The sequence below is a fragment of the Mytilus trossulus genome, chromosome 9 (assembly GCF_036588685.1).
Source record: "Mytilus trossulus isolate FHL-02 chromosome 9, PNRI_Mtr1.1.1.hap1, whole genome shotgun sequence".
Classification (NCBI taxonomy): Eukaryota; Metazoa; Mollusca; class Bivalvia; order Mytilida; family Mytilidae; genus Mytilus; species Mytilus trossulus.
In genome coordinates this window covers 7,917,366-7,980,638 of record NC_086381.1, presented here as the reverse complement: position 1 = coordinate 7,980,638, position 63,273 = coordinate 7,917,366, and the positions used below count along the sequence as shown (strand labels likewise).

The 63,273-nt window shown below is 30.7% G+C and overlaps 2 protein-coding genes across 2 annotated transcripts; one reads left to right on the top strand and one right to left on the bottom strand.

Moving 5' to 3' along the window:
* Positions 1–7,957: 7,957 nt before the first annotated feature.
* Positions 7,958–35,885, bottom strand: LOC134685056 (Bardet-Biedl syndrome 2 protein homolog). The gene is made up of 23 exons (XM_063544439.1): positions 35,820–35,885; positions 30,977–31,112; positions 29,078–29,290; positions 28,666–28,791; positions 27,544–27,606; positions 26,905–26,982; positions 25,939–26,043; positions 25,326–25,412; positions 20,701–20,778; positions 20,104–20,161; positions 19,606–19,703; positions 18,922–19,083; positions 18,248–18,304; positions 17,963–17,996; positions 17,417–17,480; positions 16,962–17,069; positions 16,182–16,308; positions 15,461–15,589; positions 13,349–13,486; positions 11,882–11,994; positions 11,346–11,494; positions 9,210–9,481; positions 7,958–8,801 (listed from the first exon to the last, which is right to left on the bottom strand). Exons 2-22 carry the CDS (start codon positions 31,091–31,093, stop codon positions 9,384–9,386), a joined length of 2,202 nt encoding a protein of 733 aa, XP_063400509.1. The 5' UTR covers positions 31,094–31,112; positions 35,820–35,885; the 3' UTR covers positions 7,958–8,801; positions 9,210–9,383.
* Positions 35,886–36,046: 161 nt separating this feature from the next.
* On the top strand, positions 36,047–56,472 carry LOC134685055 (uncharacterized protein KIAA2013 homolog). Its single transcript, XM_063544438.1, has 15 exons — positions 36,047–36,248; positions 38,584–38,684; positions 39,986–40,108; positions 41,020–41,148; positions 41,601–41,659; positions 44,151–44,255; positions 45,071–45,144; positions 45,577–45,714; positions 46,916–47,012; positions 47,671–47,739; positions 48,225–48,424; positions 49,504–49,619; positions 53,716–53,980; positions 55,133–55,257; positions 55,986–56,472. The coding sequence occupies exons 1-15, from the start codon at positions 36,118–36,120 to the stop codon at positions 56,171–56,173; spliced, it is 1,920 nt and encodes a 639-aa protein (XP_063400508.1). The 5' UTR covers positions 36,047–36,117; the 3' UTR covers positions 56,174–56,472.
* The last annotated feature ends 6,801 nt before the right edge of the window (positions 56,473–63,273 follow it).

Sequence of the window (63,273 nt, the reverse complement as noted above, 5' to 3'; positions counted from 1 at the left end):
AATTTTTGCAGGGAATTATGATCTTTTCTGATTAAATGGTACATAATGACTTAAATATACATGTATTATTCATAATCAACAAATATTTAAAAAAATGTTTGTTTTCGAATATCATAAATATAGTTGTGAAAGTGAATAATCAGTCCCTTGCTTTAATGAAAATGAAAAATCTTGCTTCAGTAGTGCAGAAAATGAATAATCTGTCCTCTCAATTTATAGCCGATCAAAAACAAATCCTCTTTTATAATTGCATGTCTGGCTTTCATTGCTGCACTATATTGTAGTTTAAACATATTTTATTTGTTAAAGTACAAATTGGATAAGACACAAGTCAAACAGACTTATGAAGTCTTCTCCATTTAACATTTAAAGCAATATAAAACAAAAATATATGTATGAGCATGCATGGATAGAACGGTATATCTATTTAGTAATTATATATATAAATATGGATCAAAAGAAGGAAAATTGAAGAAAAAGAAAATAATAATATTTTGTATTACTCATTCCAAAAACACATTCAACACAGACATCCAACCCAAACCTAACTTTAAACTAACGTGCAAAATGAAGAAAAAAAATCAGACGCTATGTTTAGAACCTTGTTGTGATTTAGAAAAAAACCGTAAAAATAAAACACCAAAATATTTAACGGTTGACACAGAGATCTGTTTCGCCTATCAGCTAAAAATTTAGAAAATTCGTCGTCAAACTGATTGGACCAATGGTACTAATAGTAATGCAACTTTGATTAAATATCTACGACCTATTACAAGAAGTTCTTATCAAACTAACTTCTGTAGTAAATAAAACAGTTGTTGACGACACAAAATCATCATCGCAGTTGTAGGGAAAACAAACCATATGTCTCGCTTTCCTCTACTTCCGATGCAGTCGTGGCAAAAACAACTACAAGAACCATTAATATGGGTTTTATAGTATCATTATACTTGAATGTCAAAGCATACTGTTCTGGTGTTCTTGTTCATGTCTTTAAGCTTAATTCTAGTTTGAGCTGAAGAAGCCACAGGCATTTAAAGGATGCTTTGTAAGAGAGGACCTCTAGCCAAAAGACTGAATTTAAGCCAATTCATGTAGTCTTTGACTTTATGGCGTAATACGTGTTTTTTTTATATAGTTGTCATAGTTTTTGAGGAAATCTCAAGCTTCCATTTTAAATCAACCAAATTATTATAATACTGAAGCCCTCCCTCACCTCCAAAAAAATAAATCTTCCGGCTTTAGAAAAAATCACATTACTTAATCTAGGAATTTAAGTTCACATTCATAAATTGATAAAACCCAAAGTATGTTATTAGGTTAAAGATTTAATTATAATTGTAATTCATAAAACCCACGACAATTTGCGTCATAGAGCAATGTTGTTTTCTCATGGCTTTCGAGATCCAAACTTGTAACTTTGAACTTAACATGTACCAGTTTCAATATAGTCTCTGTATGAGATTATTTCCATCAGTAAATCGATCAATAAAGTAGGTCACGTTTCTTGTAACAAGGCGAAAAAAAAACCCTCATTATTCAATCAAACATCAAAACACAAACTTTATAAAGCAGATTAAATATAATGAAGTGCATTTGGGAGGAACACTTTAGAATACAATTACGTGCACCTTGTGTTCTGTTTAATCGTACAGTGCAATCAGTAGCAACGATTGATATGCATATTGGAAGACGTTTTATGTCAAGTCAGATTGATAAGGAAATGATAAGCTTCATAAGCATATAGAGGTGATTCCAACACTTATTGCATGTGAAAGACCACGGGGTTGATCCCTGGCATCTCTACTCCTTATTTTTGAATAAAGTATTAAAAAAACTATGGAAAAGGGAAACATATACATTGGGAGTCAAAACATAGAACCAGACAACACAATTACAAAATGAAAGAGACCAAACAAACAAACATCAGTTTACATTGACTGTCCCTTTGGTATCTTTCGTCCCTCTTTTACATACAACTATGTATAAAACTATAATGCTGGAGCTGTTGAGCATAAGGATGCCACCAAAAGCTAGATATAAGGTGAAAGTTACGTTTGCTCTTTGGTCGGGTTGTTGTCTCTTTGGCATATTCCCAATTTCCATTCTCAATTTTGTTCAAACATGCCTTTATGGTGATATCAGAGATGTACATGTCTCTGGTGACATAGAAGTCATATAATTGGATAGAATATCATATGTGTGTTCTTTATATCAATGTGAATGGTCAAATATTCAAACGTCATCAAAAATGATTAAATATAAAGATAGCAAAGTATCGCATGTTTTATTTAGTTAAAATGATCTGTGAATCGATTTCAAAAAGAGCAACAATTTATTCCGTCTAGATTGTGTTAAATTCAATTACAAGGTTCCATAATTCATTATTACGCACATTATACGAAACAATCGATTTAGGATCAGTCTCTATATCTCTCATGGCTTAAAAAAAATCGTAAAATATGTCTTAATGAACTAGGAATAGACAAAAATACTAACTGTTTTTCTTTCATGTCTTTGATGAATGAACATTTAGATTTATGAATGAAAGGAAAGAAACAGTTTATTTTAGTCTCAATTAAGACGCATTAGGTCAGAAATGGGATATTCATTTCTAGATAAAAGTGTCCGGTTTAAGATGTTTATTGCATATCGACTATACTTTATGGATAATTTCCAGTATGCTTTCGAACATTAGATGAACATATAGAGGTACTTTATAAGTTTGAGTTTACATATTTATGACTGTGGTTCACGAGGGAGTATATAGCTTAGATAGTGGAATCAAACGATTGTCAGAGGGAGTATATAGCTTAGATGATGGAACCAAATGATTTTCAGTTTCACCATTTTTTAGCAAGCAAGAAAACTGGTGCGATATAATCACTTGATTGTTCCTGTGAATAGTCTTTCTGACTCATAAAAAAGTTGATGTTATAGCCCCAAAACATATAACATATATTTTTGAGAGTTTTAATATAACAGATTTTCGAGAAATATTAAATATAGAGACAATGTTCATGAGGAATTGCTTTCTGTTCACTTCTCTCCGTTCCTCCAATTGTGAAGGAATTATAAAATAATATTACGAACATTGTCATCAAAAACAAAAAGGTTGCAACAATGGTATTTGCAGACAAATAGGTTTTTTTTTGTAAAGAAACTGATATCATATTTTCCAAGAATCTTTTAAGTGTTTTGGATGCTAATGGAATAACATTAATGTGCCGTATATCAATGGTTTATCAATACCACAAAAAACTTCTCAATATCAATTTTAAAACGACGAGACAAAATTAAACAGGCAGAAAAAAATATAAAAAATCAAATGAGAAAAGATTTATAAATACATATATTAGTCTCGAAAGCTCTCGTTACTTGTATAATACTGCTGAAGTAACAACCACAGTTTATAAACAAACGGTATTGTATTCTTCTCAACCAATGTATGATTTAAGAAGTTTATTCATTATTTTTGTGACAGCAACTTGACCCAGCCATAACAAGCACATATCTCAAGTCTCATATTAGATGAACAGAATGTAAAAGATCATCACAAAAGCAGAACAAATACTTACATTTACTGTTCAATCGATTTGATCATTTTAAGAATTTCAAATAGAACATTTTAAAAGAGAAATAAATACATAGTTTAAAATCTTTCCATTTATTGTTGTAAAGAAGTTGTATCAGGAGTTATTTTGGTTCTTTTGGCAGGGTGTACGGAGAGTAACAGATGATTTGATCTCTTGCAACAGAAGCAGAACTGATAAATAGATTTTCTTATTTCTTATGCAGCAAAAATACTGCAATCTGATTGGTTGACTACCCCGGTGTAAATAACACCCCACCCTTGTTCACCCGGGGATAAGTAAAATTTTGCCAAAATTAAAAAAAAAAATATGAAATTTTGACAAAATAAAGAAAAAAATAATAAGAAGAAAATATATATTTTTTTTTTTTTTTTTTTTAAATTAAAATATTTTAAAAAATATTTCGTTTTTTTGTTTTTTGTAAACTTTAAAGAACACAAAAAATTTCTGAATTTTTCCAAAAATAAAGTAAAAAAGTATTTGAAAATGTGCAACAACATGCACATTAAAAAATATTACGCTGGAAATTTTTATTACCATTTTTACAATTTTACATTCTGGTTTCAAATTAATAAAGGAATTGTTCATAAGAAATAAATTTGTTATCTTGGTGTAATCAGGGCGACGGAATTTTATACCGTTGTTGAAAATTCAAACACCCGTTTGGCTGCGCCTCAGGGTGTATGAATTTTCAACAAAGGTGTAAAATTCTGTACACCCCTGATTACACCAAGATAACTAATAATATTCTGCTTGAAACTGAAAAGCATATTGGCTGGTGCAACAAAACTTCAAATATGCAAGATCAACAGTTTACACCATGGCATTAAGGGGGTAGACATTGGTTAAGGGAAATAACTCTTAAAATCATCAGTACGTTTGTGTCAACCATTTTCAAAAATATATTCTAAGCTTCTATGTTACATAGATTATTTTCAATCTGTTTCAGGTAAATGCTTAAAAAACATTGATGAACTTGACTTTTACAAACGCTTAACTGATTTAAAGAGTTATCTCCCTGAACCAAGGTCTACCCCCTTAAAGCAGTGTTGTACCCTGGTGTTATCTTGGATTATTTTATAACAGAATGTATAGGGAACATGGTAATATATACTTTTGGCAAAATCAGTGCTATGTTAATTCACAAGGTGAAATTTTAAGATTTGGAGCGAACACTAAAATACATATGAAAAAAATTAAGAAAAATATCACCGAGATAACACATTTAGGTTGCTGCCACTAAATAGGTTGTTCTAAGAAAATTTTGCAGTTTTTGGTTATTATCTTAAATATTATTGAAGATAAAGAAAAACTGTAAACAGCAAAAGTGTTCAGCAAAGTTAAATCTACAAATAAGTTTTATACGACCAAAATTGTCAATTGACCATTTAGGAGTTATTGCCCTTTAAGGACAATTTTAGACAGTTGTATTATGTTTTTTTACTTCTCAAATGAATCTAGTATAAATTTTGTATTTAATTTCCTTGTACGTCAAGAAACATAGACTCTATGCTAATATAGAACATATGGGTAAAAAGCAAAATGCTTTACAGGTAAGTCATTTAGGCACTTGAGAGCCTCTTGTATAAATCTTCTAGCACTTTTTGATTCCACTCATAACTATTACAATGAATGAGCTGACAAAATGTTAAAGATATCATAAAAGTCACAATAAAAAAAATTGATCAAAATGTTTCTCAAATGGACACAGCTGATACCCCTGCTTGTGTATAACATTATCAAGGAACACAAGAACTGTAAAAGCTTCACTATCAAAATTGGCACTTGATCTTAGTTTTGTGATAAGCAATATGTTCAAGTTTCATAACTTTTGGTTGAGGCAAACTCAAGAGAATAGAAATGAAAGATTCATTTTTTTCCATTTGAAACTGTAAAATGGTTGCTGCCAAAATTCAAGTTTGATCTGTCTTTTGTGGTAATAAGCATTGTGTGTAAGTTTCATAACATTTGGTTGCGGCAACTAAAGACACCACCGAAGCAAAACAAAATATTATTGACAATATATATATAATTATGTTCAATAGATATAAGAAAATGTGGTATGTGTGCCAATGAGACAAATCTCTCCATCCTTTTTTAAGGGATTTTTGATGTTTGTTCTATGTCTAGCTGCAATTTGATATAAGAATATGTGGTATGAATACCAATGAGACAAGTCTCCATATAAGTCCCAATTTATAAAAGTAAACCATTATAAGTCAAAGTATGGTCTTCAAATAAAACCATTAAAAACGGGAATTCAACACCACTATTCCAGGTCAGGGTTTTGATGGTTGCAAACATGTTTAACCTCACAACATACTATATATGCCTTAGTTGAATTCAGTGGTAGTGGTTAGTTGCTGTCTTTTATATTTGTTTTTATTCATTGTTTTTGTTTTGTACATAATATTAAACTGTTGGTTTTCTTGTTTGAATTGTTTTACATTTTTTCATTACAGGACCAAGCTAAGCTTTCAATAGGATATGGATTTTTCTCATTGTTGAAGGCTTTTCATGAACTTATTGTTGGTTTCAAGTAGAGCATTTGGTTTCTGATGGATTTCTTTCTCACTGGCAGTTATACCACATCTTCTTGTTTTCATATAAAAGACAGGTGATGTTTTATGAATTTATTTATTTCATTCAGATACAACCTTCCTGACCATAATAAAAGGAATCTATAAATAGAGGTAACAAATATGTTTGTTTTACCATTATCAACAACAGACCTGCCACAGACTAAACAACAAACCATCAATCTGGTAATAAAGAGGATATACAGGGGCAGATCCAGCCATTTTAAAAACCCAGAGTAAAAGGGGGGGTTCCAACTATATGCTCCCATTCAAATGCATTGATCATAAAAAAAAAAGGGGGGTTCCAACCCCCGGAACCCCTGGATCCCCCACTGATACACCTAAAATACCTTAGTTTTTGCTGCATATTGTTATTATAATCATATCATAAATATTGTCAAACATGTTTAATCAACACATATATAAACAATGTTGTTTTGTAGATCTATAATACTTTTTAGTTCAAAATTCAAGGAGCAAATAAATTGTGTCCTTAACATACCTTTTTTTGTCTTTTTATTTATATGTTCTGGTCATGATAATGCAAACAAGATGAAACAGTTAATGTACATTTTAACATATAAAATTAATGTTTGATTGTTAATAAGTTAACATCTTTGAAGCTCTAATTGTAAAAATTATTTTTAATTTCAGATTATTTTTTTTATAAGCGGTAACACACTTTGTCTTTTAAAAACAAAACTGAGATTAATAACAGCAAAAGCAGCTGTAGCAAATATATCTTTATGTTTACAATATTTAACAAGAAACAAAACTAAAAACAAATATAAATGAAAAAAAAACATAAATGTTCTCTCAACATTTTAAACACAATTTTTGGAAATAAAATACAAATGTTTAAGTACATATAAAAAACAAATGCAATCATGTACAAATTATCACAGATAATAAATAAGGGCTTTTCAATTCAAGTTACCTTCTGAAAAAGGGGACAGGTGGGAAGTTGATTTTAAGTAAGGTGGGTGATATGTAGACATATTTCTATATTAGGCATATGATATTTTCTATTGGTTGGGGAAGAGAAAAAAGGTGTTCCTTGCCCCTTAGGTATAATTAAATGAAAAATCCCATGGTGGAATAAGAGATATAAATTGATTTTCATCTATCCATTCTTCTTTTCCACTAAAAGCATGATTTTTTTGTGCGCATGACATCAAACACACCAAACTAACTTACCAGTCTATTTTTTTATTTAGTACAAATTTATATGATTTTATCCCCAGTGATTTGATACCTTTTATACACTACCAGATGATTATTTGTGAATTAGTTTTTCCTGGTTTTTATAAAAATTCTTAAGGATGTTCTCTGCTCAGTTTCAAAATAAATAACTTTTCATAACACTAGTGTATATTGATAGAAGATGAATTTAGGAATAAAAAAAGCAAAAAAAATAAAGGGGTCCATGTGCTTGTTTTCTAGATATTAGCCATTCAAATTTTGGCGGGAAAATTATCTCTCTTGACTTTTCATAGCTTTATCATTGACCAGTTAAAGTTCTCAAAAACTATCAAAAAATAAATAAAAATTTATAAAAATAACACAAATTGCTTATAATTATACATTGAAAAGATTTATAAAAAAAAATATGGGGGTTCATGGGCAAAATTGTTTAAGGCATTGATATGGATAAAACCAGAGGATTTCGAAAATCTGACAAAAACTCCAAAACATGACAAGCAAACATCCTTAAGGTGGTACTTAACCTTGACTAAAATAAATTTGGGTTGTTTAATTTACCAAAAAATTTGACAAAATATTTACTTTGACTCTTTGACCAAAATATAAAAATATCACAAGATTTAAGTTGATTTTTATAGCGTTATCTCCCTGTAGTGTTTTGTACCACCTTAACCATAAAAGTTTGATGCAGCAGAATATAACACCGGTTTTTCTTGGGTTGAAAATTTCTAGGATTTCATAAATGAAATGGGATGATTAAGAGTAACCACACAAAACATTTTAATCATGTTTAAATATAACATCAATAATTATGATATTTTTTTTAATTTCCTGACAGTTATGATTACTCTTATGCACAAAATATAAATTAAATAATGGTAAACACAATCTCATAATATTTGCAGACAATACATACATATTTTTTAATTTTGTTACAAGTAAATAAAGTCTTCTGAAATCTGTAATTCTTTCAGCTTGGTTTGACCACAAAGTACTTGTAAAAACTGGACGGATATCATTTTGAGAAACAATATGTAACTACATGTATATCATATAAAAATAGCACTTCTATTCATTATTTCAATTTTGAAAACCTTGATATACATTATAGTAAATTCATAATAAATACATGCATTCCACATCAACTTATTTCTATTTTCATACATGTATTCATTTATGACCATATCATAAATCCTTGACCCCTAGTAAAAATGTGAAATCTAATCAATGCAATTGCAAAGAATGTTTGAAAAAAATCACTTCAAAAATTATGAATGAAAGTTTGAAAAATTATTGTCACATTTTCCACATTAATAAAAACATGAGTTTACAGTATCTTAAAAGTCTTTTAAACTAACTTTATATATCCCTTAATTAAAACACTTATTTAGAATAATAAAGGTCCTGAAATATAAAGATTTGATTAGGCCTAAATTAAAATATTGTTTGTTTGCCCTTTTCCGACCCTATGTTTTGAAACAGGGTAGGTAGGTAGGTAAAATATTTTATTTTTTCCCCAAAAAAATAACTTGGCTCAGTATATTATTTGTCATGGGTAGGCAGGTAGGTAATATATTTTATTTTATAGATACAAACTCTACATAATGTCATTTGTGTCCGTTTTGTTTTAGTAAATACCTTTTCTGGGACTATTAGTCACGTTATATCACGTAGAATGTGAAGCTAATTCATATGCACAGTACTATTTTGTTTTCAAATATCAAAATGTAGAGCTGTGCCGCATACATGTACAAATGTATCTTCAACGTTTATATGCCTGGAACTTTGAAGAGTTTGAACTTGCACAACAATCAATATTTTAATTTAAGCCTTATTTATAATGATAGCCCCTTTTATAAAAATATTTTGTTTTTGTATGGATAATTTCAGTACACTCCAAGCCTCTTCAGTGCCATTAGAAGTTGTTTTGCCTAGCACTGTTTATGTGTCTTTCTTTTAAGTCTCTCATATAAATAACTTTCACTGTACACTTTGTGATGATATATCCCTAGGAACCAGTTTTTATAATTTTAAAAAGTGAGCTGACATTGTTACTTTTGATCGCTTGTCGACACGCTGATACCACTTGTGTCTTGTATTTACCAACTGTAAACAAATAAAAAACATATATATTAGTTTACATTCTTTTATATAGATATAGGAAGATGTGGTGTGAGTGCCAATGAGACAGCTCTCCATCCAAATAACAATTTTAAAAGTAAACCATTATAGGTTAAAGTACGGCCTTCAACACGGAGCCTTGGCTCACACCGAACAACAAGCTATAAAGGGCCCCAAAATTACTAGTGTAAAACCATTCAAACGGGAAAACCAACGGTCTAATCTATATATTAGTTTACATTCTTTTTTAACAATAAAATAGCATTTTGTTACATGTATCCCTTAGCACAGTAATCAAGTAAATAGTTTTAAAACCAAAACAATACAACTATGGAATAATATTCTTGCAAGTTGTCATTTGTTTATCTTATTTCATCTTGAGCCAATCAAGATTGGAGTCTAGTGCACCCACTAGAGGAGTTTGAACTCACAACCTCAGTGGCTAGTGATTACAGAAGTTGAACGGATTAGACCACTCAGCAACCGAGATTCCTCTAATAATAAAGGACAAAGAAATCTAAACAAGCCTGCATAATTAGAAATATTCCCATTTGGGTTTTATGTCACATCTCAGATTATCTCTGAATTCAAATTGAAAGAATAGTAAATACTCTTAAGGACAGACAAACTTTAACATTACAGTAAATAAATTGTTAAATATTACATTCCCAAGGGTAAACAATCATTTGGTGTAGTTACAAAGATAGTATCAATTGTTTTATATCCATTAAATGTAGTTCTGTTTACCTAAAAATTTCATTTCCTTTCAATTTAGATTTACATCAGAAATTTCAATTTAAGTTAACATGACCCACAATTTTTCTTCTTCTCATGGTCAACTATGGAAAATTTCTTTTTGTAGGGTCAATAATCAACTAAAGCTACCAATTAAAACACAAGAAACCTAATTCTATTGTATAGAATAAGTTTTCTGTGTATAACAAAATTAATTATAAAAGACAAAGTTTCTTATTTGAAAACTAAATTAGAAAAAGGCAAAGCATTAGTGAATTTCCTAATAACATAATGTTACTATTCAATTTAATTTCTAACCTTGATCAGATTCCTGATATTAATATCATTAATTTATAAGCATGTTTTAAAAATGCCAATTAGAAACCTTAAAGTGTTGTCTCATTGGTAAACTTACAACATTTTCTTTTTCATATCGAAAGCTACTTAGAAGCTACACATATATTTCTCGCTACATTGAAGACCTGTTGGTGACCTTCTGCTGTTGTTTTTTTATTTGGTCGGGTTGTTGTCTCTTTGACACATTCCCCATTTCCATTCTCAATTTTATTTGTTAAAATTTGCTTTTTCACAATAAGTTTGATTTGACACAAAAGTGGGAGGGAGATTTCTGTTGTATATGGTTGCCATGGCAAACAATATCTGAAACTGAATAATAAGCTTGGACATAAAAAAAATTGTTAAAATTCAAAACATGCATGATTTTCATGCTTCCATAAAAGACCCTAGATTTCAACATACCTCTGAGCCTGCCAGATTTCTGTATAATTTGATTAACAATCTTTAGTGAGGCTACATAGATTTCAACATACCTCTGAGCCTGCCAGATTTCTGTATAATTTGATTAACAATCTTTAGTGAGGCTACATAGATTTGAACATACCTCTGAGCCTGCCAGATTTCTGTATAATTTGATTAACAATCTTTAGTGAGGCTACATAGATTTGAACATACCTCTGAGCCTGCCAGATTTCTGTATAATTTGATTAACAATCTTTAGTGAGGCTACATAGATTTCAACCTACCTCTGAGCCTGCCAGATTTCTGTATAATTTGATTAACAATCTTTAGTGAGGCTACATAGATTTGAACCTACCTCTGAGCCTGCCAGATTTCTGTATAATTTGATTAACAATCTTCAGTGAGGCTAATAGCTCTGTATGGTTACTACATCTTATTTTATACCCATTTATTAAGTCTCTATTCAAATTGTATAATTCTAAATATCCTTTACGCATGTTCTTCCTGAAATTATATAAAAGAATATTACATGTATTTTAAAAGACATTTATAGTTGCAAAGTAATACCATAATTTTCAATGAATTAATATTAAATCAATATCCCTAATGCAAAATAAATCTGGTAGTTTCACTCCTCTGTGGTCATACAACAATAGGTGTTGACCATTTATTGATAATAATGAAACCAGGTAAGTCCTATGGAAAAGTATGATTCCTGACTCAAGTTAGCAAATACTTAGTGTGTATGAAGAATCAAAATTTTCAAAAGGCGGCATCATATGCATATGTGAACATGTCCTAGCCATTCTTATAAATCTTACAGTTTTGCACATAAAATGTGATAAAAATATATAGAGTGATAACAAGTCTGGACTGAATCTTAAGCCTTACATGTCTCCCATAAGTCTGGCATCTTCAGCTCTCACCACCATACTTCTAATTAGATTGGAATGGTCAGCCATTTCTGCTGTTAATTTTTGTCGAACTACATGGAATTCATCAACCTATAAATAAAACAATGTTTTTTCAAAATAAAACCAATATTAGATCAGAGATGTGATACATGTACATTCCTGGTAACAATGAGTAGTATGTATAAAAAATACATTAAATATTTGAAGTATTCTTATTGAGACCACATCCATCCTTGAGAACATGTAAACCAACTTATTTTGGCTGATACTTTTTTTTGAGTTTAGCTCACTAGCCCACTTTGCATCAATTTCATGATTTTTAGAGTAACTTGGTGGACTTAGATAAAAAAAGATCTAATTAAAAAATGTTGCGATGATTTATCTTTGCATTATTTTTCTACATGCAAAGTCGCTAAATTTATTATAAATTGCTTACGAAAATTAGTTGGTTTACAGTATTCCAAAGTCAATTACACTAAATCATTATGTTTTTATGGCGCTTTCTTTCAAATCCTTTTCAATCTTTTCATACCATTTATCTTTTCTCAAATTTATAATGATATTCACTAATTCAAAGAAAAGTTTTCTTTGACAGATTTTAACTCTTGTCATTGAATTGAATAATACCATTTCCAACATTGTCCCTCAGTTATAAATTACTTAACAATTATTATCAAAGCATGTTTTGGATTAGAAAGAGAAAATTCAGTGAGTGAAGTATTATTGGTCAGCTTAAGGGCATATGATACAGTTACAGAGGAGGTAATGACGTTGCTAACGTAAAATGTTATTTTTCGCATATTGGGAAAAGATGCATTTTTCGACTGATTTTTATCATTCAAACTGATTTAATTTGAAAACGAGTTCATGGACCCCTATTTTTCAAAACAGCAAAGGGAGATTATGTGACCAAAATTTTATAAAACTGTAAATAGAGGATTTTTTGAAATTTTCATAAACATGCAGCAAAAAATTAGGTATTTTCCTCAATTCATGAACATTTGATAAATATGACTTATTTCTGAAAAAAAAATGCATAATTTTTTAGGATATTTATAAAATACAGAAATTACCGATAATTTAACAAAAAACAATTTGTGTTTATCTTTTATTACAAAAAAGTTATGTCTTTCTTTCGAAAAAGAAATTAAGGCCACAAATCTGAATTTTGAGCAAATATACAAAATTTCGACCTCATTTATCTCAAAAAGTAGCACATGAAGGTATATTTTTTATAACATATTTGATTTAATCAGGTAAAAAATAGCCTATATGCAAATTTTCAAGAACTTGTAAATACAGAATCGAAACTGTATCGTATGCCCTTAATTTGGTTTAGAGAATGGTTGTAATGAAGAATTTACAAATGGTTTGTTGTTGTTTCTGTGAATGTAAATGAATATGATTTTGACTTTTTTAATTATCAATAAAACACAACCAATACCTTGACCAGTAATTCTCTAAGTTTTTCCATTTCCTCTGGGAAATCTGCTGTAGACTGTAAATCATCTATATTGAGGAAAGAAGCCATTGCTTGTAATACATCCCCTGCCATGTCCATATCATCTGTTTTGATTACGACCTGCAAATGGTGAAATGTCAAAATAATCATAATCACATCTTTGTATGTGCCTATCAGTTTACTTCTGGGACGGTTAACTTCTGAATAAATTTAGAGTTGACATCTCATGTAATATATTGGTGAAGTTGTTTAATAAAAAAAAAAGACAATAAATTGGTCGTCGTTTTTCTGCACTAAAGTAAATAATGGAAAAAAACAAGTGTAGCTTAATAAATTGACATCCTGAATTTTGCCATCATTCTTAAAATTAATTGAGATTAATAAAAATTCAACAAATACTTATTGAGACAAAATTCAGAAACATCACCAACTTTATATTAAGGTTTCTTGTAGTAATCAATCATATACCATTCTACTTGAGTGTAGTCCAGCTTTCCCTTAATAAATAATTCTAATGATCTTTTATCTGGTCTATTACAAAAAGTTGCCACTTAAAACTAGTTTTGCTTACAAAATATAATAAGCTTTGGACAAAAGAACAAGAGGCTCTCAAGAGCCTGAATCACTCACCTTAATTCTTTTGGTTAAATCTCTCATCAATGATTATTTTGGCTTTTCAATTTATTTAAATGTTTTTGGATCAACCTATTTTCTTCAAAAGCAAAAAAAAATCATTTTCTCCTATGTTCTATTTTAGCCATAGAAGCTATGTTTCTTGACATACAAGGAAATAAAATATAAAATTTATACTAGATACTATGAAACTCATTTAGCCTAAGTTTGGCTGAAATTGATACAGCAGTTTCAAAGGAGAAGATTTTTTAAAGTAAGTCAACATGATGAACAAATAGTGAAAAAAGTCTTTAAAGGGCAATAACTCCTTAAGGGGTCAATTGACAACTTTGGTCAGATAGACTTATTTGTAGATCTTACTTTGCTGAACATTATTGCTCACTTTACAGTTTATCTCTATCTATAATAATATTCAAGACAATAACCAAAAACAGCAAAATTTCCTTAAGATTATCAATTAAGTGGCAGCAACCCAACAACAGGTTGTCTGATTCATCTGAAAATTTCAGGGCAGATAGATCTTGACCTGATTAACAATATAACCCCCATGTCAGATTTGCTCTAAATGCTTTGGTTTTTGAGTTATAAGCCAAAAACTGCATTTGACCCCTATGTTCTATTTTTAGTAATGGTGACCATGTTTGTTGATAGATCAAAACTTCGGATACAATTTATAAACTAGATACCCTAAGGAACATTCAGTTAAAGTTTGGAAGTATTTGGCCCAGTAGTTTCAGAGGAGAAGATTTTTGTAAAAGATAACTAAGATTTACGAAAAATGGTTAAAAATTGACTATAAAGGGCAATAACTCCTAAAGGGGTCAACTGACCATTTCGGTCATGTTGACTTATTTGTAAATCTTACTTTGCTGAACATTATTGCTGTTTACCGTTTATCTCTATCTATAATAATATTCAAGATAATAACCAAAAACAGCAAAATTTCCTTAAGATTATCAATTAAGTGGCAGCAACCCAACAACAGGTTGTCTGATTCATCTGAAAATTTCAGGGCAGATAGATCTTGACCTGATTAACAATATAACCCCCATGTCAGATTTGCTCTAAATGCTTTGGTTTTTGAGTTATAAGCCAAAAACTGCATTTGACCCCTATGTTCTATTTTTAGCAATGGCGACCATGTTTGTTGATAAATCAAAACCTCGGATACAATTTATAAACTAGATACCCTAAGGAACATTCAGTTGAAGTTTGGAAGTATTTGGCCCAGTAGTTTCAGAGGAGAAGATTCTTGAAATAGTTTACGACGACAGACGACGACGACAGACGACGGACGACGATGGACGCCAAGTGATGGCATAAGCTCACTTGGCCCTTCGGGCCAGGTGAGCTAAAAATGAAAATACATTACAAATTAGTGACCTAATAATATGCTTTCATCTGAATTAGCTCTAGATTTGTATTATAAAATCCTCCTCCCCTATGACCTATTGACCTTACCTGACCACTGGTCTCCATTTGTATGATAACAGGACCTGATCCTCGTAATGACATAAATGCTACATTTAAATTCCCTTCACAAGATATATCATCTTGTAAGAGAAAACTTTGGTTTATCCATAACAATACCTAAAATAAATAAGAGTACAATATTATATTTGATCCCTAAACTGTTCTGGTAGAGTAACACTGTCAGTTGTGTTTGAATTGTAACTTAATCTTATTCACACTACGTTCTTATGTGCATGTATACACCATATACATGTGGTAGCCTTGTATAGTTTTTTTCTCTTTTGTCAGGTTGTTGTCTCTAAAATATCACATTTCCCATTTCCATTCTCAATTTCATACACTAAACTATTGACCATAGTGTAGATGTCAAATGAATGTTGTACTTTCAAGATATCTGACATCTAGGTATGTTGTTTTATTCTGTGTTTTATTCTGTTATTTTTTTTATCATTTTGGTCTTGACTGAAGAAATGATCAATAAATGTACAATATAATTTTATTTTTTTATAGAATCATTAAGTTTAATAACATTCATGGGAAAAGAAATCACAAAGGATCTTGTTTAAACCCTTCTCCACAAAAAAGTAAGAGGGAAATTTTTTTGTTAACTATATATCAAGTCATGATTTTCTTAATTTGCAAAGTGAATTTAACTATTAAAATGGTTTTTTTTTTAATATAAAATTATCTTAGGTTTCAAACCCTGTACCCTTTGAACTCTGTCGTTGACTTGATATGTGACTGAACTTTTGGGTTCTGGAATATCAGGTTTACATAAAGCATACATAGAAAATCGTGGTAACTGTCGTGTCAACTCAAATACATGGTATTGTCCACTGAAACAGAAGAGAAAGATTGATGTTACATAAAGCATACATAGAAAATCGTGGTAACTGTCGTGTCAACTCAAATACATGGTATTGTCCACTGAAACAGAAGAGGAAGATTGATGTTACATAAAGCATAAAACATATTTAAATTAAAGTGTTTCTCAATGCATGATTCTACTGAATTATGTTGAATTTTTGAAACACAATAGAGAACTTATTTTAATCTGTATAAAATGTTGAAAATTCATATTGCTTCATGAGCGGTGAAAATGAGAGCTTCTGTAATTTCTCAAAAGATATTACAAACTGTATGCAAGATTCAGAAAAGGCAAAATCAAACTACTTGACAATGTTTTCTTTTTTCTTTTATAGTTTTCTCATATTAAGATCAAACTTAGATTTACAACACATGTTTAGATAGGTCAGTCTACATACTGTCATGTGACTGTGAATTTGTTTTCATTCATTGGGTACCAATTATTAGTAATTAATTTTTAAAGGTGAACCATAAATTTAAGTGTTCAAGAAGTTAAAATTTTGCATGGTTTGTATGAAGACTTAACATTGAAAAAAAGTATCTACACCCACAAAAATACTGATTTTCATCAATCAACAAAAATGATATCATTGAAAAATAATTCAATCTGCAGTATACATACCTGGATTTATAACCCACAAATGCTTTTATATGTAGATCTACAGGTAAATCTTTAGGTGGTACTATAGGACATTTTAAACAATTGGACAATATACTGGGGTGTGGATGTCTGAAAATAAATATTTTATTTACATCATTGCATGTAATAATTGTAGAATTACTATTCACTTCATTAGTTTAATGCACAAATTCAGATAAGAAGAAAACTGAAATTATAATATAAATATCAAGTGACCTAGTAATTAAACATCAATTTAAGTGTTGTAATAATCAATATAACTTTATAAACGAAAGCCACAAAATATTTTCATTTGACTATAACTGTTTAGAAATAAACTTTCTAATGGTGTTACAAACTTTATAAAAGCAATGTTTTGTAGTGATTACTAGTGAAAAATACAAGAGAAGAATATTTTTATTGTTTCTATTTCAAAATATTTTCCTACATATACTTACACAACATGGCTTTCTCCATCAAAAATTCCTTCAGCAAATAATAATACTGTTCTGATAATTGTATCTGCAAATATATTAAACATACTCACATACTAAAATTTAGTTTGAAATTATTTTAAACACAAATGGTTAATTTAACAAAATAGACAAGTATGTTAAAGTTCTATAAACAAATATTTATAAATCTAAAATGTTAAATCATTGTAGTACTGATAAAGGCAAAACAATATAGTATACACTGCTAGTAACTGGAAGAATATGAATGTTTATGTCACAATCTGCTTAACCTTTTATTGTCCTGAAGTCCTGCTCGGTTTTTGGTGGAATTATTGTTGCTCATACTTTAGTGTTTAGGAAGATTCTTTGTCTTAATTTTTTTGTTTTACCATGGTTTTGTCGTTTATTAGACATGAATTTAATTGTGACTTTAGTTTTTAAAGAAGAGTTAAAGATTTTGGTATCGAGTAATTGTGTTACTTTTTCTTTACAAGTGATGACTAAACGTTACTTGGTTATTCTTTAACAAAGATTATGATCCAAACTTACCGTTTGTTGTACCAACAAATAGCTCTACATGTGGCTGAAATATAAATAGATATCAAACTTAACAAATGAGCATTATATACACATATCTATTACTACTTATCTTAGGGGATTCAGTAGGGTACATCCCTTAGTTGTAAAATTAATTATTGATGTAAATCCTAAAAAAAGTACATATTTCAAATCAATCTAGCTAGCAAAAAAAAAACAATTTAAAAAGTAATGCACAATCATGTCAACTTATAATCAATAATCATAATTTTATAACCAACATGAAGATAAACTTACTGGTTTTCCTTCTTCTCCAGGATTAACTGTTAATGTTGTCTGTAACTGTGTTGATGCCTGCCAAGTTAAAACGCAATGTGTAATTCATATATTATTGAAAATCATATATATATTTGAAAGAAGATCTCATCAGTTCTCTCTGCAATTTGTTAGGGTATTTCTCCTAAAATGTTTATGTATTTATACATCTCTGACTTCAAATGATTTGGGTTTGAGCATTTCTGATGAAGGTAAATCTAGAAAAGCTCTGACACTTAAATCATATATATTGTTTTATTCATTTATTGATTATTCCAAATTTGCTTTCTCTTGACAAATTAAAACTAATTTTAAAAGTGCTAAACTTGTTATTAGGATCTTATTTTGTCGTTGAACAGAAAAAAAGTAAGACAGGTTTGATATATTTGTTATTGGCTAGTACTTTCAGGCTTTGATGTTTTAGAGCATATCCAACTCGAATCCTTTCCTTTTTATATTTTTTTTTATAATGTATAAAAAAGAAGATGTGGTATGATTGCCAATGAGACAACTATCCACTATCCATATAAGTACATTAAACAAATAATTAACAATGAGCAATCACAATATGTCATTTTGTAAAAAAGGAAAAAGGAACATCCCTATTTACCTTTTGTAACATTTTCAAAACTTGTTTTTACTATAAATCAACTTACTGGAATAACTCCCATAGCTTGTTGATCTAACTCTCCACCTGGTGGGAAAGGTTTCTCAGCTGAGAACTTATTACCACTAGCAGCAGCTGTTTGTTGCATCTGTAAGGCTAACACTCCTGCTTTTGTATTCTCATCGTAATTCTTCAACTCCATTTGTAAATTCTACAAAAATAATAAATACTCTTCTAAATACTAAATGTATTCATTGTTTATTTAAGCATTTGAATCATATAGTTTGTAAATATTATATTTTTACATACTGATCACACTCTTATATATTCACTTTAAAACTTTAATTCCTGTCCTCTCATTATATGATTCCTATCTATATCATAATTAACAAAAAAATTTAAAATCATAGGAATGTCAAATATTTTCTGATAAGGGTGTATGTATGTTAGTGTTAAACACTACATTCAGTGACCTTGCTATCATGACAGCCAGTTTATATTGGTTGAGAAGGCAAATGTAACCTGAAAGAACCATGACCTTCAATAGGAAAGCTTTAAATCCTTGTCAATTAAGATTTTAGTGCAAACACTCTCATTAATCAGGGATCAAACTCACAACCTCAGAGCTGACAGGCTAGGTTGATGGAGATATCCATGACATTGAGTTAAAAGAAATCTATTACAAAAGTAACATGTGAAAGATGAACGAGATCATAAAAAAATTAAGTCTGACCTGTTTCCTAAGACTTAGTTCTCTAATAGTATCCTGCTCTAAGTTGGCATCCATCAGATTCCCTCTCATTTCTGCTGGCGCTGGATTGTATGCTTTTACTATAACAAATGAAAACAAATTGAAGAAATATTTACATGAAAAAATATATAATTATCAATTTAATTTGTTCACTCACTTCCTTATGTTACTATTAATCTTCTTTTTCATTTTTTTTACTGAAATTTTAGATGTGTCATCTGAAATTGTAGGAATTTGTGATTTTTAAGAAAACTAGGTTTATCAGAACTAGTTGCACAAATTACTGGTTGTTCACCATATCCCTACCAAAGTTAATTTAAAAAAAAATAATCATAGGCTAACTTAACATAGTCAAAGATCAGTTCATCACTTTCAATTTAGAAACCTTCATATATATCACGGTAAAACTTATATTTTGGGAAATATCCTATTTCATTAAATGTATCCTCTTTTACAAATCAAATTAAACTCCTCACTTACTCTCTCCTTCTGTAGAAACACATAACAACTGCTGAGTTCCATCAAGTCTGTAATCAGCCTAAAATATATATTTGTTGCATTATATCATACATGTATTCGCTTTTCCTTCATTATTTTGTACATGAATCAGATTTTGCTCACTGTTGAAAACTGTGGCTGTTTACTCCTATGTGATTTGGTTTCTGGTGGAGGTGTTTCATTGGCAATAATACATATTTTTATTTATATTTTGATACTGTGGATTCATTTATTTTCGTGGGTTCCAATTTTCGTGGATTATGGAAAACTTGCAAGTTCGTGGATATTTAATTTCGTGGTTTTGCCGATGTCTACATACAAGCCTATAGAAAATTTGTAATTCGTTGAGCATTTAATTTCGTGGTTTGCCAGTACCCACGAAAGCCACGAAAATTGGTATCCCACAAATAATAATGAATCCACAGTATATTGTGTCAGTACCTATCTTTTAATGTTCTCAAGATTAATGTCTTTTTTTTTTAAGATAATTTGATTGCTGTCTCATACCACCCATTATTCATTAATACATTATAGATCAAAACAATATATTTAATCATTTACTCTGTAATTTCAACAAACCTGTACAATACCAGCAACAGCAGATGCAAAATTGTCTTTGAATATAACTTCCCCAGTTCTGTCACTTCTAGCATCAATCTGTACAGAAAAATCAAAATAAAGAATTAAAGATGAATCAGCAGTCTAAAACAAATAAAAATATGAGGAATTGGCAATTCAATTAAAAAGAACCAAACTTTTTCTTTACCATATGAATATCATTTCCTTGATGTGAATAATAAATTGTACTTACCGTTTGGACTAAAAATCTAATATTGCAAGCATGCAAATAAATTGGTTTAAAATAATCATTGGCATCATAACCTTACAGTTCAACATACAATTTATTGATCATACCAATATGTTTTATGATAAGAATTACAATCTTTCTTATTCTTTTTTTCATCATGATGGGATTCATTTGTCAAAAAAAGGGACATCAGCGTTCCTAAGATCAGTCAACTGGCATGTTAGTATACTAAAGCATACAGATCAATCAGATAGGTATTGTGTTCACTGTGGTGAACCAAATCATAATTCAAAATCATGTAGACATGGTAGAAAGGTTCTATGTCACACTTGTAACAATTTTGGTCACAAAGAAAAATTCTGTGAATTTTATAATTAGGGTGATGGCAAAGAGGACAAAGCCCTACAAAATCAAATTTTGAAAAATTCTTTTGAAATTTTAAACCACATATGTCAAGAATGTAATAATATTTCCTGCACATGTCTCTATAGTATTAAGGATTTAGTTAATCAGAAATTTGAATCCAGCTGTTCAAAATCTGTTAACCAATTATCTAAGCATAAGGATGTAATTAATAACTCTGATAAAATGACATCAGCATTAAATCAAGTTGATACAACCTCTCAGCAGGTGCCAGACCTATCCCTATCTTTGCCATCTCAAGTTTCTCAAGACATAATGTACAAAACAAATACTTGTGTAATACAAGTCACTGAGGACACTTTTAGTATTGAGGATTTTTTTATATTTTTATTTACTTATTATATAATATGTGTATCATGTTTATGTGTTATTGACAATACTTATTTTATTGATAAGGATACAGAAAATGATGATCTTGTAACATATGGATTTAACAAATGCAAAGGTCTAAAAATATGTTCCCACAATGTGAATAGATTGGAATGCAAGTTTGATGAGATTAGATACAATCTAATGTCTACTCAAAATCCCCCAGATATAATAGGTTATTGTGAAACTTTTTTGGGTAAAAATACTTCTGATAGAGAAATAGATATACCTGGATATATTTTACAAAGGAAAGATAGATTGACCGATGGTGGGGGTGGCTGGGCTGTCTATTTAACAGAGAGCACCTCCTTTTCTAGAAAATTTGATTTTGAAATAAGTGATATTGAAACCATGTGGTTTGAAGTTAAACCCAGCTATAAGAAATCTTTTTTATTGTGCTTTGTTTATAGGCCACCCAAGTCACTGATTGGTTGGATAGACAAGTTTGAGGATGAGATCAAGATTGCAATGAAATATAATTCAGATATAATACTTATGGGAGATTTTAACATTAACTGTTTACAACCCATTAAAATACCACAAAGATGGTTAACTGCTCTAGAAACTTATAACTTTCAACAGGTAATTAAGGAACCAACTAGAGTAACAAATGAATCAAAAACTTTGATTGACCATATATATGTCACCAGTTTAAGCATGGTTAAAGAGGCTCATGTTTCTAAATATTCTATTAGTGATCACTACCCAATATGTATGACAAGACAAGAGAAATCGTATGATAAAAAACATTCTCATTCAACAATCACTTATAGAAATTTTAAGAATTTTAATGAACAACATTATTTAAAAGATTTAAAAAGTGCACCTTTTCAACATATTGAATTTGGGAATGACCCATCTGTTTGTATTGAAATGTGGTACAATATTTTTAATAACATTTTAAATAAACATGCCCCTATTGTGAAAAAGAGGGTAAAAAAAAGACAGACAGCCTGAATGGTACAATAAAGAAATCTCATATGCAAGAAAAATGAGAGATAAATATCACTCACTGGGAATGTGGGCTGAATATAGATTCTGGAGAAACAGAACAAAATATATCATTGATATATCTAAACAGAAATATTATAATGATATGATAAAAGACTCAAAAGATTCTAAAACACTATGGAAATGTCTTCATAGCTTAAATCCATCTAATCCATCAAAACCATATGAACTTATTACAAGTGGAGACCATAAAACAACCGATCATAAAGAAATTGCTAATACGTTCAATAATTATTTCACCTCATGTGTTGAAAAATTAAGGCATAGTAGGGCACCAAGCAACTCAAATTTTAATACTCTGACAAACTATGTACAAATGAAATTCTTGAAAAAAAGGCATAATAAATTCATTATTCCACCAGTAAAAGTTTCAGAACTATTTGCTGAAATAACTAAACTAGATGTTAAGACATCTTGTGGTTCTGACAATATAGGTCCAAAGATTTTAAAACTGAGTGCTCCTTTCATAGCATCTTCCTTAACATACATTTTTAATCGAATGATTGATACTGGTATTTATCCATCTGTTTTAAAAAATGCCAAAGTAGCTCCAATTTTCAAATCAGGTGAAAAAAATGTAGCTAGCAATTATAGACCAATATCTGTTTTGCCAACATTATCAAAATTAATAGAGAGACATGTATCTAAACATCTGTATAAATATTTGACAAAGTTTGATATTTTACACCCTTCTCAGTCTGGTTTTAGACCCAACCATTCATGTCAAACTGCCCTCATTAATATTATTGATAGATGGCTACATGAAATGAATAATGGAAATATCAATTTGGCAGTCCTCTTGGATTTTAAGAAAGCTTTTGATGTTGTTGATCATGAAATTCTATGTAAAAAACTTCTAATTTATGGTTTCCATGAAGATACTGTTGATTTTTTTAAATCATATTTGAGTGAAAGAACACAGCAAGTACATATAAATAATCAGTTTTCTGAAAAAAGGTTTATAAATTTTGGTGTTCCACAGGGCTCAATACTTGGTCCAATTTTGTTTGTTTTGTTTATAAATGACCTTCCATTACACATCAAAAACTGCCATACAGACCTGTATGCTGATGACACAACTATGCATACATCAGGAAAGACTATTGCTGATATGCAATTAAAAGTACAAGATGATCTCCAATGTGTTGAAAAATGGTGTCATGAAAATAGCATGTTCATAAATTTGGAAAAGACGAAATGTATGGTTATAGGTACAAGACAAAGGCTGCGTTTAAATCAAGCAGAACCAGTACTAACTATTGAAAATAATATTCTTAAAAAATCGTCAATTGAAAAACTTTTAGGTGTTAGAATTGACTCTCATCTGTCCTGGACAGGCCATATTAATTACTTATGTTCATCAATTTCATCTAGACTTTTTTTACTCTCTAAAATCAAGAAATTTCTAAATATTGATCTAAGAAAATTATTTTATAATGGGTATATTCTCCCACTGATAGATTATTGTTGTATTATTTGGAGTGGTTGTGCTAAAAATGAGCTAGTCAGAATAATAAAATTGCAGAAAAGGGCTGCAAGAATTATTTTAGATGCTGATCCACTTTCATCATCAGCTCCACTGTTTAAACAGCTTGGATGGATGACAGTAGAGAACAGAATCTCATACCACAAATCAGTTTTGATGCAGAAATGCCTTAAAAATGAAGCCCCTGTATATCTCACCGAAAAATTTAAAGAAATGCCAGAAATAAAGCAATATTGTTTGAGAAATGCCTCTTGCAAAAATTTACAAATTCCAAAAGCCAAAACAGAGCTTTATAAAAAATCTTTTATATTTTCAGGATCTATTTTATGGAATAATTTACCAATATCCCTGAAAAAATCAACATCAAGTACAAGCTCATTCAAAAAAGATTTAAAAAATTACTGGTTGGAACATTAAGAAGCTGTGTTTTTTATATGCATAATTATTTTCACACACTTACTCAAACTTGTTATTGTTGATGTTATTACTATAAATATATGTCATATGTGAATTTGTAATGTTTACCTGTTGTGAAAATTGTATACTTCATGACAATTTTTTATTTCATTATTCATGTATGTGTGTCTGTTTGATATTTTGTAATTGTTTGTTATATTTCATTGTATTTCATGAGGGCCTCAGGGAAGATTAGCTTTATAGCTAACTGTGCAACCCTCTTTAAATAAAGAATTATTATTATTATTATTATTATTACAGCATTTTACTGATGTCACCTAGTTTATAGTTTTATTACCTGGTATTTTGTTTGCTAGTTATTTATTTTGCTAACTAGATTTGTTTTTTGCATTATATTATACTTAACTTAATCCGTAATTAAATTCAATAACTATCACTAATTTTCTTCAATTTTTCCTATGCTAATGTATGGAGACACATAAATGAAGGGATCAAGAAAATTTGTATCAAGCTTTTCTCCATAATTTCAGGACAATATTTGAAGATTTTGTGTACATATTCTTTTCATGTTTTTGTAGTAAACACAGTATATCTCGTGTTTTACCAGTTGTCTTTAAGTACTACTTATCATCTCAATGGGTAATACAATAATATGTATGATTTGTTTCCTTATTATACAGCCTTACATACCTTTCCATTACTCCATCCTGTTATTAACTCTGCTACTCCATCAGAATCTATATCAAAACTGTGGATAGTCAGGGCCTGATTCTTAGACTGAAATATATAAAGAGAAATATCCATACAGGGTTATGTTTTAAATGTAACGAAAGGAATATCAAGAACAATTAAAAATCATAATATTAAAAACCTTTGTTTATAAAATAGTAAACACAAATGCTGCAGTGATCAGACATAAACAAAATAAAACGTATTACTGTCAACCTTTTAATTGAAAATAAAATTTATAAATAGATAATTTTTCTCTACACACACACATAAGTACAGTACAGACCTTCCCATATTGACAAAGACCAATTTACCTTAATTCTCCAGTATCTAGCTGATCTATCATAAACACATTAACCAACTTACCTTAATTCTCCAGTATCTAGCTGATCTATCATAAACACATTAACCAACTTACCTTAATTCTCCAGTATCTAGCTGATCTATCATAAACACATTAACCAACTTACCTTAATTCTCCAGTATCTAGCTGATCTATCATAAACACATTAACCAACTTACCTTAATTCTCCAGTATCTAGCTGATCTATCATAAACACATTAACCAACTTACCTTAATTCTCCAGTATCTAGCTGATCTATCATAAACACCTACTGTACCATTAGCCAAGGCATACCCAAACCTGGAATCCATCATGGGACACAGAGATGTTATGGCCTAAAAACGTAGAATTATGAGGTCAAAACATAAAACTCATAAACATCAATATTTATAAAAAAATTAATTAAGAAATAAACTACCATATTAATTTTTTATCTTTATTTTTGCCCTGGCTACTAACCCAATATGGAATATACACAGTCAAGACATCATGCACATGGTTGTTTTTAATCATCATATTACTAGAAATGTATACAAGGTAAGATAAACTTGAATGTCAGATACTTGATCATTTTTAAAATCAAAGCTTATAATTCCTGTGGTCATTTGGAACTAAGTTTTGATGTTTAAGCATCTGATGGTCGTTGAAGATCAATGGTGACATTGAAATGCTTACTATTAAAAGCTATATATTGCTGAGTACATGACTCAACCAATTTTATTCATGTTTACAACATATATAGAAATTTCAATACATGTATTGTCTGAAATCCCTTCTCCCCTATCCCCCCATATTTTTTGTTGTTGTGCATGAACATTTGCAAATATGTGTACTGACACTTGGAAATTAATTTAATAATCAATGGTTACTAAAGCGAAAAATTTCTATACTGCAAAATACACTTATAAATGCTAATAACATCTATACAGCCACATATATTATAAAAAAAAACATGATTGCACTTGAAAACTATAGTGTCTTTATGTTTCACTTGATAAATTTAAAACTTCAACATACAGGTAAACAATTTTCAATTAGTAAATAAACTTAAAACTACATTAATGCATTTATCATTTTGAAAAACATTAGAAAACAAATATATGGTGAGTCAGGTCTTGGCTATCTTATATATAATCTAACATGGATCAACAGACAAAAAAGCAACATCAGCATATATGTAGGAATTAATAAAGTACCTCAGTTTCTGTCATTTCAGCAATAATTTCATCCTCTCTAAAAACTCTTATATCAAAATCTTCAGAGCCAACTACAAGCTGCAAAAGAATAATTAGATACAATTTGTATCACTTTAATTCATTTTATTCTCATTTCCTTTTTCTTCTAAATAATCATAGGCTATCAATAATCATTTGAAATAAGTATGATAAGGGAGATAATCAAATATTACCTTATTATATATATCTTTTTGGATGATGAAATAAATAATTTATCATTAAGATTGTTTTTCCATATTTGACATGGATTCTCTTATTTTCATGAATATCACTTTTTGTGGATTGAGGAAAACTTTAATTTTTGTGAATATTTGATTATTTGATTTTGCCAAAGTCTGCAAAACAGCCTATATTTATTTTTTTTATTTGTTGAACATTTAAATTTGTGGTTCACCTGTACCAAAGATACCCATAAAAATTTGTATCCAACAAATTATAATGAATCGATATAATGCATATATCTTACTTGATGACAAGTCTTATATTTCTACAAGGTACTTTTAATTTCAACAAATGCTAACTAAACATATTAAGGAATCAATGATAACATCCACCAGAAATTTCCATCTTTAAACTTGTAATGCTACATATAATTTGTACCTGATTTTGTCCTTGTGCATTAAAATCTACCAAAGCAAGGGAACATACATTGTCTCCAGTCACCTATAATTAAAGTATGTAAAAATATAGATTTTTATGATAACATGCAAAACAGATGTTACACCCAGTCATTCCTCCATATCTTATTGAAATGCACAATTGATTGATTGATTGCTTGTTGGTTGCTTAACGTCCAGTGGCAAATATTTCATGCATATTCAGGTCGAGAACAAGTTTACAATAAATACAATAGGTAGGTTAATACAATAGAGGCCATCTGGGATGATGGTCGGGATAATTTGGACTGCCACTGGAAAATGAGGGTATATTGGATAGGGACAGAAATTTTGCCTTGCAACAGGCCACCTACGGGCCCCTCAAAGAGTTGTTGGAAGGGTTCTTAACGTGTAAAGAGCGTGGCACTCTCTTTACGCGAGGCATCAGATATAACGTCCCCCTTCTGACCGGACTTGACTGCGAACATGATACATCCCGCACAGCCAAACGGACGCCCTACTTCGGCAAGCGTTTTACTGCCGGTCGGGAGAATACCAAGTGACCATATTTCTATACCCCAGTGACCCTTGTCTAAATAAACAAGAATGTGTCCATAGTACACGGATGCCAAATCTGCAGTATCATTTTCTATGTTCAGTGGACCTTGATAATGGGGTAAAAACTCTTATTTGGCATTAAAATTAGAAAGATCATATCATAGGGAACATGTGTACTAAGTTTCAGGTTGATTGGACTTCAACTTCATCAAAAACAACCTCGACCAAAAACTTTAACCTAAAACTTTAACCTGAAGCTGAACAGACGGATGAACAAACAAACGAACGAGCACACAGACCGGAAAACATAATGCCCATAAATGGGGCATAGAAATACATTCCTCCCTCACCCATTATTTTTACATGTTTGAATTAATAGTAATATTCATGACAATTAATTTTTAACATAACTTTTCTAGTTGTGACAAAGCTGTAAAAATTAACACCCAAAAGTTAGTAGGTTAACAGTATTCAATATTGAATAATTATAAGGCCAGGTTTACACTGAGGCTTAAAATCAATGCCTAAATTTTACAAATGATAGTCTGTTGTCAATTAATGTACTTACTGTCCAAAATATATCATTTCCGTCCTGGTTATATCCTTGTAGTGAACAGTTACCACCAACCAATACCATTGGTTCAATAATGGTCCCTAACTTTCCTATAACTATACAGTTGGCCCCATCTGCACACTAGAAAAAAACATATTTTAAACGAAGGTTTAGTACATTTATGTACATATAAATATGTTTTACAATATTTCCAATTCGTTTGTATATTGTGTTTTGTGAAAATAATTTTGAGTGTATCATAGTAAATAGTTCATTTTTATCATCTTATAAAAGAATTTAATTCTTTGTTTTGTAGTTTTATTTGGGGGTAAAGCATCAAAAATGACATATTGTACCAAAATCAAAATCTGCCAGAAGTTTGGTTAAGACAGGTGTTATTGTATATATTAGTTACTATTGAACTCACCTCCTTGTAAAACAAATCACTATTATTATTGACATCATAAGCCAATATGTTTGTTTGTGTTCCAATAGCCAGTATATCATTCTTTCCATTGAGTGATCCAGCACACACTGATGATACTTGCTGATTTATATTTAATAAATTGATATCTTGGTCTTTTGTGGTGTCCACTCTTCCTCCACGCTGACCTCTTGTGTGTGGACTGTGAATCAATACCTTAAAAAGTATGTATACTATGTTTAACTGGTAACCTTTGAAAAAAACACACACTGTCTACAACATGATTTTTTTTTTTTTTTTGTGTTGTTTGAAATTATCCCACATTGTTGATAACTGGATCTCAAATTTTACTGTTAGAAAGCCACATTTTATGTGACCTTTTTTATGGCATGTACAGTTGGACTTAGATTAGCAAGTAAACATCAAACAAAAATATAAAAATATTTGATTCTAGTGCTATATATATATATATATATGAATGTAAACACGATTAATTTGTACAGTCTTTTGATGTTCATTGATGTTTTTGTAACCATTTGCAAAAAATGTTTTTGTGTGACTATGAAAAAGAAATAAACTGGTATAGAAATGTTATTTCATTTCCTATTTCATAAAAAACATGTCTGAAAAGGACTATGGCATGTACGTATGGAAAGTCTTCAGAATTTACTAATACAATTTTCACTAGCATAAGAAACTGAATCTTTACCCCCTCTTTTTTTTTTTTAAAGTTGGACAAATTCTATGACATGGGGAGACACAAACCTAAATATGGTACCATTTTCAAAGATATAGAAACAAGTATCTAGTTCATTTAACACTTCCATATGTTATCATGTCTATTCTAAATCAGGGCACAGACAAAAGTTGGTGTTGATGTAAAATTTATGACAAGTTTGGTAATTCTGTTTAATTTTACTTACAACTTCTATAAAAATTTGGCAATTTAAAGGGGCTCGTGGGTATAAATCATTTTTTTTTAAATATAGGATTCAACTATTTTTACTATAAATAAACTTTATCCTATACTCAAGATCAATACTTAAAACAAAAACCAAGAATGTGTCCACAGTACACGGATGCCCCACTTGCACTATCATTTTCTATGTTTAGTGGACCGTGAAATTGGAATAAATTCTCTAATTTGGCATTAAAATTAGAATGATCTTATCAAAGGGAACATGCATACTAAGTTTCAAGTTGATTGGACTTCAAAACTTCATCAAAAACTACGAATGAACAAACAGACAAACTGACACACAGACCAGGAAACATAATGCCCCTCTACTATGGTTGGTGGGGCATACAAATATAGGTCACTGATAAGTTAAAAAAGATATTTCAATCTTAATGCAAAAAAAAAGGCATTTTTTTCACCAAAGGCAGATAATTTGGAGCTTTTTCAATGAACATTATGAAAGTCCTCTGTGGCCAAAACCATTTTTTGTTTATGGATTTTTTGTACCATATCATAAGCAACTACTAATAGTGATAGTGTAATAAATAAAATTTGTAATGAAAAAATGTTTAAATTTTTGCTGTTTCTTTTATACCCTCGAGTCTCCTTAAAGAAAATGAAATTGTTTTGTTGAATTAACATTTGTACCTCCAAAATGTCTTTTCTTAATATTTTTTGTTGTTGTGTTACTGTCTCATTGGCATACTTATACCTGATACCTTAAACAGGCAATTAATGCATAGGATTATGTTGTACAAGATTGCTAACAAGAACACTGACTAAATGGTTCTAATCCTTGTACATGAATTTTCATGAACATGATGAATGTACCAATATTTAATTACATGAACGTTTATTTTTTAAGTACATGTATCTACATGTGCATTGTACTTCACCGAGTCTACAATAGAATCCTTTTTGTTTTGAAAGATAGAAACTCTCACCTTTCCTGCTGTGGTAGCACATGTTAATGCTGGGTGTTTACCATCATATTTTCCAACTGTCACCATCCGTGGATTCACCTTGTGGTGAATTTTTAAATTAAATATTGGCACCAACATGATGAATTTTCATTGGTTGCTGCAAAATGAGAAAAATATAAGTTACTGTTTTGTATACATGGTATACATGTATTAAAAAAGTGAAATCACAATTAGACATTTTCATAAATTAATATAACCATGATAACTAAGCAGCTACAACATGTACAAGCTACTAGTAAAACCTGAATATATTTGTATTTTTTTGAAAAGTTTTGGGGTACAATGTCTGTGTTATGAAATTAAATTGTTGAAAGCTTGTTTTTTCTGTTGTAGTTAAAGAACATTATATACAAATAAGATGTGGTATGATTGCTAATGACAAAATGAATGAGAACAAATGATGTAGAAGGTTATCAACTATAAGTCACTGTACATAGGGCCTTCTTCAATAAGCAAAATTGGTTTAAACCTATACTGCATAGCAAACTATAAGAGTCCATGAAATGATGAAAAACAAATGTAACACAAAATTTTGAAAAGATCCAATTAACAATTTCTACAGCCTATATGTTACTTATGAACCAAACAGAAACAAATATCATCATATGATAAACAGCATCAAACAACAAATGAACAACATCAGAATTACAGACTAACACAGAGTATGGAATTGTTAAACATGTTCATGATGTTTGAGAGAGTGTCAACCCTGCTTTTATCAAGACAGTCACTTGGGTAAGATGTTTCACAGGACATTATGAGGTATATATGTAACACTCCCAAATGTGTCCTGTCCCCCAAACGTGTCCGATTACCCCAAACGTGTCTATTCTCCCTAAACGTGTCCGTAATATCCAATATTCCCCAAACGTGTCTGATTTTATAACCCCCAAACGTGTCCGATAATTGTTATTCGCCAAAACGTGTCCACTATTTAACGCCAGGACGTCTCACGTCTTTTAGCGCTAATACATGAATACAATCAATAACGTTTACGGCAATTCTATAATGGGGGACACAGTTGATGAAATGATCATTTATTAGTATTAGTTGGTTCAATGCCGGTTGTTACTGCAAATTTAATCTGTAACATATAAATCGACTTTTGACTGAAATTGCTTATATTCCAGTTGCAAGTATTATGCTCGTTTATAGCGCACATACATCATGTACATGTACAAACAATTCTAGTTCAGTTGGATTAAGCGTTTACCATAGGATAACACCAAATTAGATTCAAATATAATATATTTAGGTTAAACTATGCCTATACATATTGTTTAAAGATGTCAGTCTTATTTACAAAGCTTGTATTAACAATAACACAAACAAAGCAAGCAAGCCAAACAAAGTTTTACTTTGCAAGCATTAGGAAATCAGTTGTAATCCACGAATACTGCACGGTAGGATTTTAAAAGAATTGACTTCCCTTTTTTCAACAGTTTTGATATTTTAAAAGATATTCAAATCATAAACTGGTTATAAGGTATTTAAATAAATTTTAGATTTCCAGCATCACTACTAAAGTGAAGACATACAAACAAGAGTCATTAGTCCAGTGCCAAACATTTCATGCATTATTTGAACGATATCATATTAACAATAAATACTATGCATAAGTTTTATTATCATACCGGGGATTTAGGATTGGGCCTAAATTTGTTTACGATTATTCGGGATAACCCTTAATTAAACTTAAAAATCTAAAGAGCCAGTAAAGAACGATTTTTTATAAACTTCACTAACTATATGATTCTCTCAAAAAAATGGGGAAAAAAGTTTTAAAAATTATAAACTGGTAGTAAGGTCTTTTATTATGAACTTTTAGTTTCGAGCATCACTTTTAGAAATACACGCAAACGAGAGACATTACGTCCAGTGGCAAATATTTCATGCATGGACAGGACGACAACATACTTTGGATCAGTTATATAATGAGATGCAGAAGAATATTTGCCGGAACTCTTGGATCCTTAATTATTCCTGGAATTTGGGATTAGGCCTAAATGAATTGTGTACAGTTATAAGAATTTACACTTAACGGTTTTAAGGTATCTACACTAATCGTAACTCTGAATTAAATTATATTTTTTTGGAGCGGAAAAGGAAAGTTTTATTTTTACGGAATATCAGTGTAACAATCTTTTAGTTGAGGGGATTGGGCACGTTTGACGGATAGGGCACGTTTGGGTGTTTATTAAAAAATGGACACGTTTAGGCATTTAAATAATACAAATGACACGCTTTAACGCCCTTTTTTCAACTAGACATGTTTTGCAGTTCAGTGACGTCGATGTGGACACGTTTGAGAGTATCGGACACGTTTGGGGGGAAGGACACGTTTCTGAGTGTTACATATATATTATATTTGCAATGTGTATGTGACGTTTCAGCTTGAAATTAATGTGGGGACGAAGTTCCCAATAACAGTAGAAAAATCAATGAAAAAATTTAAGAAAAAAAATCTGGAAAATTTTCCTGAAATTTTCATTGTACTAAAGAACTCAAAATTGTTCAAACTTTTTTTGTCGTGTTTTGAATTCCCACATCTGTGCAGAAATCTACAATGTACTTCCTTTTCAGGTCTCGTTTGTATGAGACTTTGAGTAAAATACATATTTATCAGTCTAGTATAAAATAGGAAGGAACGCAATACCAATTTCATTTTTAATAATTCCTTGATCATTTTGATATGAAAAAACATTACCTGATGATAGCGTTTCTTTGTTAACATTGCATATGATGTCATAAATTAAATAACGTCATAATTTAAATAACGTCACAACTGAAATCCCTAACAACAGAACCAAAATCTGAAATGTAACGGAATTTCTGTTTCTTTTTTTTTAACAAATATTTAAGTTACAAATAAATAATTCGTACATACTTCATCCCCATTCACAGGTAATGCCTGTAGCCTCATATTTAAAACAATGATGTACACGAACAGTAAATCATGAAACGGATTTGGACTAGTATACCAAGGCTTCCAAAAATTTTTTGAGCCAGCTGGACATTTTATTTATGATCCCGATTTTAATATCTAAGATTCGTCACAAAAGGCAATTATGGTAATCAGATGGCCATCCAAATGATTGACATAAGTCTAGATTAAAAAAAAACGATATTAAACTTTACATTGATATGAAGTAAACTGTTAAAATTTGCAGTGCATCATTCAAAGTGTGCACATCAGCGTGCTCATATCCTCCTTATATAATTAGGCTCTTTATTTGTGCAATATGATGGTGTCAAAAACTTTATTTAGTTTTTAAAGTCATATTTTCCCAAACTGGATGCTGACTTGACAATGGTAAAACATGGACCAAAATCGGAAACGTAAAATCCGTGTAAGTTTACAAAGCAAGACTGAATGAAAAAGCTCTTTCCACGTTATTTCTTCAACAAAATACTTGAAATGAACGTTAGACACAGGTATCAATGATAATTTTAGCATTTTTGAAGAAATGTAGGATGCATAATTAAATTTCCCTAAATTTCCTACCTGTGCACATGAGCACATGCGCACACATGTACTTGTTCATGCAACGTAGTTCTGACGATTTTTCATTTAAAGCCTTTTTAAATGTTTCATCAAATCATGTTTATAAATGTATTTATTATAACTTAATCTTTTGGACTAAATCAATTAGATACAAACCGCTGAAATGTATGAAAATAATTGTGAATAGACCGATTAATTTAAATACGATGTCCTGTACTGAAAATTATAGTTTACCTGTCACCTGAACAGGTAGCTCAACTAATTAGCCTTGAATAAAATTAGAAAGTATTGAAGCAGGGGTTGTTTTGATAGTAATGAAATCATCATGACATTTTATGACCGAAAATGTGGGGCTTTTAAAGGCAAAAGTTTGGGTCAAAAAGATCGTGAATTATTTTAAAATGACCGAAAGTCTTGAAAACTAAAAGTATATGACCGTTTCATGCTTTGCCATGCCGGACTTTTAACGGACATTATACAAATGATCGGAATATATGACCATTTTGGAAGCCTTGTAGTATACTTCATACATACGTGATTGACTAAATACAATTATTTTAAGTTAACAAATATCAATAAAGATAAATACATTTTATTCCAGTATTCTACTCTGCAAATCAAAGGGAAATGATAAATTGATTGCGGCAATATAAATATTCTGTCAATTTTTCAACAAGCTTTAGCATTTTTAGCATAATTTGTTCGAATACTTAAAATTATGCACCTAAACAATAAAAAACTAAATAAAAATCAGGTCAAATGGACCCTGGGCGAACAGGTAACAGGGCAAACAGGTACTAGGACAAATGTTAATCAGGGCGAACGCACCCAGATTTGAATTTTGAATACACCTTATCGCTAATCCCAGACTGCTTGAAATTTTGACGTCAACAACAATCAATTTTCCATTGTGGCGTCAGACATTTTCTTTTATGATGTCAAAATCTTGCGGAAACCTGTGTGATATCCAGTAATGTTGGACAAATAGCGATCAGGTGTATTGTCCACCATTACTGGATATCACACAGGTTCATGTAAAATTTTGACTTCCCAAAACAAAATAACTGACGCCACAATGGAAAAGTGAACGTCGTATGACGTCAAAGTTCAAACGGCCGTGTCAGACGGGATTAGCGATAAGGTGTATTAGAGGGGGCCGAGTGTGCCCCCTTTTTTGTGGGAAAAAATGAGTTATTTAGGGAATCACTGAAGCATGACTGGAGAAGACCCCTCTTAGGCAGTCAATGTCACCCCCTTTATCAAAACATCTGTATCCGCCATTTCATTATGATAAACTACCAGAAATAAATAAATTCTTGTAGAACTTTTGTATCGAATGAAAACATTCGCATACCGGAAGTTAAGCAGAAGAAAAGTTTTTATTTCGATTTCGATATTTCATTTAAGTTTAACGACAAAAACTAGCATGACATTTCTTTTATTTGATATAGTATTGTAACATGAAATCAAATGAATACAACAATCTATTATTTTATAAAACATTCTGCCCGATCAGGATCTGACCAAAACAAATCCGGTTCGGATACGATGTTGACATGGGATATTGGATGTGGCAGTACAAAACTTTTTGCATAGCATGATAAGGCATGGTCTGATTTTCATGAGAAGAGTTATTTGTTGTAAAGTACCAGTAATATTTAGAGTGCGTCAGATGTGGGTGAAAGGTTTTGCAGTGAATTCACTTAATAGGCTTAATTCTTTAAGCAGGTAAAAACATGATACAGAAACCAAAACAGTCAGATCTAATTTTAGACTGTGTCTTATATTTTATATGATTATTAACAGGTATATTTTAACTTAAGTTACCCAGTGATTTGATTTGTAGTTCTTGTTTCCTTTAAAAAATGACAACACATGTAGCATAAATACTGTATAAGGCCAAATAAAATAATATGTGTGTTTCCTGTTTCCTCTCTGAAAAAAATAGGGTAGGTAGGTAGGGATTTTTTTTTATTTTACCATTTTTTTTTACATTGAGTCTATGGGAGAGAAATCCTGACTTTAACAGTGCTTATTGAAAAATGACCAAAAAAACTTTAGGGTAGGCTATTTCTAAGCTTAAAATATAGGGTAGGTAGGGAAACAGGAAACACACATGCTTTTTTATTTGGCCTAAACAGATAAATGCATCATAGAGGATACAAGGATTTGTATAGTCACTATACAAATCCTTGGAGAGTGGTGTTGGTAAAGGGAGGTATGAACACAGAAACATGAAAAAAATAAAATGGTGCAAAGAAAAAAGTGAAAAATGAAGTTTGAGAAAGGTAATTGTGGATACTGAGGAAAAAGTTAATTGAAGTTATTACGCAGCCGGTTAAATTTGTGATCATGCAGCCATTACTTATTGACATTCACAAAGACACATCGGCTTGGTAACTTTTTAGTGTCTGCTAGTGCTAGTGATCTGATTCATAGTAATTTGACGGACTTTATTATATACCATACATACATGTAAACAATAGAAGAGCAAAAGTAGAATGTTAAGTGTAGCAATATACATGTACCTTAAGTTCTATTAAATAACACATGTCAGAAGGTTTTACGACACATATATGACATATGAATACATGTAAACATTAATTTTCGTGATGGTACTTGGTAATGCCAGACAAGCATGAGAAATTGAAAATACTGACACGAAACTCAGAAAATGAATAAGGGGAAACATGAAACAGGCACATTGAACCAAACACCATAATACGAAAACTAAAACATCAAAACACTAAAACAAGACAGAAAATGTTGTACAAAAATAACCTTTTACCACCCTCATCATATTACTATTTACCTGTATCTAACTTACATGACCTAGTACAATGTATTTTGTAACTTAAAATTATGAAGGTGAACAAATCTTCAATTCTAATATGACGTGCTTCTTTAGCTTTGGGTACAAAGCCATGTTCTAATACGAATAGAACATGGGCTGCACGTGATTGACGTCACAATTGAAATTGCAACGTCAGATGAATTTTTAAACAACATCAGAGATCCAAATGGACATTTTTGTTGGTGTTGCTTGCTAGGAAATTAAATAAAATCATTCTAAAAGTAAGTTACAATTTTTCTGTTCTTTTTTTTATTAATAAACTGTTGATTTTTCTATAACGTGTTCATCAATCAAAATGGCGACGTTTCGAGCGTCTACTATAGGTCCGCTTCGAAGTACAAAGTTCAAAATATTCCTATTAGAATCAAAATAATTCAATCATGCCATGCTCTATGCTCATTTTAGCATGGGTAGGCATTATATTTGTAAACATTTAATACCTCGCTTACGCTCGGTATTAAGATATTAACAAATATAATGCCTACCCATGTTAAAATGAGCATAGAGCATGGCATGAAAGAATTATTTCTTAATTATATCATGAGACAGGTTAATGACCTTATGCCATTTAATTGTCACAACAGGTGTCATAATTTTACTTTGCCTATCCTCATTTTATTTGCAATGTTTACAATTGTTCAATGACACCATTTTATCATGTCCATTTTAAATCTATTTAAGAATTGTACATTTTGTATTATCAAATCTAGACAATTATTTTTGACTTGGTCCGCATTTGTAACTTCTGTTTACCGAACAACATAATTTTCATCACTAGCAAGTTTCTTCCCTCTTTAAATGTGCTAGTTACTTAGTCTGACGTAAACGGTTGAAATAAGGAAGTACTTCATTAACTAAATTGATATACAGGCTGCTTTGTAACACACAGTTCCTGTGTTTGAGTCCTGGTGGCGACCAGCAGTTTATAAGGAAATTCATGCTCTCTGATTACGTTTTTTGTACATCAATTAATTTTTTTCCAACTACTAAAAAAAAAAACTCCATGTATTGGAGATCTCAACACTTTTTAGATCAGGACATATATGTTTAGGAGTGCTTTTGTCAGTTATGGTGCAAAGCAAAGACAGTTGTACTGTTGAAATTTTTAACCAACAGACATGATAGATTAGAAGCTGTTTTAAGGTTCAAATTTTAAATATGTAAATATTGTAAATTATGCATCTTTTGGTGTTTTGCTTATTTTTTCAGATCAAGGAAGATAATCGGTGGAATATTAGTGTTCCTAGTCTTTCTATATTTACTTGGTTCTAGAATTCCTAGCATTGGAAGAAAATCAACACCAGTTGATGGTAAAAAATATTTTTATGGCAGTTTTGTTTACTTAGCATGCTTAGCATGCTTAGTATGAACATCATGATCATGACATGCATGATGACTATGACAAAAAATAAATAAAAAACTTCTCAAAATCAATTATATAAGTCTGCCAGTTTTCCATACTTTGAAAAGCTTCAAGGGTTATATTTATTTGGTTTAACTGTGCTTATCCAGTGACCTTTGGGGTATCACATTAGCAAAGACTAAAACAATTTACCAAATTGCAGTTAGATTTTTACTCCAACTAACTGATCAACTGGTAAAATATTTTAGCAGATTGCTCAAGTGAAATGTTGTTAGTATGAAGTGAGTGCTGTAAAATAAAAAGTATTACTTACCATCCAAACCAGTTAGTTGATACCTTTGACTTTGTCAATCATTGCCAACAAAAATAATATCTTACTATAGTATGAGTCACTGAATAAAAAGGTATAATTTTGACATGGAAACTTCTATCATAAATAAATATTATAAATGAATAGTTCAAAACATTGTTTTGTAGGTGTATATTTTATAGAGAATAACTTTCTCTTAGAAGACAAAGCTATAAAATATATACCTACAAAACAATGTTTTGAACTATTCATTTATAACATTTATTTATGATAGAAGTTTCCATGTCAAAATTGTCAAAATTATACCTTTTTATTCAGGGACTCATACTATAGTAAGATATTATTTTTGTTGGCAATGATTGACAAAGATATCAACTAACTGGATCTGGATGGTAAGTATTACTTTTTATTTTACAGCACTCACTTCTTACTAACAACATTTCACTTGAGCAATCTGCTAAAATATTTTACCAGTTGATCAGTTAGTTGGAGTATAAACCTAACTGCAATTTGGTAAACTGTTTAAGCCATTGCTATTGTGATACCCCAAAGGTCACTGGATAAGCACTGTAAATGAAATATTACACAAGATAATCATGAGAAAGTCACGTAAAAAAAATGAGGACTTGCGAAATGCATTTTGTGATTTTTTTTGACTGTGAGTAAATGTTCAGGTGATGGAAGTCTGTACACAAGACACAAGGTATAAATTTTAAAGTCAAAACTTTTTCATGTTTATCTAGCAGTATTGTGAATAAATCAACGCGTTTTAGTGCAAGTACTAGAAAAAAAATCAACGAAAATAGACTTATAAATGATATCTAACAAAAATGAAAAGTTGTGTCAGTATACATATCATGAACTTTATTCTATCATTAATAAAATCTATATTATATACTGTCAGATATGATTATATATTATTGTTTTTTCTATTACAGAAACAGCTTCATTATGCATTGATGACAATCTAAGGTTTCTAAAAAGTGAAGTAAAAAAATATGATGCTTTTATAAATCACAACCCACTGAAAGCTGGAGAGCAATTCTACCCAGCTTATGTTGGTAGGTTTACATATATTAAAATATTAGATTTGTTTAATAATTATTCTATTTAAGTCAAAATATGTAAGAATTGTAGTCTGATTTCTGTAATCAGAACTATAAATGGCAAAAATGTGTTTCACCTTCATCATGTTCATGCAAAGTTTCATTAAGATCCATCACAAAGTGTTGAATTTGAAAACTGCTAGAAAGGCAATTTAGTCTGAGGTTTCCCATTATAATGTTTAAATAAGATAAAATGTTGAAACATAAATAACATGAAATCTTGTTCAAATTTAAGTTTTTTTCTGCCATTAAATCCAGTTACATGTATGTTCATTTATTTAGCAAATATTTATCCACAGTTGTTCAGTCATATAACTGGTACCCACAGTGGTAGGTCAATGATATTTAGTATGCAGTTGTATGAGGGTTGGCTCCTCTCATTTCCATGGAGATTGTTTGACCCTTCTTACATTTTGTACATATCATAATTTACTGAATTTGAAAGATTTCTTCATTTACATTTACTAGTTTGTGATTAGGTCTGTTTGTAGGGAAAAACTGGTATTATGTCAAAAGTACATGATAACATTTAGATTATTGTACACTAGTAAATACATTTTCTCAATATTCTGAAAAGACTGATCAGATCAGAATGTATTGACATGACAAGTGGGCTGAACAATGCTTCATTTTAAGGCACTGGATTTGTCTTAATATTGACAGAAAGACTGGACAGAACTTACTCTCATACATATGTATTGTATGATTGGTTTCAATCAATACAGCTGTTGCAGTTTTTCTAGTTGAGTTTTTTTTTGCCTGTATGTAGTAGATATGAAGATATGAGAAAAGTTTTTTTTTGTGGCAGATCTGAAACGCATAAAAGATAATGAACCTTTCTGTACAGTCTTGCTTTTGATTTCCAGGAAATGGAAAGGTATCGGTATCGTTGGACAGTGAGAAAGGAATGTACATCCGACTTAACAGGGCTTTGTCATTACCTGTGAAGTATTATCCTATTGTCACGGCACACTTAGATGAGTATAGTGCAAAGGGTAAGTTTTTCATGTTTATACATTAAATTTTACACCAGTAATTTTGTTAAACCTTCATTAAATGTTATGAAACTTGGGCAGTTCATTAGTCCTTCATGAGATCATGATTTAAAAAAAGCATCGAAAGATTATTTTTTTTAAATTTTTGCTGTGTTTACTGATTAATTTACAGAATTTTTGGCTGTCAACATTACATGTTTAAACTGACATCAGAAATTAAAGGAAAGATACAGAGTTAAATGGAAGCCTTTAAAACTTTTGTAATTTCAGTGCTTGGTTGACCAACCTTTGTCTATTCAAATAGCATGAATAGTGTCTTTCTTTTCACACAAATTGAATTTATAAATTGTTCTCATGTAATTCCTTCCAGTTTAGATAAATACCTTTTTTATTTACATGTTTTATGTCTGCTGTCCTTAATATGTGTTTTTATTTCTCACATTTGACTTCAGATGCAACAGTGTTGAATATTCATCATGGAATTGCAGAAAAGATACAGTGTTTTGAAGTTGTAAGTTTGTATATTCAAATTTTGTACACTAATAATTTGTATTGAATTTTCTCAAATATATTATTACCATATTTAGTTTACCTGATGCTTTTTAAATGCAAAGTAAATAATAGACATGATGTTAAATATTCAAGAGATAATAGTATATGAATAATAAATTTGACAAGAACATAACCAGAAATAACTTATTGTGGATTGATAAAAAATGATATTTTCTGGCATTTTATTTCATGTTTTTTTCCATACACACCTATATAATTTTTTTATACGACCGCAAAATTTGAAAATTTTTTCGTCGTATATTGCTATCACGTTGGCGTCGTCGTCTGCGTCGTCGTCGTCGTCCAAATACTTTTAGTTTTTGCACTCTAACTTTAGTAAAAGTGAATAGAAATCTATGAAATTTTAACACAAAGTTTATGACCACAAAAGGAAGGTTGGTATTGATTTTGGGAGTTTTGGTCCCAACATTTTAGGAATTAGGGGCCAAAAAGGGCCCAAATAAGCATTTTCTTGGTTTTCGCACTATAACTTTAGTTTAAGTTAATAGAAATCTATGAAATTTTGACACAAGGTTTATGACCACAAAAGAAAGGTTGGTATTGATTTTGGGAGTTTTGGTTTCAATAATTTATGAATTAGGGGCCAAAAAAGGGCCCAAATAAGCATTATTCTTGGTTTTCGCACAATAACTTCAGTTTAAGTAAATAGAAATCAATGAAATTTAAACACAATGTTTATGACCACAAAAGGAAGGTTGGTATTGATTTTGGGAGTTTAGGTCCCAACAGTTTAGGAATTAGGGGCCAAAAGGGGACCCAAATAAGCATTTTTCTTGGTTTTCGCAACATAACCTTAGTATAAGTAAATAGAAATCTATGAAATTTACACACAAGGTTTATGACCATAAAAGGAAGGTTGGTATTGATTTTGGGAGTTTTTGTCCCAACAGTTTAGGAATAAGGGGCCAAAAGGGTCCAAAATTAAACTTTGCTTGATTTCATCAAAATTGAATAATTGGGGTTCTTTGATATGCCAAATCTAACTGTGTATGTAGATTCTTAACTTTTGGTCCTGTTTTCAAATTAGTCTACATTAAGGTCCAAAGGGTCCAAAATTAAACTTAGTTTGATTTTGACAAAAAATGAATCGGTTGGGTTCTTTGATATGCTGAATCTAAGAATGTACTTAGATTCTTGATTATTGGCCCAGTTTTCAAGTTGGTCCAAATGGGGGTCCAAAATTAAACTTTGTTTGATTTCATCAAAAATTGAATAAATGGGGTTCTTTGATATGCCAAATCTAACTGTGTATGTAGATTCTTCATTTTTGGTCCTGTTTTCAAATTGGTCTACATTAAAGTCCAAAGGGTCCAAATTTAAACTTAGTTTGATTTTAACAAAAATTGAAATCTTGGGGTTCTTTGATATGCCGAGTCCAAACATGTACTTAGATTTTTGATTATGGGTCCTAGTTTTCAAGTTGGTCCAAATCAGGATCTAAAATTATTATATTAAGTATTGTGCAATAGCAAATCTTTTCAATTGCACAGTATTGTGCAATGGCACAGTATTATGCAATGGCAAGAAATATCTAATTGCACAATATTGTTAAATAGCCAATTTTTTTTTAATAAGAGTTATCTTTCTTTGTCCAGAATAGTAAGCAAGAAATATCTAATTGCACAATATTTTGCAATAGCAAGATTTTTTTTTAATTGGAGCTATCTTTCTTTGTCCAGAATCAACTTAAATCTTTGTTATATATACAATATACAATGTATATTTACTTTTTACTACCAACTGATAAATTAAAATAATCTTTACCATTCAGTGATAACAAGCATTTTTTTTTACATCTTAATATTTTATGATTATTTAAATGAGTAGTTATTGTTGCAAACTCCATTAGAAATTTTAATTGAGATTAGTTTTGGAATAAGGGAAAGGGGGATGTGATTAAAAAAATTGGGTTCAATTTTTCCCGTTTGAAATTTCATAATTAAAAAGAAAATTTCTTCGAACTTTTTTTGAGAGGATTAATATTCAACAGCATAGTGAATTGCTCTTAGAGAAAACAAAAATTTTAAGTTCATTAGAACACATTCATTCTGTGTCAGAAACCTATGCTGTGTCAACTATTTAATCACAATCCAAATTTAGAGCTGAATCCAGCTTGAATGTTGTGTCCATACTTGCCCCAACCGTTCAGGGTTCAACCTCTGCGGTCGTATAAAGCTACGCCCTGCGGAGCAACTGGTTACTTCTAACACTGAAATTCATGGTTCACCTTCACCTACAGAATCCATGGAAATTGTTATTACACAAATTATACACAGTAATCACCATGCTTACATTTAAAGACACACAACCTTGTGTTAATCCTCATCTGAAAAAGTGTCAATACCAAAAAACACTGGTTGTACTTTAGATTTAGACATGAATGGATTTGGGGGGAAAAGTGAAAGATTGTATTAATGTTTTTTTTCCAGGACAAAGGATGGAGGAGTAATTGTCTTACAGTAGAATCCTTGGTTTATGCCAGTAGGACTAGACCTTCTATATTAGTACAAGATATCAAAATCAGAAATCCTAGTGTAAGTTCAAAACATAAGAGATACTTTTCTTACTTATATTATATAATGAAGAAAACATTGAAATGAATTAAAAGAGTTATTTGGACTTAATATTGTGAATATCCAGTTTCTCACTATTTTTGGAAAAAAATAATCATATTCTGAATGAAAAACATATATGAACTTTTTCAGTATTATAACAAAGTAAATGTCAGTGTCTTTCAATTTTTACAAAATGTACAAAGATTGTATTGGAATCATAAAATTCAAACATGGACTCATGCATTTCTTAACCTTATTAAAAAGTATTAAACGCCATGTTTTTAATTTGTAGCAGAAGATAGATCTAAATATCAATTATTTTGAAAGGCAGTATTTTTTAATCATCAAATCCTATAAAAATGGGAGATAATCCATCAATAATAATGTCTTTTTCAGTCTTTCTTGAAACAATGCTGACACTTTTCTGATAACCTTTCACAAATGGAAAAAAATGAATAGAGTGTATTAATTATCAACGATTGAAGTGATATCAATCCTACTGTTATAATTTAAAAAAAAAGAATAAACTTAAAAATAATTTCTTGATCTTTCTTTAATGCTTATGCAAAAATAAGCTCAAAGTTTGAAGTTTTTAGACTTTCTAGTAAAATGGCTGACTCAGGTCTTTTTGGTTTGTAATGGGGCATTAATTTTTACAAAAATTACCTGACTTTCTTGTTCAATATAATGATGGAAATGAGTCATCAAATACCAGATCCTTGATTCCTAACAGCAGTATTATTCCCAGTTGTAGGAAAGTTATATTATTAACAAGAACTTTATCTTTTCTGTAGAAAAACTCAGTGGTAGTAAATTTAGACCAAATTGGTCAGATAGAATTGAAGGATGCCAAAGTTAGTAAAGCAAGGTAATTATACATGAAATTCATAACTTAGTAAAGCAAGGTAATTATACATGAAATTCATAACTTAGTATCTATAAACAGCACTAACTGACAAATACATCATTGGATCATGTATTATAGTGAAGCTCACATCTCTAATTGGTTTGCACCATTTCATATAATTTGAAATAACATTTTGAAATCAGTACCAGAGATAAACAGAACCATTTATTATTATTTTGTGAGTTGTTACCTGTATAGCCCTCTTATTATATCTCACGTTTTATTGTTTTAACTGTATTTTGGGGTACCTATTTTTGTCATATCTATTATACATCGAACTCATAGTAAGCATGGGATAAACTTTGTCTTACTATAAACTAAAAGTGATTCAATTCATTAATTAACTACAGCCATCATTAATGTTTAACTTGAAATCAAACTTTGTCTTTCCAGTACTACAGATGCGACTGGAATGTCTGTGGAATATACATCAACTCAGGGAGTCATCCATATACCAGATTCAAAGTACAAAGTACATATTGCCATAGCAACAGTTAAAATTGGTCCTTCTGTAGCCATCAAAGCTGGAAAGTAAGCAAATTTATGATAAAAAATTACACCAAAAAAATGTGTTTATGACAACTGCTTGAATAAGTGGAAGTTTAAATTATCTTCAAGCTTACTGACTTGATAGTTTAAATGATCTTCAAGCTTACTGACTCGATAGTTTAAATGATCTTCAAGCTTACTGACTCGATAGTTTAAATGATCTTCAAGCTTACTGACTCGATAGTTTAAATGATCTGCAAGTTTACTGACTCGATAGTTATGTATCTTTTTGTAATCTAATGGGAACACTTCTTCTGATAGAGGAAAAGAGGGGTTCTTAAACTGTAATATGCAGTTAACTGTAAATATTATTTTCAGTAAGTGATTTTAAGATAATATAGACTAGAAGATGTAGTTTGGATAGACTACACTTGTTTGTATAGGTTGTTGATAATGTTAAACTGCTTCTACTTTAAAAAAAAAAAAGACATTTTTATATTGAGACATGATGACATTAAACCAGAATTCCAGGTTGCTTTAACTAAAAGGAGTTTGATGATAAAAAAAAATCTACTGAACTCCATATACTCATGCACCCATTGTTATTATTGTGCTGAAAAGCATGACCAAAAAAATCATGACATATTGTTGTATTACAAGTTTTTTGTTGGTATAGGTTGTTGATAATTGAAACCAATGGTATATTTTACTGCTACTACTTTATTTAGAAATAGACACTTTTATATTGAGACATGATAACATTCAACAGAATGCCAGCATTAAACCTTTGCCTTTACAGAAACATTTGAAAGGTCTTTCATGATAAAAGATTCTACTCTTCACAGCTGAACTTCAGATACTTATGCACCCACTGGAAAGAAAATCATGACCAAAAAAAAACATTCTTAACATTGTTGTAGTACTTTTTTTTTAATATCAGACTTGCATAATATGTGATGAATCGAGTACTGAAACAATAAATATAATGTTTATAATATACATATACATGATAAATATATTTCAATGAACCTTTTTTCTGAGAAAGAAAAATACTGCAGATTTGTCCAAAAATTAATAACATAAAATTAAAAAAAAGATTAGAAACACTGCCTTTAAAAATGTTAAACTTAAAAAAGAAGGAGAAAGTCATTAGAACATTTAGAAAATATTTGTTCCTGTTACATATAATTTGAGTAGATTTGACATCAATATTTGAATTACAATTCTTTATTTAATATTTCAGGTCTGTAAGATTTCATGTTGTAACAGCAGTTAACTATACACAACCTGTAGATCTAAAGTCTAAGGCACCAGAACACTTACAGAGGAGTGTAGATCAGGTACACGTTCATATTATATACAGTCAAAGCTGCCATTGTTTATTTTATGTTCAGTTGAACCTGCCATTAAGATCACCTCTATTGTGCAAAAACCTTCCCTTGTCTGGCCTTTCCTCTACTTGGCCCACTGTCATTATTCCTACCCATTTTTGACCTCAATTTAAAGTTCAGCTCTCATACAGTTAGTTCTCTTTGGTTCTGAGAGTGACATTTTTATTCAGATTTGACTGTACATATATCATTTATCCATCAACATACACAAATTGGTATTTTTTTTTAATATCTAAAAATCAACAAGTGGATATTATATTCTGCATACTTATTTTTTTTTAAATAAGAACTTAGCAAATAAAAATAACACTTTATAAATTTCAATCATTCAAAGTCCTTTCCTTGATTTACCATAAGCAGGGGTGCTCAAAACCAGCATTTGAAAGCACAGGATGTATATAGGCTGAAAAATTATAGGTACTTGTTCAAAAGGGACCCCAAAAAAAGGAATAGTCACATTCATCTAAAGTGAACTTTGCCAGAGGAGTTAACATTTATTTTCTTGTTTGTTTATATTCAAGTGTTCTAAAGCTAATAAAACATCATTATTATGATTCAATGCAAACAGCATTATATTTATTTACTTCTAGCTTTTGAATTATTTTAGCTCTTGGAGTCAGTTTTAAAGATAGATTATGCATCACTTAGAGAAGAGCATATTAAAGTTTGGAGAGATGTAAGTTATAATTTAAGACAATACTATATTTTAATCTTTTTAAAATGAAAAATTATTTAATTGTTGAACTGCATGACTGAAAACTGGTGCAGATTTTAATATTCTGGATAACAAAAAAAGTGGAAGTAAAAGCCAACAAGAAAGCAACCCTATGACACAAAAAATGTCATTATGCAGCTTTTAACAATAAACAAGTATCAATACACTAAAGGACAGGGGAAAAAACAACCAACAAAACAAATAAAATGAGAAATAATGAAATTAAAAACTTTTAATTAGTTAAATATAAAATTGAATAAAACAGTATGTCCCAGTGTTGTAGCATTTTCAACAAATTGTCCTTCCCAACACGAGACAGCACATGTGAAATTGCATAAAATCAAATTCAATCTCATAGGATGGTCCATTTGTCTGTCTTTTGTCAATCACAATAGCTTGTGTAAATAGTTGTTATTCTGCATGTACAAATTATGATTTCATTTAAGATATGGAAAAGTGGTTTTGGTATCAGTAATTCCAAGGCAGCTGGTTCCTTGAATGGAGATAAAATCAACACTACAATATACTATGTCCTCAGTAACATTCAGGCTCCATTACATGAGCTGAGTACAACAGTTGAGGAAAAGTCAAAGATCCAGAAAACTTTACATTATCCAGATAGATGTTACGGTGGTCACACATTACTGTAAGTTTTAAACACTTGACATTTTTGAGATGCCACAAATTTTAAATTCTAGTATTACTTTTGAAAGTCTCATTATTCAGGTAGCTATGATGCAGGCACCTTATAAGTTCTTATGTTAGTTCTGGTGTGTTGATTGTAGTTTTTCTTTCACTATTTTTATTTTGACAATTTACTCTACTGATGAAGTGACAAACTAATTTTTATTTTTATGCCCCACCTACGATAGTAGAGGGGCATTATGTTTTCTGGTCTGTGGCTCCGTTCGTTCCTCCGTTATACCGTCTGTGCGTCCGTTCGTTACCAGGTTAAAGTTTTTGGTCAAGGTAGTTTTTGATGAAGCTGAAGTCCAATCAACTTGAAACTTAGTACACTTGTTGCTTATGATATGTTCTTTCTAATTTTTAAGCCAAATTAGACTTTTGACCCCTATTTCACGGTCCACTGAACATAGAAAATGAAAGTCAGAGTTTTTCAGGTTAAAGTTTTTGGTCAAGGTAGTTTTTGATGAAGCTGAAGTCCAATCAACTTGAAACTTATTACACTTGTTGCTTATGATATGATCTTTATAATTTTTAAATCAAATTAGACTTTTGACCCCAATTTCACGGTCCACTGAACATAGAAAATGAAAGTGGGAATTTCAGGTTAAAGTTTTTGGTCAAGGTTGTTTTTGATAAAATTGAAGTCCAATCAACTTGAAACTTAGTGCATATGTTCCCTATAGTAAAATCTTTCTTATTTTAATGCAAAATTAGATTATTACCCAATTTCACAGTCCATTGAACATGGAAAAGGATAGTGCGAGTGGGGCATCCATGTACTTTGGACACATTCTTGTTTGTTATAATTTCTTTATGAAATAATCTGAGGCATGAGTTTTTATTTGAAATAACTCTTCACCCTGTCTTTCTTTCAATATTATTATTATTAGAGTTTTTACCCCAATTTCATGGTCCACTGAACATGGAAAATGATAGTGCAAGTGGGGCATTCGTGTACTAAGGACACATCCTTGTTTGGTATAACTTTATGACTTTAACCTTTTTTTCTACTTAAAAAAAATAGTTTCTACATTATAGGTTTTATTCTGAAACATTATGGTCAGAGATAAAAGATGAGGAGGATATTGCCGATGTTACCTCAACATGGATGATCACATTAGAGAAGAAAGGATGTAATATTATAGTCAGAGCAGGTACATTTATAATATACAAATATAGCCTTTGTATGAGGTCGATACAAGGATATATTGACCTGAAAGAAGTATATTGAAGAGGTCGGGTCAATTTCAAGTGTTATCTGACATCTAAAGATTCTTTAATTAGTTCAGACGTTGATATAACAATGAAAAGTCGACTGAACATGATTAATATTGCATCTTCTATAATTCAAAGCGGAATTCGGTTTATGAACGAGAAACCGTAAAGCGTTTTCAATTTCGGTATTAGTTATGTATGTTATCTACGTATTATCCTGGTTCCCGGAACTACGTTCCGGGTATTAGCTATTTGATATATTTGATGTGTAACATTACAATCGGGTACCAGCCAATCTACTTGTGTATGTGTACATGATTTACCGCCAAAATGACCGACTTAAAAAATAGTCCATAAACGTTCCGTTTAATGATATGCAAATTCATAATTAATCGTAACTTTTTTATCTTTGTATAATTAATATAACAAAATGGATTCCACAAAATTGAAAATAGCATTATTTTACGAGGATTTCTAATATTTTTTTCACTTCCGGCGCAGTAATACGTATGTTTTGAAGAAGCTCGAAGAATTTGACAAAGTGAATTGAGAAGGAAACGGATAGATATACGTTCTTGCTATCAGGTAAAACAATATAAATGTACAGAACAAACACATTTACTTCACACAAATAGTACAGGCTTAAGCTTTTTATTGTCTAGCTTATACACGACTGTAGTCAAGTGTTTAAACGACGGCGGTGACATACTGGGTCAAGTCTAAATATGTAAACATATCCACGTGCTATTAGGTAGAACGCATCGTAATGCAATATCTACAATTTTTCCTCCTTTATACATCGTTTAACCAGATATATTTTTCCTTTTTACATCGTTTAACCAGATTTATTTCTCTTTCAAATACACTTAAACACGGGTTGTATGTACGTATCTTTTCTAGTGTTTTCTTGTTGTTATTATTAAAGTTCATTTGTTGATGTTTAGAAATTTTTGAACGACTGAACACAGAAGTGAATGAATGCAACAATATATATACTGAAGACTTGGGCTGTACAATGATAGTGTACGTATATCATACTGATAATCATTCTAGCAGTAATTATGTTAATTTAGGATGTAATGTCTAATGACAGGAATTCATGAGCTATGCCTCAGGCTTTCTGAAAAAATATCAATGACAATGTAAACAGGAACAAAACATTGACACGAATGATGCTCTCTTCTATGTAATATAGTTATTTAGGTATATGTGTTGCACAAGTTTCAATTAAACTTAAGTTATAAAACTTTTTTTCAGGGCACAAACCCACTTTAAAGAGACTTGTCTACTGCCATACCCATCCTATTTTCATGCACCATTTGCAAGCAAGAGACTGAATGGTTTGCAAAATTAAAAATCAGGACGGTGTCCAATTAAAACAAAAGAACTAAACTGGATGAATATTGTAGGAGAAATCTAGACATGCTAGAGGAAAGTTTTGATTTGTGAAATTGGTTTTCCTGAAAAGTCATTCATCCTAGCCTGCAGAAAGGAACTATAACTGTCCACCACCAACTGACGAGCTAATGTTGAGCTTCACATATGGAATTACTCAAATACCATCAATGTCTATGTTTTCAGCACAGATTTCACAATTTATGACACAGCTGTGCTTTTTCTTATACCGTTAAAGAGTTGTATACTAAATTTTATTTTTTTATCAATAAATATATATTATATTAATTGTGTCATCTAAGAACAAAGTCTTGTATTTTGCCAAAAGATGCATACTAGAGAATGAAAGTGGTGCAGTTCATTTTGCTTTGGTATATAGAATTGAATTACAATTGTTCATGTTATTGGAATGCATATAAAAATAAGGAGATGTGGTACAATGTATATGATATTTAGTGAGTTTATCAAGCAAAAGTGAATAAGAAATAGGTATATGCAGTTACAGGTACTACTGTACAATCTCAAACAAGGAGAAAAACTCATACCGTAAAGAGAATTTCATATTTACAAGTAAGTTTTGTTTTTGCGTTGAATAATTTTCTTCTATTGTTTTAATTGCAAATATGGGAAGTGGTTAAAATGCTAATGAGACAGCTGTTATATGGCCACAGAGCCTTAATTGAAAACTTCTTTTTCATTCATACCGGTAGATTTTGCCTGGAGTTAGAAACATATCTGCCAACTTTTCAAAATGCACATGGGGGTTTTACGTGAAAGATGGTTCATATAGTCATACAAAACCTTCAAGGGGGCCTTCAAATGGAAGCAGGACAAGTCGCCCCACTGGCTAATCGGCCCACTTTTTAAAGAAACACCACAAACTGATTTATCAAATCACCCCACATGTGAAATTGGTTAAATCATGTTTAATATTACTCCTGCCAACTCGCCCCACATGTGAAATTGGTTAAATAATTTTAAATCAGGGTTCTCGCTAAGGATTTTTGAAGGCGAGTCCAGGGACTGGTAATTTTTGGCCACGGTGAGTCATGGTAACTGTGTTCAGTTTATTCGGTCATTTTTGGCCACGGTGAGTCATGGTAACTGTGTTCAGTTTATACAAAATATTTCAATATTCATGTATTTGTGGACTCACCAGTTTTGAAAATGGTGAGTCCAGACAGATTTTGTTGAGTCCAGGACTCATGGACTCGCCTTAGCGAGAACCCTGTTTAATATTACTCCTGCCAACTCGCCCTACTTATAAAAAAACGGTAATTTTTAGATTAATATATATATATATATAATTAAAAATAAAAACTCGCACCACTTTAATGAAAACTAATCTACACAGAATACAAACAAACCAAAAATTAATTTAATTACTATTATTGATATATACTGAAGAATAAATGTAAGTTTTGAAGCTTAGTTATTTGCATAACAATTGAAAAGAAACCTGTTAATTGTATCATAATGCAATATAAGGAATTGAACTTATATTCAATGGGATAACATCTTTTTCCAAGTTAGTGAAAAAGTGGGGCTATTTGCTAATGGGGCGATTGTCATGGATTCCCTTCAAATATATTCTAATGTGGTTTTTGGCTTCTTCTTGCATTAACAAGCTTATAGCCATTGTTGAATTAATTGTTTTCTTTAAATAGTCGACAAAATTGCTCTTACAAAATTTCCATTTGGGAGCCTCGAGCTCGATGGGGGAAATACTCTGCAAATACTGACAGTTGGCAGGTATGGTCATCAAAAAAGTTGACATGTTACTATGTACATTTACCATTATGTTACTAATACTTGATGTTCTTGCTATACACACAGTACAGAGACTAGTCAATCTTTGTGAACTATTTTTTTATGGGAGTCATAGAATATGCGTATACAATCAATAATTAAAAATAGTCTATTTATATTGAAAAGGAAAAGTTCTTATATGTCTAAAGAAGAGGGACGAAAGACACCAAAGGGACAGTCAAACTCATAAATTTAAAGCAAACTGACAAGGCCATGGCTAAAAATGCATTTCATGGCGAGGCACAGAAAATATACTGTAAACAGTAGACTATAGATATAGGTGAACTAAGGTACAAAAGAACTCTAAATCTTAAATTCTACAAACCACCTCTGTTCTATGGAAGATAATGATATAACTGGACTAGAAATACACACAACCTGTAATTAACTGCCTTTACAGCGCTTTCGCGCTTTGATTAAGTACCGTAAATAAAGGATGACCTAGATTTATTTGTGTTATATATTCTATACAATTGACCATATGGGTATTCTTATAGTAACTTAATGACCCAATCTAATGTTTTGCAAAAAAGGGAACAGGACTGCTCATATTTGATTCTGTCAAATCTTGTTATTATTGATATGTTATCCATTATACAAGGACAATGATACTGAGTGCATGGCATTTTTGCAATTTAAAAAAAAATCACTATCATAATTTTTTTACAAAATATGAAACTTTATGAGTAAAAGGAAATGTGGGGTATATGTCCATGAGGCAGGAACCCAATCACTAAAAAATCAAAGGATAACAAATGTAAAAATTTTACATGTCAAGGTTAGCAATATTACAAAAGACTAAAGCTGTCCATTTTAAAAATTTTCTGCTAGGTGCTGAAGGAGTATTACAAGCCATATTACTTAGTCTTGGTGGTTTAAGATTTGACGACAACCATTTGGAGATGTCGATGGAACCAAAGGACCTCCATAGAGACTTATTATTCCATAGACTTAACTATGGCAACAATACACATGTGAACATATCAGTGATAGTAGATTTAGACAATAAAGCTGTCATACGTGTGTCGTTAGATAGAAATGATCGACCATACTATGCCTGTGATGCTGGGTGTATAGATGCACCTATTGCCTTAAGGTATAATATGGAATATGAAATGGAATATTGAATGTTACTGTGGATTCATAATTTTTCGTGGGTAACAATTTTTGGGGATTAAAGAAAACTTACATGTTCGTGGATATTTGATTTCGTGGTATTGCCGAGATCTGCATACAAATCTTAAAAAAAAATCAAATTTATTGAAACATTTAATTTCGTGGTTCACCAGTTCTCACAAAATTCATGAAAGTCAGTTTCCAACGAATAATAATGAATCCACAGTATAAAAATGCACATATTTTTGCCAAATTGAAAGTGTATCAATATTTATTTTGTCTTCATTATAAGTCTTAACATGAAAAAAAAGTGTTGATGGTAGGTCATTGCAATTACTAGTATAAACTATCAAGGGAATGATGATGTAACCATTTTGCATTTTAAAAACCTTTTGCACAGCTACTCAAAATCCTTAAAAAAACTGAAATGGTTCTTATATCCTTCATCCTACATGGTCTGCAATACCCCCCAAAAAAGAGATAAATGGCTATTAGTGTTGTTTTCAATCTCAGAGTCAAAGTAAGACCTTCAACACAGATTAACAAATTCATACCTTAATGTAAACTGTAGATGTACCTAAGGGCTATTCCAGAAAAAAAATTTATGGGGGAAGGTATATTTTGTCAGCACCCACCACCCAGACAATTGTAATTGAGAATTATAGTGCATTATAGTGTGAAAAGTTGCTCTGATACCCATCACTCATGTATTATTAATACAATGTCCTTCCAACCCCCATTTTGTTTTGAAGAATGCCAAATGGTAGAAAAAGGGTAAATGTTGATAATTTGAAGTATTAGTATAAAGTTACTGCAGAAAAAATAGAGGGAGGGGGGACAAATTGTAATGTGTAAATGAAATCATGAAAATGTCAAACTGGATTCATTTATTTTCGTGGATACCTATTTTCTTGGTTTGAGAAAATATTGTACAATGTTGTATGTTCGTGGATATTGTTTTCATGGTTTTGTAAAAAGTCTGCATACAAGCCTATGTTTAATTTATAATTTGTTGAATATCAAATTTTGTGGTTCAACTTTACCAAAGAAATCTATGATTATAAGTATCCCATGAATAATTATGTAACCACAGTAAATGGATTATCATATTAAATATTTACTTTATTTTCAGTAAAGAGGTCGTACAGTTTCCTGTGAAGAGGACAGAACCATTAACCTCTATCCTCTATATAACAGCTGATAAACAGCACATGGAGGAACTTAAACATACAATACATGTCAAGGAGATTAAAGAAGGTAACTATTTATTATGTTATACTTTATATCAAAATGCAAGATTTTTATTGGTTAATAGGCATAATAGGAGGGAGACAATTTACTCTATTTCATGGAAAACACTCATATTTCCCTTCAAAGAGACGCTTGATTAAGGTGGTACCTAACACTACAGGGAGATAACTCTGTAAAGTCAGCTAAACGTTTTAATTACGTTGTGTTGTAAAAAGAATATTAAGCTTCTCAATGATCAAAATTGGTGTTTGTCAAACTGCTATATAAACAGTGTAATTTTTCTGACAAAATGGTTGGTTCAAAATTTTTGAAATTTTTATATTTTTGTTAAAAGGTCAAAGTAAATACTTTAACAAAGTTTTATGAAAATTAAACGAGCCAAATTAATATTAGTTAAAGTGTTGGGTACCACCTTAAGTGGGCGCTTACTTAAGTTCTGATCATTGTTATGTACTAGACCTCATAGTTTATAGCTATGAATTTAAGATTCAATAGACAGTAAAAAATGAACATTCGCTCATTCAATAGAATAAACTAATTTACAAATTGCATGTATACATAAAAAAATTTCATCTTTAAAATTATGCTTTTTGATATTTATCTTTAGTAAATATGTAATCTGATGTATACATATTTTAGATAGAAGTGCTTGCTTCTTGTGGCTTTTTAAAATATCAAGTTCTTTACACAAATTTACTGTCTAAGATAAATTTTCATGTTTTTTTTCTTTTCAGCTCCTGCACATGAACACCATGTCATTGCATTACACAAACATGGCCACCATTTTGGAGGACTTCCAACTATATTTTGGGCTTCTTTAGCATTCCTTATAGTTATATTCCATTTGTTTTTATTTAAACTGATATATAATGAATACTGCCAAGGTCAGGATAGATATGGTCGGACTAGATATAGTGTGTGATTGAATGTTTCCATGGTAACCATATTGTGATGGTAATCTTCCAATGGCAGCTAGCTATATATAGAGACAGGTGTAACAATATTTAAAAACATGATACCAGTCCAGAAAGGCAACCAGATAAAAGTTAGAATCTTTCAAGTGCCTACGAGGAGAATTTGTGTGATCAAAAAATTAAATTGTAAAAATGTCTAAATTATTGAAATGCATTTATCCTTTGTAAGATTCAGTGTAGAAATTCAAAGTTCCCAAAGGTGGTGATTGGTTCAATATGATTTGAACCAATGGATGATTATTACAAACTGCTTAAAACACATTTCATTTGACAATCATGAATAAACCTACAAAAATTTCCTCAAATCTATTGTCAAGATTATTACTGATTCAACATTAGTATTAATATTGTACAGGTTTAAACTCTTTATTAATAGCACTGGGAATTTGAATTCTGCAATTTTGTAAAAATCACTTCAACAGAAAATGGAATAGGTATCACTGAGTTATTGAGTTACAAAGCCCACACCATGTACAAGAATAAATTATGTAATAATGGTATGACATTTCTGGTTTGACACAACCAGAAACTTATCTTGAGAAATCTAAGTATCAGATTGTTTTAAAACATGTCATACTTTCATCTCTTTCCTTGGTATTCCTCAAGCTGAAGTAGTGACCAGTTATTAATGGAACCTGTATGATTATAGGATGCATTCAACTGCAGAGGAAATTTTTATCAATTTAAAAGATTAATTGTTCTCACTGGTTTTTTTTTATTATTAAATGGAAATCCAAAATGTCCATCTTTGCCTTCAGCATGTATAAAGAATGTATGTGTAGACAAATTGTATTCTTCAGGTTTGACAATGAATAAGTACTAAAAATGTATTCAGGAGAGAATTACACAAATTTATGTATTTTCACATGTTTCATAAAATTATGCAATAACAAATGTATTTACAATGGTATATTTTTGTGGGATATCTTGTTTGTTAAGTATGTTAATGAAGTGGATAATGTTTGTTTATTTATTTATATATGCCAGTTGGTAAATGTAGCTTATGTATGGAGACTGTGCTTAGCATAGTTTAACAATAATGTATGGTACATGTGAAGGATTATTATTAAGTTCAAAATGAATGGAATATATACTAGTTAGTAAATGAGTGTAAATACCCTTGTATGCTTGTAGATTCTCACTAGCAGGAATTTACCAAGAACAATTAATATTTTATGATAATTATGTTCAAAATGAAAAAGCATGTTATGTGTAAATGGGAGTAGTGTATGAAATGTGAGGAGTTGAAATGCATGTTATATAATGGCAATAGTTGAATGCAAGCAGTCCTTTTCAACCCTCTGTAACTTTTCTTCTGACAATGTTTTTGCAGCTATCAGAGCATTGTTAAAGCTTACAAACTTTTTTGTTTTATTGATTTAGTTTAAAGTCTGCTGTAGAATGTGTGTGACCATGGTTAACAGTTTAAAAAAGATGTTAACAGGTTAAAGTATTTTTCTCCAGAACATCAAGTTATGCACCTGGTATATTTTGTGACATGGGTCCTTTACAAAAACATAAACTTTATAGTATTTTGAGATGACCAGCAACACATTTCTTGCTTTGAGAACCCATATTTTTAAACATTAGTTTAGCTATTTATTCAACACTCATGACTGTATCAATTCCAAATACATATTTAACAAGTTATTGTTTAAATTTCAAGCACAAGAAATTATGCAAATTCCACAATAAAAAAATTTAAAAAAATACCCACTGGAAGTAAAATATTAAATGCAATTTATAAAAAGCAACATTATATTCTTAAAGTCTACAAGGTCACAGAGTTTTAAGGAAAGAAATTAAGTTTTTTATTGAGATCTCTGTCATAGTTTAGTTCATAGAGAGTTTGTCTCATAGGCAATTCTCCCAAACCTTCTTATATTTATTTGAAGAGGAAAGATATATCACAGTTTTATTATAATAAAATTGAGAATGGAAATGGGGAATGTGTCAAAGAGACAAACTTATTATAAGTTTGTTTTCAAAAGGTTAAAGGACCTGCATGTATTTTGTGTGTGTATTTAATGAATTTCCCCAAAATAAGTGTGAAATTATTTTTATTTTCTAGTGCTATGTTATATCAAAATGTATGAGTTGTATAAGCCTATTGAATGAAGAATCTAATGATTCTGTTTATGCTATATATGAATTATTATTGTTCATGGGATTTGATATGTTTGTTATAAAGGATTAAAAATGTCCATCATCTTTTGATTCTTTATTATTTAAACAGTCCAACTTCTAGGCTTCCTGTCCCTACTATTTTGTGGTTGTTGTTTTTTAATAGTCCTTATAGGACATAATCCCTCTGCTAATAAAGGAAAAAGAATCCGCCACATTCATTATGTTCCTGTTCCAAGTGAGGAGAAAGTAGTTCAGATGTTGTTAGTTTATCTCTGTCATATTTGTTTTGAATAGATCGGAACTATTGTTCCCAGTCTTTCCTTTGGCAGCAGCCTTTGGTACAGGGAAACGATTCGTGAATATTAATCAAGCAGACATCCATATGTTCAGGTACAAGGACACCATTCTTAAATATTAATCAATGTGTACACATCTTATACTTTCAAGGACTTCACATCCAATCTTAAATGGTAATATTCTATAAAAAGCACAACGATGTCTTCACTCATCTCAAAAGCTAACCAACGATTTTTGGAATGTTTGCTATAGCTTGCTATTGCTACTTTCCATAGGCATCGGCCTCAAACTTATGGTGACAGATTATCGCAATTTATTCTGCTCCAAGATAATTTAGTACTGATACTAGTGTTTGAATTCTGATTCTTGGAAGATTCTTTTAAAATTCTTGGTAACTACTAATTTGACTGGAAAGATTACAGCTTGAATAAAAAAAGAAATGAATGTTCACCGACAATTCAGATGAATTTTAACTTCATTTTGAAAATGAGTATCACAAATACTACTTCGCGGATCTGCCATGCGCTGAAGAGAAAATCACAAGAAATCTAGGCGAGATTGCGTTTTCATTCATGAAAATTTCATGAATGAACATTTTCCGCTCTACTTTTACCTGTTTACTATGTACGTACGTGAACGTGGTAAAAGCCCGAGTGTATCGAAAAAATCGGGAATGACTGAATAAAATGCGAGAACAAAAGTCAAGTTGACATTTTGACCAAGCCGTCGGAAAATTGACAAGTGATAATGGTTTTTTATAACAAAACACAGGTGATAGAATATAAAATACTCGATAATTATATGTCTAAAGTCTCACGCCAGGGACGAGTAAAGGTAAATACCGGCTTGATAGTTTATTTATTTTTAAAAATGCCTTGTTTTTGTCTAAACATCGATCGGAAGGTTTTGATGCCAAACATCCTTTGAAAACTTTTAATTCCTTTATCTAAATACATTCCAATGTGGATATAAGTCCCTTCACTCGTTCAGCATGCTCGAGTGGACCAAACTGACAGCAGAAAAACAGTGACCCAACGTCAGTTCTTCTTCAGTCTTCCAATAATTTACATTATATATATACCACCTCTTGGTGTATTATCGCATATTAGTATCATGTAGCATCCGTATATTAAAAGCAACCGAGTCAGCATCTACTTCTTAGAATATCATACATGTACATGAAGTAGCTCAGGGTATGAAGACAAGTGCTGTAGAAATAATTAAGGTTCATGATGTGTACCCTTTGGCTAAAATGGCTGCGTTTTCATCTCAAAATTTAGATAGATTACAGACAAACATGTGCATCTGTAAAAGTTTTAAGGCATAGCATGCCCGATATAAATAGAAATTCAATTGCTTTGTCATCCAGACACCGAGGCAATGATTACCGTAATATATCAAACGAATAGCTTACAACAAAAATTCTATGAATCTAGTGTATATAAACTTTTTATTCCTGTGGTCATACTGCTGTTGTTATGCTCCAACCGTATTAAGTTTTATCCTTGTTCTTCTGTAGGTATGTACATTCTTCCCTTACTTATACGTACCTCCGTATATCCCAAAATTCGTTCCTGTTCTCTTACTTTAGTTTGCCTGAACCAAATTGTATGAAACTTATACGCAATGCTTAAAACCACAATTCACAAGTCAAGTTTGAATTTTAGTTGGGTCACTTTTACCATTCTAGCGTTTTATGCTACTTACAAATAGAAAAGTTGCTGGAAATTTTAGTTTCTCTTCTCTAACTTTAGTTGTCTTAACCAAATGTTATGAAACTTATACACAATTCTCATTACCACAAACACTGATCAAGTTTGAATTTTGGTGGCGATAGTTATACGGTTTTAGAGTTATGCTCTTTTACAAACATAAAAAATGATGAATATTTTCGTTTCAGGTATCTAACTTTAGTTCGCTCAACCAAATGTTATGAAACTTATACACAATACTTTTAACCATAAAACCAAGATCAAGTTTGAATTTTAGTGGTGTCATTTTTACTGCTCTAGGGTTGTGTCTTGTTACAAATGGAACTAGATGCTCTACAGGGCACAGCTTTATAAGACTGCAGAGGTCGAACCCTGAACAGTTGGGACAAGTATGGACACAACATTCAAACTTGATACAGCTCTGAATTTGGATTGCGATCAAATTTTTGACATAACATATAGGTTTCTGACACACAAAAAATGTCAAGATCTTACAAATATATTGCGCAATACTGTGTAATTAGAATGAATACACAATGCTTATTACCCCCATAATTCAGATCAAGTAAAACATTTTAGTAGTGTCACATTTACAGTTCTTGAGTTGTGACCGTTTATAACGTTAATGCTAGCGAGGGCATCATTTGTGTCCCATGGACATGTTCCCTATTTTTGATAAAAGCCTTTAATATAAATTCACTTTCTTTACAGTTGTATTGTTTTAAGTTACTGTAACTGTCTTATTTATATAAAAAAACGATGCAGTATTTTTTGCAAAGAACCAATGCTATTAAATGTATTAATAACTATAGGCCACAATAAGGTAGTCAATAATGAGAAATATTTGTACCATATACGTGTAGAAAGGCAAAGCTATTAAAGGCCCCGATATGAAACATGTGGAACAAATCAAACAAAAAAACAATGTTAATTTACTAAAAACAAATATGAAAGACCTAAACCAATAAAACAATACTAATTTACAGGCCCTTGAAGTTAACATGGCATGGGTACTTAAAGAAATTAACAGAGCTTTCTGCATGCATATTTCATTATTTTAGACCTACAGTTTAAGGTTGCAATAGAAAATATCAAAACTTTTTATGATAAACATAAAAAAAGTGATTTTTGATAATTACTGACGAGACAATGGTTTCGTTTAAAACATCAAAGCTGTGATGAAATACATATTTGAAATAATCCACGTCTATAATCTTTTTGGAATAATACACAGCTACAGTTGCAAACTTTCTAGAGGTGCTATCCAGCACTTTGATTTCAGAAGGAATATAGATAGAAAACTTTTGTTTGTTCATTAAAGGTGAGATTTGTTTTAATAAATATGATTCACTTATAGAGTTTTTAACATTGGGAATAAACACATATCTGTTAAAAAACAAGTTGTTGGCATGATACTGGTTATGTTCCTCTAGTATATTTTTTGATGGTATGATATTAAACCTCCAACGAGAGGGAATGCACTAACTTGATTCTCATTTGAAGACATAATTGTTCAATCAAAATAATTGAGATTTTTAGCTGGCATGACAGTAGCTGCTAATAGTCCTTTGTTAATTTATGTTGATCAATGTCACTTTGATAAGTTTCTTCTGTTACAAATTCTAACATCAGACTTGAACGGGGTTGTAGTTACGACATAAGGAACATATCTGATATCATCTGTGAAATGGATATTCCAGAATGTAAGAATTGTTTGGCAATATCCTATTTTAGTCCCAGGTGGGACTAAAACAGGATTAGAAACAAAATCACCCAAATGAAACACAGTTATATATTAATCATGTTTTAGTCCCACCTTCCATGCTAAAACAACAATAATTCCATAAGGGTGGGACTAAAACAGGATTAATAATTGAAAGAGGTTTTCTTTAAACAATTTAATGATATACAATTATATAAAACAGGATTTGAAAAAAAATGATATACAGTTACGTATTTATTCTGTTTTTAGTCCCACCCTGTATGCGAAAACACTAACTTTTCCATAGGGGTGGAACTAAACAGGATTAATATAGCAAGTACCGGTAATTAGTTTATTATACATATGTGTCTTCTATACTTAACAGGAGTAATATAAAGTGGATTATCTCTATAAATTCTGTTTCAGTCCCTACTTGCATGTTAAAACACTTAATTTTCCATAGGAGTGGGACTTAAACTGGATGTCTTATATATATTAAAACAGCAATAAACAGGAGTAAATAATATAGTATATATGAATTTCAGAACTTTATATGAAATTCATTACTTTCACACAAAAGAGTTAAACACATCAAAATTGCATTCTAGAAGGGTTTTTTTCTTTTGGGGTATAATTAAAAGAAAAAGGGCTAGGACTTTTTTTAGAGGGGGGACAACATAGAAAAAAGACCTTGAACTTTGACATTGAAGGACAGACGTTTGCACAATTTGTTTTTTTAATTACCTTAAACTTTTACCTTGAAGAACCTACGTATGAACATTAGAAAAAAAACTTTGACCTTGAAGAACAGTTGCAAACACAATTTTAAAAAGACTAAAGGTCCTAATTCGATCCCTACTTATATTTGATAGGTGGACTGTTTAAGGATACTTAAAGTCCTGACTCGATCCCTACTTATGTTAATAGATGGAGCTGTATAAGGATACTAAAACTACAGGTCCTGATTCGATCCCTAATTATGCTTAATAGAAGGAGCTGTATTAGGATACTTAAGCCCCACCTATTAAACAAGATTAGTGATTGAATCAGATATATGTTATCCTCCTGCGGTTTCACCTATTTGACATAAGTAAGGATTGCATCAGGGCCTATGTTATCCTTCTAAAATCCAAATTAACAGACTTGCATAAATTATATCTAATAAATGAATGTGTTTTGAATTGTTTTCTTCTTAATCAATTTCATTTAC

Bases quoted from the DNA above. Each gene is read 5' to 3' on its own strand.
- LOC134685056 (XM_063544439.1), bottom strand. From the start codon at position 31,093: ATGTTGGTGCCAATATTTAATTTAAAAATTCACCACAAGGTGAATCCA. The intron at 19,084-19,605 runs GTCAGACTTAAT...TTATTTTTGTAG, and splicing joins AACTAAGTCTTAGGAAACAG to AATTTACAAATGGAGTTGAA. The intron at 9,482-11,345 runs GTAGGTTCAAAT...ATTTGTTTACAG, and splicing joins GAAATCTGGCAGGCTCAGAG to TTGGTAAATACAAGACACAA.
- LOC134685055 (XM_063544438.1), top strand. From the start codon at position 36,118: ATGATAAGGCATGGTCTGATTTTCATGAGAAGAGTTATTTGTTGTAAA. The intron at 36,249-38,583 runs GTAAAAACATGA...TTATTTTTTCAG, and splicing joins AGGCTTAATTCTTTAAGCAG to ATCAAGGAAGATAATCGGTG. The intron at 45,715-46,915 runs GTAAGCAAATTT...TTAATATTTCAG, and splicing joins GTAGCCATCAAAGCTGGAAA to GTCTGTAAGATTTCATGTTG.